Source organism: Cricetulus griseus, chromosome X (genome assembly GCF_003668045.3).
Source record: "Cricetulus griseus strain 17A/GY chromosome X, alternate assembly CriGri-PICRH-1.0, whole genome shotgun sequence".
Lineage (NCBI taxonomy): Eukaryota > Metazoa > Chordata > Mammalia > Rodentia > Cricetidae > Cricetulus > Cricetulus griseus.
This window is the reverse complement of record NC_048604.1, coordinates 66,889,426-66,961,514: the sequence shown is the minus strand read 5'-3', so window position 1 is coordinate 66,961,514 and position 72,089 is coordinate 66,889,426. Positions and strand designations below refer to the sequence as shown.

At 40.7% G+C, this 72,089-nt stretch overlaps 1 long non-coding RNA gene, 1 other non-coding gene and 1 pseudogene across 4 annotated transcripts; 1 reads left to right on the top strand and 2 right to left on the bottom strand.

Annotated features, from left to right (window-relative positions):
• Nucleotides 1-20,799: 20,799 nt before the first annotated feature.
• Nucleotides 20,800-20,870, bottom strand: Mir374 (microRNA mir-374). The gene has a single exon (NR_105227.1). It is a non-coding gene; the product is annotated as a microRNA mir-374 (primary transcript).
• A 9,346-nt stretch (nt 20,871-30,216) lies between these two features.
• LOC118239385 lies at nt 30,217-30,924 on the top strand (annotated as a pseudogene).
• Nucleotides 30,925-30,980: 56 nt separating this feature from the next.
• Nucleotides 30,981-71,862, bottom strand: LOC103162731. 3 transcript variants are annotated; one of them, XR_004771380.1, is made up of 8 exons: nt 71,820-71,862; nt 63,600-63,698; nt 56,847-56,947; nt 56,174-56,322; nt 55,187-55,345; nt 45,969-46,045; nt 41,281-41,356; nt 30,981-37,171 (listed from the first exon to the last, which is right to left on the bottom strand). It is a non-coding gene; the product is annotated as an uncharacterized LOC103162731 (long non-coding RNA). The 3 variants fall into 3 exon arrangements; XR_004771381.1 differs by lacking the exons at nt 30,981-37,171; nt 41,281-41,356 and having other exon boundaries at nt 44,214-46,045; nt 55,169-55,345; XR_004771379.1 differs by lacking the exons at nt 30,981-37,171; nt 41,281-41,356; nt 45,969-46,045 and having other exon boundaries at nt 54,922-55,345.
• Between the last annotated feature and the right edge of the window lie 227 nt (nt 71,863-72,089).

The window sequence follows — 72,089 nt, the reverse complement described above, 5'->3', positions numbered from 1 at the left end:
TACGGAACCTATGTGGGTGCTGGTCTAAAGCACACCCTCATATGGCACAAGGTGGTCTACATTGACTCTGTCCTGGAGCTATCTAGTCAGGAGTTTGCGGCAACCCACCAGAAGCCAAGAAAAGCTCTGGGAAACTTCCAGAGAGTTTTCATGATAGGAAAATGGGGGAAGAAGGTTAAGCCTCTGATCAAGACATCATGAACACAAGATAGGGATGGGAAACTGGGCTTCCAGCAAGGGGGGATATAAGAGACCCAAGACCAAAAAAAAAAAAAAAAAAACCCAAAAAACAAAAACAAATAAAAAAAAACTTCCAGATAGGCCTCTGGCACACATGCTCCAGTTATGGGAAGATAATTCTTTAGCAAAAGGGAACTGATGAGTCCGATGGAGGGCTCAGTAATATGGGATGACAGATCAATTGGATCAGTTTTGGGGGCCCTAATTCTATACCTGGCCAAGCTGATGTCTCTCTAGTAAAGAAAACTAAGATAATAATAATAATAATAATAATAATAATAATAATAATAATAATAACGGAACTGAAGTGGTTTCTTGGGAAAGAGACAAAGGATGCTAAATTATACTTGTAACTAACAGCTAATCAGGCTTAATTCTCAGCACCCATATGGTAACTCATAACTGTATCTAATTCCAGTTCCAGCGGATCTGACTTCCTCTTCTGACCTCAGTGGACACTGCATGAATGTGGTATACAGACATATATCTACACAAAGCACCCATACACATAAATTGTATTACACATAAAAAACAAAACCAATTGAAAAGCTGAGAGGAAGCAAAAGGAGCCTGTCTCAGAGTAGGACTGCAGTCATCCTTCAGATTCCACCTTCAAGCACAAAGAGACAGGTTCAGGAGTTCCTAGGTGAAGCTAGGTATTGCTACCTCTGGATACCACAGTTTGTGGAAATAGCAAGGCCTGTCTCTATACACCAGCACAAAAAGGTGCACTAAGTCCCTAATCTGGACTGAGACTAAACAAAAGGCATTTGAGGTTTTAAAAACAGCTCCACTTCCAGATGTCTCAAAACCTTTTCATCTGTTTCTTCATGAAAACAAAACAAAACAAAACAAAAGACGTTACAAAAAAAGGCTTTAACCCAAACTTTGGGGCCATGGAAACTCCCTGTGACATACCTGTCCAAATGATTGGACCCTGTAGTCACAGGATGGTCCACCTAAGAGTTGTGGCAGCTACTGCTAGTTTAATGAAAAGCCAACAAGTTAACTCTGGGTCAGAATCTTATTCTCATAGTACTCCATGAAGCTGAGGCCCTACACACACACACACACACACACACACACACACACACACAAAAAAAAAAAAAAAATTCAGGTCATTGTCCTCATTGCTGCACATCTGTTTAAAGATTATTTTTATATGTGAAGCTTTTGTCTTTAAGCTAAATAGGCATTAACAATTATAGGTTAGTCAGGCGGTGGGTGGTAGCACATGCTTTTAACCCCAGCACTTGGGGAGGCAGAGGCAGGTAGATCTCTGTGAATTCGAGGCCAGCCAGGTCTACAGAGCAAGTTCCAGGACAGGCTCCAAAGCTACAGAGAAACTCTGTCCTGAAAAACCAAAAGAAAGAAAGAAAGAAAGAAAGAAGGCTGAGTAATCCACATGGAGCAAGCCATTAGCCATGGCCACTGCATCATCTCCTGCCTCTAAATTCCCACTTGGTTTGAGTTATTGCTTTGGCTTCCCTCAATAATGAACAGTGATATAGAAGGGTAAGCCAAATAAATCCTTCCCCTCCCCAAGTTGTTTTGATCAGGGTGTTTCATCATTGTAATAGCAATCCTGTCGAAAATAGAATTGAACAGGATTATTTAATGTGTTGATGCTGTCATCTTAAAAGGAATAGGAGATAGTTCATCCCGGAGCTATTTTGTGTAACCATGGCCCAGGAAAACAGATTTCAGCTACCTCAAATCCCATGTTCTGATATGGAGCCAGTTTTGTGAAGGTTTATAGTTTTATAGAACAAAGCAACTCATACATCAGGGTAAATTTAAAATACACTGATGAGTACACGAGGGAGGCTGGGAGAACGAGATGGGGAGCTATTTGTAGGCCCAAGCTACTAGCTAGTGGCATTCTCAGCTCGTGGATTGGCCGAAACTAGTGACCTGCTTAGATATTAGCTTCTAAGAGGGTTTTATTTATTATCAGGAGATGTTAGTTCAAATACAGTCAGGCAAGGAATGAGTGTTCTGGACATCTAAAACTAGCCCAAGAAAAAGTAATTAGCCTCTGAAGCAAAAAAAATAAAAATAAAAACTCCACCCTCTTCACAGTAATAAATTCCAATTGGTCCATCATTCTCTGCAGTAACAGAAACTCCTTCCAGGAGGCTTTTGTTCACAGCAAGATACAGTTTCATTTCAGAAATTTTTGTTCCCAAATAATATGAACACAAGCATGTAAACACCCGTTAAATAGTAGTGATGATACTACGAATTCTTGCACCTGATAAACAACATTCTCTCTAAAAATGACACATCATCTCTCTGGGTACAGCCTCCACCAGAAAGAGGGCTTAAACTTAGTAATTGTCCCTGTAGCACTCATATTTAAGTGCAAACATCGCAGGTCACAGGTTTTTATGTAGGTGACACTAGAGCACTGCTTCGGTAGGGCGGCCCACTAAGACAGGAAGAAGCCTGGGTCACAGTTTCTCCTCCGAGAGGAAGATGAAGAATGTGTGCCAAAACAGTATCCCTTTTGCTTTTAAAGGTCATTTCCAAAAAAAAAATCCTTGCATAAACCGGATAGTGCAAGAAAACTCAGCATTTTCTCTTTGTGGTTTCTTGTTGCACACAACAGTGTCTGATACAGCTCAGGCTGGCCTCTAACTCCCTAGGTAGCCAGCCCACTGTCCTTCATCTCCTGATTGTCCCGCTTCCACATCTGCGTCCCTGGGCTCATAGCCCCTCCCTGCAACACTCTACTGCTGCAATGCAGCATTTCCTTGCAGCAGATAAGCTAGCCCGTGGTTCCTGACTTCCTGACACTGCTCTAATCCATAATTTTGATGACATCACTATGTGGGTGTGGTTTGGGGAACCGCAAGATGGGTTTTGCAAAAGTTAGGCATGTTTGCAGCACCCGGAAAAAAAATTCTAGACACGGCTTGGTCCTGTGGCCCGGTGGCAGAGCCAGTAGCAGGCACAGTGAAGCTTTTTGTCAAATGCCTGCCCAGAAAAAGAAAGAAAGGAAGGAAATTAGGAAGGAAGGAAGGAAGGAAGGAAGGAAGAAAAAAAGAAAGAAAGAAAGGACGGATGGACGGGCAGGCGTGGGGGAGGGGCGGGCCATCGCCATGTGCGCCAAGGCGCCTAAGAAAGAAAAGAAAGGAGGGACCGGCAGGCGTGGGGGAGGGGCGGGCCATCGCCATGTGCGCCAAGGCGCCTAGAAAGAAAGAAAGAAAGAAAGGACGGACCGGCAGGCGTGGGGGAGGGGCGGGCCATCGCCATGTGCGCCAAGGCGCCTAGAAAGGACGGTCCGGCAGGCGTGGGGGAGGGGCGGGCCATTGCCCTGTGCCCCAAGGCGCCTATAACTGCAGCCTACGTGCAGGAGCACAATTCAGGCTGGCCAGCCAGGCCACAGGGACTTCTGGTAGTCACTTGTCATGCTAGCCCCAGCATGAAAGCTCCCCTGCTTCCCTTAAAGGGAACGTATCCACAGGGGAGCAGAGATCAAAGCTTTCACAGGCAAGGCTGTCAGCAGGGAAGAAAGCAGCAGGTAAGTGGAAGGTTTGGAAATGTCTGCAGGATCTCTTGACCCGGAAAGCCAGAACTTTTTGGCAGAAAACAGTGCTTTAGCATATATCAAGAGGTTAGACGACATAGTTGGTGAAGAAATGAGGGCTGGGGATGAATGAAGTTCACCGCCAGAGCCCTCCTAGTTTGTAGAAGGTCCTGGATTACACCTCCTGTAGTGAGGAAACGCGCTAGCGCAGGCGCGCGCGCGCGCACACACACACACGCGTGCGCGCACACACACACATACACGTGAATAGCACACCACATAGAGGAATGAAAGGAAAGAGCTTTATTTTATTTTCAAGACAGTTGTAAGTCAGTACCCATAGGGACAGTGGCTTAGGGAGAAATGGACAGAGTTGATAATCTTGCAGACGAAGAGGCACTATGGCTTAGGAAGACATGACAAGTGGACTCCATTCTGTGTCATTCTCCATCTAAGTGGGACGAGAAGAATTGTAACCTGGGCTTTCAGGAGCAAGCCCCATCTGACAGGTTTGACCATGTGGTGAGCAGATTGCTAGGTTTCTGGGCTCACAACCTCTGGTGCCCAGCTCAGTGATCTGCTTCCAGCACTCTTGCATACCATTAGGGGCTACGCCCTGGCTTAGTGTTGGCCACACAAACAGGTGCACAAACTAGGGTGTGTCTGAGACTAGTGAGGACCTGCCAGGACTCCAGGCAGGGCCACTCAAGGGGGCCACAGCAGGGAAACCTCCAACAAGAATCTGTTGCCATGGCTGACAGCATACCCTTGAGTGTGTGCCCTAAAGTGCAAGGACTATAGGCAGCTACACCACCCTCATCATCCTCCTTTTTAACTGCAATGTAAGAAATGACTGAAGGTACCAGCTTTTAACCTGCTTCTAGCACCAGCTAGAATTAACAAAGACACTAGAACCAGGCATGGTGGCTCATAGCTTTAGTCCCAGCACTTGGGAGGCAGAGACATGAGTATCTCTGTGAGTTAAGAGGCCAGCCTGATCTAAATAGCAAGCACAAGAACAGCACAACTATATAAACCCCATCTTTTCCCCCCTAGATAGGGTTTCTACGTGTCACCCTGGCTGTCCTGGAATTCGATCTGTAGACTAGGGTAGTCCAGAACTCAGAGATCCACCTGCTTCTGCCTCCAGAGTGCTGGGAGTTAAGGTGTGTGCTACCTCCACACGGCTGGTAGAAAAACCTGGACTCAAAAAGCCAAAGAGGAAGAAAGCAAAGAAGGAAGATCCTAGCTATGATTCATAACCCCTCAAGACCTGGAAGATTAGGGGGTGCAAAATTAAAGAAAAGAAGACCTTTTTATGGTCATTTAAACCACCAGTGTGCCTGACCTATCTAACCACATCTGTGTCTCATCTGTCTCTGTGGTTTTTAGAGACAAGGTTTCTCTGTCTAACAGTCTTGGCTGTCCTGCACTCTGTAGACCAGCTTGGCCTCGAACTCATAGAGATCCACCTGCCTCTGTCTTCTGAGTGCTGGGATTAAGAGCTATGATCTTTATTTATCAAGTTTTGTCTAGAATTTTTTAAAACCATAGCTTTGCAAGGGAAGAAGTTACTTTATTGGCCCCATACCCACAATAGCATACAAAATCACTGTTATTGACGTGTTGTTTTCAACATTTATAGTGGATGTCAGGTCCCAACCCCCCAGATGGCAAGTCTGGGCCCAGCTCAGGCTGGACTCTGACCGAGTAAACACTCAGCATTCCTCAGAAACCTTATAAAGTGGTTTCTGTTTACCAGGAAAAGAGGTTACTTTCTTATCTGCTCCTAACAGTCACCCCAACCTCTGGAAAAGGAATCTAGTTCTCTGTTAATTCATACAAACCTCCAACAGATGAGAGCCCCACACTAGTTCCAGAGTGGTCCAGCTAAATTGCCCTCCTCCTACTGCAACGTACGCCCTTATAACTGGCAGGACTCTACCATTTTGCTATCTTCTCTGCTCTCCTAGCCACAAAAATTGCCAGTATACCTATTTTCTTGCTTTTTCTCTCTGTTCCTCTTTCAGTCTCTGAGCGACAGCTATGGTAGACTTCCGAAGATGCCTTTGACTATGCTCTCTTATCTACAAAAAAAATCATTCCCCCTAACAATGGAGTGGCTTTTTTTTTCCTATGCCCCTTGCACACAGAAATTGCTTTCTATAATGTTGCTTTCAAAGCTGCTGCTTCTAGCAAATGCTGTCACACATACCCACTTCTGAGATACAAGCTAAGTATTCAGTAGAAAAAAAAAAAAAAAACACATTTAGTTCATAGTGGCTTTTTTTGGTTGTTGTTCAGTTTTTGAGGCAGAGTTTCTCTGTATAAGCCTAGCTGTCCTGGAACTCAAAGATCTGCATGCCACTGTCTCCTAAGTGCTGGGATTAAAGGGGTGCACCACCACTGCCTGGTCTGACTTCATAGTTCTAAAACTGCTCAAGGCATGTTATGAACTTGGCTGCAAGGTACCAACAGCAGTACAGGCTCTGAAAATAAGCCGACAAGAGATGGTTCCTGAAAAAGTTCTTTGCACATCAGAGATCGCAGTTACTGAAGGATCTGCACAATGTTCTCTGATCCAAGCAGCTTGGCCTGGAAGAAATGTTGGTAGCTGTTTTCTTTGCCCTTCCTTTTTTTCTGGTTTCTATCTAATTGCATCCATTTATTTATTTGTATATGTAGGTATAGACTGAAGCAGAAAGAAGAAATGCTAAACGAACAAGAGGAAGATGAGTCACAAGAATTTGTCCAGACAGACAGTGGTGGCACACGTGTTTAATCCCAGCACAAAGGCAGAGGAAAGCAATCTCTGAGTTCGAGGCCAGCCTGGTCTACATATAGATGGCTAGGGCTGTAAAGAGAAACCCTGACTCAAAACAAACAAACTAAAAACATCTCTTTCCTGGAGATAATAGGACAGAGCATTTGTGAGTCATGCGATACTAGAATAAGCATGAAGTCTGACTATTGCCATTACATGGTGGCATGCCACTGGGAAGGCAGATTGATGACTGACACAGTGAAGGCCAGTCCATTTTATTTTACTGCCAGCTGAAGATGAAAAGGGCAGGAGTAGTTGATTGTCATCTAAATTAAGCACAGGACATCTTTTTCCCTTCAAGATGCTGCACGGCTTACATAAAGATATCCCCCTTGAATTAAGTGTAATTTGGTTCCAGACCATCCCAAAGGACTCATTGGATAACTGGAAAGAATGGCAAGTAAAGCGCTCGCAACAAGTGTGTAAGCCGAATCCTTTGGAATGCAGGACAAGATGGGGTTTTCAGAAGATGCTATAAAATCACTTCCTCTTGGGCAACAACCTGAACATTGTTCTCTAACTAAAATGGCTAAGAGCAGTGGCTACTCTTCCAGAGGAACACAGACCCCCTCCCCACCCCCCCAATTCCTAGCACCTACATGGCAGTCCACACCTGTCTGTAATTGCAGTTCCGGGGATTTTAACACATTCACACATAGGTGCAAAACACCTTTGCACATAGGAGCAAAAACACCTTTGCCTTAGGAGCAAAGTGACCTCAGAGCCTGGTCTCCCGACACATAAGGAATGCTTCATGAAAGAAGGTAGGAAGTCAATCTTCCTTTGCCAGCTCCAAGAAGAGAGACTCTTCCCTCTTAGGGGAAGGAGCCAAGAGGCCAAAGATGGCCTCCAAACCATGTACACCTCAAGAAGCAAAGTGGGAGCCGAACTCCACCAGCTTGGGTGAGAGACACTAAAGCCCCCACAGAACTTTGCCTTGGAGCTCAGTCCCTTACTGACATGGGACTCAGCAACAGGAGGGGAACAAGTTGTAGCTCACAGAGGGAAACTGTCTTAGGTTTCTATTGCTGTGATGAAACACCATCACCAAAAAGCAAGTTTGGAGGAAAAGGGTTTATTTGGCTTATACATCCACATTGCTGTTTACCACTAAAGGAAGTCAGGACAGGAACTCAGAAGGGCAGGATCCTGGAGGCAGGAGCGGATGCAGAGGCCATGGAGGGTGCTGCTTACTGGTTTGCTTCCCAAGGCTTGGTCAGCCTGCTTTATTATAGAACCCAGAAGCACAAGCCCATAAATGGCATCACCTACCATGGGTTGGGCGCTCCCTAATTGAGAAAATACATTACAGCGGGATCTCATGGAGGCATTTCCTTCACTGAGGCTCCTTCTTTTCTAATGACTCTAGCTTGTGTCAAGTTAACACACGAAACTACCCAGTACAGAAACTTTATAACAACTTCAGCATCAGGCACAGCCTGCACATGGGCAGGACAAGCAGGTCATGTGAGCCATTTGTCCAGGAACCATTGTTTCTTTCTTTCTCTCCTTCCCCTCCCTCTTTCTCTCTTGCAAATTGTGAAATAGGAAGGAAATAACTGCAAGGATTTTATGTGGATGCCTTGCTTCTCCACAGACAAGTGTAGCACTGAGTGTCCAGAGCACAGGGTGTTTCTTCTCTTGGTTTTTCAAGACAGGGTTTCTCTGTGTAACAGGTCTGGCTGTTCTAGAACTCATCTTCATAGACCAGGTTGATCTTGAACTTAAGAGATCTGACTGCCTCTGCCTCCTAAGTGCTACCATCAAAAGCATGTGCCATCACCACCTGGCTCAGCACAGGGGTTTTGAAGGCAAAGTCCACATACTAGCTTCTTTCTAAGCAGATGAAGGGGGTGGGGGTCTCACAGAAGCAAGCAATTTAATAGAAGCTAAGACAAGCAGTTACTGGAGGGGATTCCATACAAACAGCCAGTTTAACAGAAGCTAACCTAGCAGGGGCATCTTGAATAGATTTGTAATGTTCCATGGGATTCTCTACCAAGGAGAATCAACTTTAAGTTAACCCTGAAATTGCTTCATCAAGAATCCAAGATGGGGGCTGGAGAGATGGAACAGTGGTTAAGAGCACTGACTGTTCTTCTAGAGGACCTGGGTTCAATTCCCATGGCAGCTTATAACTGTCTGTAACTCCAGTTCTAGGGCACCTAACACCTGTATACCAATGCACATAAAATAAAGTTAAACAAATTATTAAAAAAAAAAGAATCCAAGATGGCTGGGTGGTGGTAATGTACAACCAGCAGCAGATATTGCTAGCACACAGGAGGCAGAGGCAGGATATCTGTGAGTTACAGTCAGGGCTACACTTCCAAGATGGAAGAATCTTTGCACTGTCCTGCCCTGTCACAAATCAAATGAGAAGGTCAGCAAGGATAGAACAGCAAATGAATTGCGGCACTGAGGATTTTAACTGAACTGAACAATTCAGTGGATGGTTTTAGCAGCAGACTTGATTGTGTTACTTGAAGTTCAGTTGAAATTATACACTCAAAGAAGCAAAAAGAAAAAAAAATGGAATAGGGGTGCAGTACGTTGGGGAATGAAGAAAGTACTGAGTGAAGTCCCAAGTGAATGTTCATAGTTGCCACCAGCACAGCAGGTCAATGACCCTAGCCCCAGCCCCATGGGAAAATGACAGAGCCAGGCTCAGAGTGAAATGGTGAAAATCTTCACTTCTGGTCCATGTATGGATGTTGATAGTGTGTATGGAATATGTTGACCATAGTTTTCTCCCTCAGATGTGTATACCTGAAGACTCTTTCTCTACAGAGACTGCTCCTATTGAGATTAGGTAAACCTATCTCCTTTATTCAGCCATATACCACAGTCCCAACTTCCTGTTCAACTGTACATAACCGAAGCAACTGAGGTAACACCATCTTTCCCTTATGTTACCCTGCCTCCATTTTGTGGCCTCTAACACCCTGCAGTGGTTTAAGTGAGAATAGTTTCTCTAGGATCACATATTTGAATGTTTGAACCCCAGCTGGTAGGATTGTTTGTGAAGGATTGAAAGTGTGGCCTTGATGGAGGAGGTGTGTCACTGAAGGTGGGCTCTCTTTCTCTCAGCCAGCCAGCCAGCCACACACACACACAGAGTCCCAGTCTCCCCCTCTCTGCCTGCTGCTTGCAGATCAGGATGTACCCTCTTAGCTAGGGCTCCAGTGCCATGTATGTCATGCTTTCCACCATGATGATAACTAACCATATAAACATGGCCTTGTTTATGGGGTCTCTTCAAAGCAATAGAACAGTAACTAATACACCTCCTGAATAGTCACATGTACCTTGGCAACATATTCAGAACTGTCCATGACCCTGACCATGGCCCAGACGTATAACCAAAACAAATGATGTATTTTGCCAAGGCAAATGCTACAAGGTGCCATTGACCTATACTGGACGATGACATCATTGTGGGTTTTGTGGATTTTGCCTTTATAAACATTGTACGGTGAACTTTAGTGCCAAGAGTTATGTGTGGCAAGAGCATGCTCTTGGTTACCAGCTAGTAAAGAACTCTATAATTAGGTCTTATTTTGTGGTGGCCTGTAACTTTCTTGCCTGGAGTGTAACATAAATTTCCAGGATGCTATGATTTCTCCAGCCCATGTGAATCAAGTTCTTTGTGTCTGTTATTTTTTCATTCCTTTGTGGCACTAACCAGATTTAAGTTCCCACAAGGCTTGGCATAGTTAAGTGTAGAGCACTTGCCTATCATGAATGAGGCCCTGGGTACTATCTTCAGTACTGCAAAACCAAAACTAACAATCTTGAAAAATAAAACCACATATCCTGATTTCAGAAAAGAGCTATACATCCTTACTTCCATATTTTCAAAGCCCAAGGGCATAAGATGTACTCAAAGAAGCCTATACAAATTGTCAAAGATCAAGGAAAAAGAACTTTGAAATCACCAATAGCAAAGCAAGTTAGTATTCTCAGAAGCCATTTGGAATCCTGAAGGAAGGAAGATAAATTCAAAATTCTGAAAGAAAATCTTGAAAAGTGAGAATCATAATTGGACAAAATTGCTGCCAAAAAAAAAAGGGTCATCCTGGCAATTGAGAAAAAGGTGGCCTATAGAAAACCAGTTAGTGAGTGGCACTGCCTGTCTATCTGCTGGTTGTCAGGAAGGCCCAGCATTGGGAGGCAGAGGCAGGTGGATCTCTGTGAGTTTGAAGCTAGCCTGGCCCACACAGAGAACCCTGTCTAAAAACAAGAAGAAAAACAAATTTGGGCTTGACCTCCTAGTTGGAGCATGACATGGACACAGTAATAGTTGAGTGATTATCAGGGAGTATATTAGTAAACACTTCTCTCTCTACAGTGCAACCAAAAATTGACAAGGAGCAACAGAAGAGCCATGAGGATAAAAGAGTCTATTTTGGGAAGTCATGATGAATGGTGTATAGGATGGCTGATTACATTGTCCCCAGTTAAGGAGCAGAAAAAGATGAATTCTAGCTCTCAGCATACCTTGTCCTTGTTACTCCAACCCAGGCCCTCAACTTATGGAAGCGAAACTTCCATCCCCAGTTAAACCACTCTGGAATCAGCCTCAAAGACAGACCCTGAGGTTATCTGCTAGGTGAGTCTCAATCTAGTGAAGCTGACAAGCAAGAGTAACCATCATAAGGAACAAATGCTCTTTATTAAAAAACTGGGGATATAGTTCAGGGATAGAGTGCTTTGTGTGTGTGTGTGTGTGTGTGTGTGTGTGTGTGTGTGTGTGTGTGTGTGTGTGTGTGTGTGTGTGTGTGTGCGTGTTTATGTGTCTATATTCAACCCATAATACATCAAACAAGGAGGAAGTGGAAGAGAAGCTGAGGAGGCGGTAGCTATGGCAGCAGTAGCAATAGCAGCCACATCTAGAAACAAAGAAAAGACAACATTCTAAGAGGCAAGTTAGAAAAGAATGTGAATAAATGATATATAGACTAAAAAAAAGTTACATTTTGTGAAAAGGTTCATTAGAATATAATAATGAGAATTGAAAGTACATCAATAGAACCAGACATGGTGTCACACATCTTTAATCCCAGCACGTGGGAGGCAGAGGAAGGTGGATGTGACTTGCAGGCCAGCTTGATCTACAGAGAAAGTTCCAGGCCTTGGAATAATGTGGGGCCCTGTCCTGAAAGAGAGTAAAGAAAACCAAAGAAAAAGGAGAGTGATGGATAGGACACACAGAGAATCTGAGAGCAAGAAAAAGAGAGAGAAAGTGAGAGAGACATGGAGGGAGGTAAGAGGAAAGAGAGAGAAAAAGAGAGAGAGAAACAGAGAGAAAAGTGAAGTTATTTGTGGGAACAAAGGCAGAGGGAAGGCACAAAAATGGAAAGCAGGTTGGTACGAGGGGGGAATATGTTCAATATATAATAAACACATGGGTAAAACCTTAAGAAATAATAATAAAAATTTTGAGATAAAAGATGAAGGGGTTCATCATATCTATTCAGGTATTTCTCTATGTTAGAAAATTTCTCTTAAATTTAGGATTACACATAAAAGTTGAGAATATAAAGAACTATTATAATTATAAAATTTTAAATGCTATAGAATATGAAAGATAAATTACATAAATGATATACAGTATTTAGATATGGGTGGAATTAAGTTCATATTAGCTACTAACCGGGAGATATAATATGCTTAATATGAGTAAGGGTAATGATAAAAATACTTATGGAGCTGGGCATTGTTGCCGCACCCCATTAATCCTAGCACTCGGGAGGCAGAGGCAGGCGGATCTCTGTGAGTTCAAGGCCAGCCTGGTCTCCAGAGCGAGTGCCAGGATAGGCTCCAAAGCTACACAGAGAAACCCTGTCTCAAAAAACCAAAAAAAAAAAAAAAACCCCAAAACACCAAAAAACAAGAAAAAACCAAAAAAAACTTATGGAAGGAGGAAAGGCCATAATCAAAGAATAGCAGTGCCACAGAATTAACAAACTGGCAAGGTGGCTCATATCTGTAATCTCAGCACTTGAGTGCCTCAGACAGGAGGACTGCTGGAAGTTCAAGGTCAGCTGAGCTACATAGTGAGTTTCAAACCAGCCTGGGGTATATAGTGAGGATCTCTCCCCCAAAACACCAGACACCACACACAATCAATAAAACAGTAAGCAAGAAAAAGAGGAACAAATGAAGTTTAGGTTACACCAATAAAAATGAAAGGGCAATGAAAACTTTTATTAAAATAACTATATTAAATACAACTATTTTGAGGACATACCTATGTGGAAAGATGAGGGGATGGAAAAAGATCCCTGGTATAAGGGTAATAAAAGCAAGCAGAGGTGCTCATGGTATTGTTGGATAGATGTGAGGTATAATCACAAGAGGCAACTAAGACCATTAGGAAGATACTGGAAACACATGTGCTCCCAAGAAGATATAAGCATACAAAGCAAGTATACATGGAAGCGAAAGAGTAGCCGTGTTGCCTTCAACATCGGATAGGGCACAGGCAGAAAATTCGCAAGGAAATACAGAACAATGCTAGTGCAAATGAGACAAAAACATGCAGACCATTCAACCACTAAAAGCATACATACTTTCTCAAGCACATACAGAAAATGCTAGAGAACCGATCATATGCAAGGCCATAGTCTCAACATTTAGGAAGACTGAAATAATTTCAAATAATTACCTCTGAAATTATTTTAGAAATCATGACAGGATGAACTTTGGAAAAATCAAATACATGGAAATGACACAACATATTCCTGAACAATCAGTGGGTCACAGAAGAAATGCAAATGGAGGTTAAAACTACCTGGAGACAAATGAAAATGTAAATACAACATATCACAGCCTTTGAAATGGAGGAAAAACAATTCTAAAAGGGAAACTTCCAGCAATAAACACTGACATCAAAAAGGGAGCTGAAATAAACTGTACACCTCATGGAGACAGACTTGCTCGCCTAGAGCAAGTGAAGCCATGCACCTGCTCCCCAGCACTGAATAAAGTGGCTATGGTGACATGACAGTAACCCTAGCACTAGAGAAGTGGAGACAGTAGGACCAGAAGTTCAAGGCTTGCATGGGATACATGAAATACTGTCCAAAGACTTTATGCATATACACATGTGCTCCAAGGAGTGTATAGGTGTGTATCTGTGGTTGCACAGAGGTTGGAAGCAGAGGGTGTGTGAAAAAGAACTAAGTTATAGCTGTGCAGATGTAGCTTGAAGCAATACTTCTGTGTAAGTGAACAGCTATGGCCTACAATTAGAAGAATGTTTATAGTGTAAAGAACCTAGAAGAAATTGGATTCCATATTGCGGAGGCTATTGTCTGTATGTCAAAAAACAGCTGATTAGGGGAAATTTTTTCTTTTCTTCCTTGTTGGTTTTTTTTTTGTTTTTTTTTTTTTTACTTTTGAGACTAGGTTTCTCTGTGAAACAGCTCTTGTTGTCTTAGAACTCACTATGTAGACCAAACTGGCCTGGAAACTCTCAGAGACCCACATACCTCTGCCTCCCGAGTGCTGGAACTAAAGGTGTGGACACCACTACCTGGCTTAAAAAAATTCTTAAAGCAAAATTCTTGCTGAGACAGCCTAATTAGCACCAATGGACTGTCACTACAATGAAATCTACCCAAGGGAATCAGATCATATAGATTATGACTGGCTCCAAGGAGCTTTAAAAAGTACTTTGAGGTAAAATTGAGAGCGGATATATATATCAGAGATGTTTGGAGAATCCTAAATGGGAAGACCCAGATAAGCCATACACTGGCAATCATCGACCAGGTTGGATGTGAACAGATAGATGTCCATCTCTTTACTTAAGTGGTGGAGATGGAAAAAAAATGGCAGGTAACACTCCACCACTGAGGTACATACCCACTCTTAGGTCATGTACACTATATGAAGAATACATTGGGCAACAACAATTGTGGCCTCCCTGGTAGTAATGTCCTGGATAACCCAGCCTGCACTCAAGGACTTAAGATAGAGCACCATACCAGGCTCTTTATCAGGCTTCAGCCATGAAGTCCTTGGCCAGGTTTCTGCAGATACATTCTTGATGATGAATTTGGTATAGCTGACAGTCACTAATTAGGGGCCAGTTCAAGTGGATCTGGCAGCCATGATAGCTACAGATTCCTGAAAACCTACTGGAGGAAATAATCCCTTCTGCCTGAAAACCAGACTGTACACACAAAAAAAGAGTAAACCCAGGATTTGGAACATCAAATTCTCCCTGTCCCTGAACAGTCAGAGATGGATTTCCAAGACTGAATCCTCATTTCACACCCACCCAAGGGTAAACTTAAGTGATGTTGCTTAATGAAGACTATGCTCTGAGGCACTTCACAGGTTTCTTCCTGTTGTGATGGCAAAGAAACTGATTCTGGGAAGACACCTAGCACATCAGCTTTTCTGGTGATATGTCCAGCAGAAAGGTCATTACTTACAAGCTGAAGTATTTATTCTTTCTGCAGTGCATTAATCTATATTAATCTTTGGATTTTGGAGCAGAATAGATTGGGGTTAACTCAGGTGTGATAGCCAACTCCAGGACAATTTTATATCTCCCTCCAAAAGACCTAAAGCTGGGGAGATGTGACTCTTCTCTTTATTCCAAGTAAAGATAAAATGAATGCTTCAGCTCTTTAACCCTAAGGATGGATGCAGTGTTGTACAGATTTCCTTTTCTATCCCTAAGTAAAAATGATACCCAATAATAATAAGCAAGATATTATTTGGGTATGGTGATTCACTGCTTGACAGAGGAAGTCCAGGGATACACAGAGAGACCCTGTCTTGAAACACAAAACAAAATAAAACAAAAAGTCCTACACAATAAGAACTCCTGAGCCATTAGCCCTTATTTATTTGTTATTTATTCAACCTTAAAGCTAAAGGATAACTCAAAGTAATTCTGGCTCTTAAGCATTTCACAGACTACTTGACAAGCAGATCCTGTGTGAGACTACCAATAGCTACTTTTAGTGAATGTAGAGTCATTTTTTTGGGGAAGTGGTGACACATACGTTTATCCCATCAGAGGTAGGAGGATCTCTGTGAGTTCCTGGCCAGCCTGTCCAAAGTGATTTCCAGGACAAAAAACAAAGAATTATTCTTATGCAAGCTAAATATTTCCAGATCAGGTTCAAGACATCCGTGGCACCAAGTAGAACTGATCAGTTTCTATGGCTATTATTTTTGAAAGTGAGCAGAAAAGGTTGGAAAAAAAAACCCCATATTTAGCTTGTGGTTTTTAATATAATAATATATACTACAAGACTGATCTACAAAATAACCTTAGAAATCAAAGAAAGTGATAGCAGAAAAACTGGAAAAGTGAAGAAAGCCAAGTTAGTTTTCTATAAGCATTAGTAAGAATAAAACACTCAGCAGACCAATGAAGAAAAAAGAAAACAAATCAGCAATACCATAAGTGAACAAAGACACATCATTATCTACTAGGAAAAAGATGAGTCTTCCATGTAAGTACTAACCAGGTAGGCAGCCCAACTCCGTGAGATGGAACCCATACCTGACACTGTTAATATGGATAAGATAATAAGAGCAGATAGGTCATGGGTCCTAGGAGAAAACCTATTATTCTGTTAAGTATAGTAATAAAATGACTCCTAATGACAATTTGCTATACCTATAGCAACCAACACACCCAACCTTCATCACAGAAACTTTAATTGCAGAATATGAGAACTAATACAGAGACTGACTAATATATAGAAAGAAATTTTAGAACACTCAATCCTAAATGGGATGGTGGTCCTGACTGGAAACTAAGGAGGCCACACATTCCTCCACGGTCTTTGCTTCAAATTCGGCTTCTATTCACTAACCTATCTATCCTCAATGACCCCAAGAACCAAAACACTAAAAAGTAATCAAATAAATACCAAATAAAACCCAACCCTCCTCCCCCCCAAAAAACCCAGGTAACTGCTGAAACAATCCCTTTTCTCTCACAGATACTTTTGGTCATGGTATTTTATTACAGCAATAAAAAGCCCTAACGAAGACACTCAATAAATTAAAAAAAAAAAAAATCACTGGACCAGATGAGGCGGAAAAAAGAATATCAAGGGTTGAAGGCAGCACTGTGTAATCATTACATTTAGATATCAAAAGCAGAAAAAGAAAAGCACCAACTGCAAATTTATATGCCAGTTGGCATTCTTAAGAATCCAAATGGGGTGTATGTGTGTGGTGGTGATGGTGGTGGCAGAGGAGGGAGTGGGAACTGGGATTGACAATTTTACAAACAATATTCTTTGTAATTCTAAGGAAAAAAGAAAAAAAAGAATCCAAACCCCAGTACCTAAGAGTAATAACTAATGTGACAGAAGCAATCTGCATGCACTAAAGACATGTGAATACATATTTTTCCAAATCCATAGATCTGTGAACCAGAGTAACTTTTGCAGAAGGCATAAATTATAAATAATTTCAAAAGGACATTACTTATGGGATTAGTAGAACCTTAAAAAAGAAAAGTTATATTCAAATTCACTACTGATAGGATTGTGATTTGTACAATCGTATTGTGAAAATAATTCAAAAGCACCTTATGATGCCAAGAAGTCTTCATTGGTAGAAATTTATTTTTTTTAAAAAATATTTATTATTTATTTATTATTTATTTTTATTTAATTTGCATTGGTTTTTTTGTCTGTATGTATGTCTGTATGAAAGTGTCAGATCTTGGAGTGACAGACAGTTGTTAGCTGCCATGTGGGTGCTGGGAATTGAACCAGAGACCTTTGGAAGAACACGCACTGCTCCTTAACTGCTGAGCCATCTCTCTAGCCCCCTAGAAATTTATTCAGTACATACAAGACATGTATGTATAATGTTACATTTCATAAAAGAAAAATCCGCAAGGTTCAAAAAGTAAATATGATAGTATAAAACAATCTAGTAAACTCCATATTTAGACTTTATATTGTATTTATCAAAAAACATAACATAGAAATATACTTTTAAATTTTGAAATGAAAAACTATAATAAAAATATATAGTAAGATATCTCTTGTGCTATAAAATTGTTTAGTACTGAATGGTATATAATAAGCAGTTACTTCCAAGATTATAAAATTATGCATGTTCTTTACATTCAAAAAAAGGCAAGTCCAATTGAGTCAACCTTTTTGCTCAAGTCTTCTCTCAAAAGGTCACACTGCTGTCCACTTCCTGTTGGTTCTCTTGTTCCTCAGGTACTGGACCCATTGATGAGCAACACCTGCCAAAGTGATAGGGCAGCAACATTAATGAGACCATCAAACCTTTAAGTCCAACTTGCATGGTGAGCTGATAGTGGGAAGAACCCTCAAACCCCCACAAAATAATGTAAACCTGGGACATTCCCTTCTCTAATCTACTTAAAAAATACTTTATAATCCTTTTGTAAAGCAGCATTTCAGAATGACAAGTATTAGATCCCAGCTTGACATGTCAGGGTTATGGCAGCTCTGAGGATGGTAGATAATGTATCTACTGGACATGGTCCCCCCATTCTACTTTTTCACTCAGTTAATTAATACTTCTGACGCTATAACCCCTGCTTGAGTCTTTTAACATCTGTATCAGAATGAATTGAAATCATGCTGCATGCCAATTGCATAACTAGAAATCTCTACCAAAGCAGTCACATTTAAAAAGTGACAAGACATGGGTACATGATGCTTCTTCATCTTGTGTTCCACAGAAAAAAGAGATCACATTCAATTCATTCTCCTCACTCACTTTATCGATAGGGGAAACAAGCAGTTGCTTTCTAACTACACCCACAAATATCAGAGATCCCATTAATAAAGAGTTTGGAGGTATAATATCTGCCAAAAATATCAAGCATTTGTTATTTAGACATTATTACAACCTTCCTCTGCATTGGCTTTGTGTGTCACTGCTGTTGTTACATCCAGATAGCAACAAGGACTCTACTCCCAACACACACTGAGTTTTTATTCACAATGCAGCTTTTCACACATCCAGTTCTGAGCAGTGTGAGGAAGAGAAATTGCTGAAACACATCTGGGTGGGGAAAAAGAGAGAGGTGTTACTAAGAACAAAAGCTGTATTAGGACACAAGACAAGAAAGAGAAGGCAAGATCAAGGGGTATCCTGGGAATTCACTGGGAAAGTACTTGAAAGTCATAATACTTTCCACACTTATGTCCTGTCCCAACCACACTCATGAGAGTGTTAACCATGACTCCTAATGCATACTATTTGTCTAAACAATTTTAGTACCTATTGACCAATCCAAACTAGAGGGACTACTAAGGCCGTTGTTTATTCTTGGGTATAGCTTCTCCAGCTTCCAAAATGACATCAAGTGAGTGTTATCAGACTAACACAAACCAAGAGAAGGGGTTAACGTGTAACTGAAAAATGCCACTTGTTTACTGGTGAGGATCTTAACTTTGGGCAACCCTGTTGCTGTGCCATCTTTTCCCCTTGTCTAACTTAACCTGAGGGGTAAATACAAAGCAAACCTGGTCCCTGAAGGAGTAGCCATGAGAACAGTGATTATTAAATCTTCGTTAAAATACTGAGAAGATTGAAGAATATAAGAAAAGCCATGTATTCTATACTTAGAAAACAGCATTCAAAAGAACAATCTGAACACACCTGACCTGTTCCAGGAGAGGCAGGAACACAGAAACCCTGTGACCAAAACAGTCATAGAGGCAGGAGGAAAGTCGTGTTAAGACAAATTGGGCTACACACCAAAGCTGCCCAAAAAGATACAGGAGAAAGTCTGCTTGAACTGTTAGTTCATAAGACTTTCTTGTGTGTTTTACCTTCTAAATCCTTAATGCCATTTCTGTCTTCAACAGCAAAGGGAAATGCTACCACTTGAGCCAAAAAATTGGAAATTTCCTGATCCAAGAATGCCTTTTATTGGTGGCGGGTTGCATGAAACTAATTAATGAATGCATGCACTTCTAAAATACCACATACATACTCCTCCCCATACTGCAGATTGACCCATACATGTTTTGGTAGGTAAATACTCTACCACTGACCTATGTCCCCAGCACTCAGCATCCCTTTTTTCGACATGTTTGGTGGGCCATGTCATATAAATTGAGAGGCAGAAGCAGAATTTCTCAAGTTTGGGATTTGCTTAAAATATCTGGGGAATTACAGACTAATGAGCTAGATCTTTTTTCAAATAAAAAGAAATAAAACTTAAAAACACAAATGTTGTTCATACTAATACTTCTTAGACAGTCTACTCCTGACCTCGGATGCTTGCTCGCTGCCCTCTCCTTAACTAGGGCAAGCAAATGGTACTTGTGACAAAGCATCAAAAGCAGTATATTTTTTTCAATGGTTGCTAGACTAGTGCCCTATACTTTCCTGTCAACTGTTTAGGATTTGTGCCATAAGAGACCTGTTCCTCATCCCAATACCCTCTAACCATTATATGCATCTATAATGTGGATTGTCTTTCTCCAAGGTCTGCAAACATACTTAATTTCCTCCCATATTAAAAAGGTGATTATATGACTTACTGTAGGACCCTGATAACAGAAAGATTTCTCACTGGATAATAGAGATTTCATACACAACATAAGAAAAAGGAAATATGAGCTTGGTATTTGGTATACAGGAATGTGGAGAGCTGGACAAAGATGAAAAAGAAAAACTGAATACCAACCATAACAGCAGACCCCAGATTGAAATGATGAAACTTTTAATCAAAGATCACTGTGGTCCAACCTAGGGAGTAAATGGTAGCAATTATAGTAACAACAGCAACCGTGCAACATCTAAAAACAGGCAATTGCAAAACACAGAAATATAAGTGCAATATTACATAGAAAACACATTATCAAATACAACATTTAAGGTACTCCCTTTTACACCCTCAACATAGATTATAAAACACAAACACATCAGTCATTTTAAAATGGTCCACACTACATAGAACTGAGAAGACAGGCTTAAGCTTCAGAAGTAAGTACATTGAAGAGACCTTGGATGCTGTAGGCAACTGGCAGGAACAAGCTGAGCCCATGGAGATGACAGAGCAGGCGCCCAATTAATATCTGTTGATGATTCATTTTTTCATTCAACAAACATTTAATGAGGCCTACAATGTGCACCGGATTAGGCACTGGGAATGCAAAGATGAGTAAGGCACAGTCCTTGCCCTTAAGAATTTAGTCTGAGAGACGAGAGCCATAAACACGGACAATGATAATACAACCTGATAAGTGCTAGAACACTTAGCAGGTTGTATTATATCCATCCGAGTAGGATTTCTTCAGAGGAGCACCACTCCAGGTTGCTGCTGGATCCATGAAGTCCTCCTGAGCACCAAGGTGTGCTGTTGTTTCTTTCTCTCATGCGTTGAGTGTCCCAAGAACTAACGATTAAAGCTTTACTTTATAGAATACCTTTGATATACTTTACATATCTCTTCATGGAAACCCTGAAAATTAAGCATGGTATGGTAAGACCAAGGTTCGGTGTGTGGGGTAGAGGCATTAAACAACATAGCTACTAAACAGGTAGAATAGAATTACATTTCAGTTCTGCTGTGACAAAAACCTTTCTTCATGTGTAATGAAACTTCTCCACAACCTTTAACTTAGAACAAAGGTTACTAATCAATATGGGTCAAGGAATAGTCTAATCTCTAACAGTCCTAGCAGAATAAAATATCTGACGAGCCTCCACAGTAGTGTGTCATGGAAAAACAGTTTCCCTGCTATAATGCTTGTTATCTCTCTTCTTTTAAACCATGTCATGGTCAACACCATTATTAACAGTAACCATAGCTGATACACTTTACGTATATTCCTGCCCTGTTCTACAGTCTTGAAAAAATTATTTCAATATGGTCTTATATTCTACTGAATCCTAACTACTGGGGAAAACAAACAAACAAACAAAATAATAAACTACATCAGGAACTAAGGAAGCAGTTTAAGGATAGGCTAGCTAATGACATGGCCCAAACCCTAGAATCACTGTTTTCCTGTGCAGCTCTAGGCTTTCTCCCCAGTAAGTTCCTTTGAAGTACTACAAGTTAGTGTTTAATATAGGCCTTCTTAAAAAAGGCAATCTACTCAAATATAATTGCCCTGGTCAGAAAGCCATTATTTGAATCCTAAAGGGCAATACTAAGATTCTTTAGTAGAAACATGTTTATGGTGTTTTTGTTTGTTTGAGACAAGGTACTGTTATGAAACCCAGGCTGGCCTCTATTCAAGATGATCTTCCTGTGTAAGCAGCTCCAATGCTGGGATTATATGAATAGGACTATATGCCAGGCTTTGAGAAGAAAGTCAACACAGGATATTTCCAATTACGGTATATATTTGTTGTTTGAAAGTGAAGCAATGAACATTTCAAGTATCTAAGTGAAGCAATGGCTCCAATAACAGAATATTTATTCCTTCAACATCCTTCACATTTCATTTAGAGCAAATATACAGGTCTGCAAAAACACTGACAGTGAAAGCAGAGCGGATAAGATGAGAGTGACCAGGAACATATGCTATGCTGTTATTTCAATAGCGCACTGAAAATCAGTCTTCTTCTTGCTTCCCTCCTCTAATTTTCCTATAAGTTGCCTCTAGCTAACACTATTTATCAACTCCCACAATTTTTGCTTTTGACTATTTGTCACTGCCACAAGAATCATCAGAAGCATCCCTGTCTGGCAATTCATAATAAAGTCCATGCTTAACAAAAACCCTTACCTATTATATGCTTCTAAAACTCTCCAGTAATCCATCTCACTGTCCCTGTAGATATCCCACCCCCAAACTCCCAATGACTAACGAGTTAACCTTTTATGGTTCAATGCATAGTCATGGTTTACCAGGATTTCTGGTATCCTCAGAGAAGGCAAGAACTGTGCCTAATTCAAAACCGCAAGTGCACGAGCAAAACAACCGAAGATATAGGAGAGAATTATTCAATATTCTTGACTCAGGGTACCAAAAAAATGCCAATAATTGAATTAAAATTGTATAGAAATACGTTTAGCTTAACATTGCAAAGAGGACTAACAGAGAAGAGTCAGTCTGAGAGGAATCAGGAGAAGGGGACAGAAAGACACAAAGGTAGGGAGAGGGTAAGAAAGACCCTTAAAGAGCACCTCCGCACCAAATAAAGCCACTTATCATTAAAAACCATTTCTTCTCAGTGTTCTCAGGCTGAAATAGAAGCCTTTCTATCCTTAAAAGACAGCAGAAGGATAATCCTCTCACTAGATTCGGAAAAAGCCTTTGAATCCCCCCCCCCCATGATAAAGGTCTTAGAGAGACCAGGGATAATAGGAACACACCTAAAAGGAATTTAAAAAAAATATACAGTATACCAACAGCCAATATAACTCAAAGGATTCCTCTAAAATCAGCATAAGACAAGGCTGCCGACTCTTTCCATATCTTTTCAATACTATACTTAAAGTCCTAGCTACAGCAATAAGACAACAAAAGGAAATCCAGGAGATACACATAGGAAAGGAAGAAGTCAAACTCTCACTATTTGCAGATGATATGATAATTTACATAAGTGACCCAAAAAACTCTACCAGGGAACTCTTACAGCTGATAAACACCTTCAGGAAAGTGGCAGGATACAAGATGAAGTAAATGAAATCAGTAGCCACTTTCTTGTATTCCCAGCACTGGTTAAACTGACCAAGGAGAATCTTAAGTTTAACCCAGCCTTGATGGTAGGTACATTTTACGAGTAAATTACCAAGCGTTGTTTGAGATCACAAAGGCCAAGGAAAGAGGGGTTGTGGTCCTCCTCCCCCATGCTACAGAAATAAGTATGTTGTCTCAAAGTATCTCGGAATATTTATTTATATTGTGAAGTTTCTTTCCCGAGGAGCCTTCTGATGCATTTAATAAAGTTTAGGTAGGATCACCAAGGACAGACAAGACTCTGAAAGAAAGGTTGGATCACCAGCCAGACACAGAAGAATGGACAGTAAAGAGACACCAGTAAGACTGTGAAGAATTTGGACATAGGTAGAGTACCAAGGTAACCGAGCCATGTGGCAAAATGTAGACTACAGACACGCTAATTCAACTTACGAGAGATAATTGAAAAAAAAAAAAAAAAGCCTAACATAAGGTCATTATTTGGGAGCTGGCTAGAGGGACAAAAAAAAGAGACTTTTTACAGTGGACTACAAGACCTACTGATGGGCTATCCCGCTAATTCTCTGCACAATAAAAGACAAAACTAAAATCATTCTACCCCTACAAACAGCTAATAGTGTTTAACCCATGAGACAGTATGCAGTGGACCTTGGAAGCTTGTTTGCAGGTTCCAGCGGGACAAACACACATAAAGAACGCCATGGCTGCAGCTACTCAGGATACCCTTAACAGAAGACCGGTGTTACAGTCGTCCCCTATGACCGAAGACCGGTACGATCCTCCTTTATTCGGGGAAAGGTAGTCCTCTTTGACCGAGCGCAACCGCATAGTGACCGAGCGCGACCGCATAGTGACCGAGTGCGATCACGTAGTGACCGAGCGCGATCACGTAGTGACCGAGCGCGATCACGTAGTGACCGAGCGCGATCACGTAGTGACCGAGCACGATCACGTAGTGCCTGAGCGCGACCGCGTCGCTTCTGGAGGGATAATAAGAGCGGTAAGAGAGGAAGAAGATACCTGCCCATCAGCCACATCAATCCTGGCACAAAATGAGGAGAGAAATGCTACTGCCAAATCACCCTGTCTCGGGTCGGGGGGGGGGGTTGTCTGTAGTGGAAATTTAGGCATGGAGAGAAACCTCAGTGGGAACTCAACTAAGTCTCAAACTTCTCATTTGTTTGAATACGCGATTTGATACAATGCTCTTCCTGGGACTCTCTATTGGAAAGTCTAGCTGGCTGCTTTTAGTGGCTTGAATTGGATTTTTTTGTTTGGCTGTTTGCTTTTATTATTCCAAGATATGGTTTCTCTGCAGGGCTGTTCTGGAATGCTCTCTGTAGACCACGCTATCCATGAATTCCTGCCTCTGCCTCCTGAGTGCTAGGATTAAAGGATTGAGCCACAATTCCCCGCCTTTTATACTTCATATTTTTCAGTAGCAAATTTAGCGGGGCATGGTGGCTCATGCCTTTAACCCCAACACTCGGGAGACAAAAGCAGAGGATCTCTCTGTGTCTGAGGCTACCCTGGTCTACACAGAGTTCTAGGACACGCCACAAACATACAGAGAAACCCTGACTTGAAAAACCAAAAAAACACTTCCTATTTTTTAGTCTGTTTCCCCTAATAAACCCATTGAAAACAAATTTGGAGACTTCACACATTTCTCTAGAAACAGTGGACTATAAAGTGAGACAGTCTGAAAATACAATAAAACAAAATGAAAGCCTCCAGAGAAATAACATGCCTGTTTTAGATCAAGTGTCCTAAAAACAAAACTAAACAAAAAACCCACATAAAACATAAAAACAAAAATTTATGCTGGGTAACATACACAACTTGCTGGACTAATTAGACAAAACATGTTGGTCATACATCAGAAAATCTTATAGTAACTTAATGAATAAACAGAAATGAGAAAAAAGTTTTCTCTTTGGTGTATGTGTTTTTTGCACATATGGACATGTATGCTTGTGTGGAGGCCATGGCTTCCTTTATGATTCTAGAGCCCCTAAAACTTCATATGATAATCCTTCCACCAGCAGGAAGTAGCCACATAGGAAGTGATACCCCATATCCATTACACATAAAAGCATGAAATAACCACTGTCCACCAACGTTGGATCTCAGCCAATTTTACCATATGTCCAAAGCTTGACAATGAGTCAATACATCCTCAGGTCACCTTACACAATAAAAAAGCCAAGAATGCACCTTTTAGTGCTATTATTAAGGTCTACTTGGTCATTTGAACATGATGAAAAGGCCTTGACGGGCATTGGTGGCACACGCCTTTAATCCCAGCATGCAGGAGGCAGAGGCAGGCAGATCTCTGTCAGTTCAAGGCCAGCCTGGTCTCCATCGAGAGTGCCAGGATAGGCTCCAAAGCAATACAGAGAAACCCTGTCTCGAAAAAACAAACAAACAAACAAAAAGCCTTGAGTTTATCATTTGATTATGATAAAAAGGCCTTGAGATTATCATTTGACCAAGAGGTAAAGGTATCATTTGACCAATGTGCGGAGATACTGCATATCAGACAGAATTGTATCTGAACTTGCGTAGATAGCAAATTCCTAGAAGATAGGGAGTGACTGCGAGGAATCCCAAAACTTTAAGGACGAATTTGCATTTGTGATAAAATGACCTACTATGACTGATTACTTAGCCTTAGTCAAATTACATATATTATGGCACAATTCTGATTGCTTTTTAGGTATAATTTCAAGAACTTCACTTGGAAGCATCTTAGGGCTAGGATCTATGAGAGACCTAGGAGAGATATATTAAAACTATGTCCTACATTATGAGATTTATTTCAAGGCAAAGAACAATGGGAAACTTGTCTATGTCACACAAGAGGCACTTTGACATTACTGAGGCAGACAAGTGGAGAAATAAATATAGAAATCCTACCCACACTGTAAAAGACAGGGGAAAATGTATTTACACTCTTGAACCTTCTATAAAGTAGTTCACCCCTGTTGAAGCCTCCTCTTACAGGTACTGACTGGCAGTTTACAAGGACATACTCTGTTAGTTCTAAGCTGGAAAATTTGCTAGTTCCAGAGTAGCTCATGTGGAAGTTCTGCCAACATCTTCAAAAAAGAAGCTCCTTCCAATGCCCTAAGAGCTCAATTTCTCTTCAGAGATACTGTTATGTCTACCTGTGATGTTGGGACCAAAAAGTTAAAAAATCCTCGGGGAAGTTGCTCCACCAGGATATTGTTCCTATGTTAATGTTTCCATGGCATTAATACCTCAAACCACAAACTCCTTAGTTACCAGTATTCGGTATCTTCGTTTATACTTATCCCTTCCAAAACAAAAGACTTTTTAGGTCCCCACTGCTTTTCATTCATCACTTGAATGCATAGGTAATAAGCATTTACTATTAAGCATAATGGCACTATATTTTTAAAATTATTATTAACATTTTATCTGACTATGTGATGTGTGAATGTAGGTGCACACATGCGACAACGACCTGCAGGAAAGGACAACTTGGAAGCATCAGTTCTATTCTTCTATCCTACCATTATTACTTCTGAATTGTAAAGTGATGATGGTGGTAGTTGAGTAAGTGTAATGGAAGCATTCAGGGTCATAAAAAAAAGTATGACTAAGCACCTGATTTCAAACGACATAATTGATCATTGTATAAGAAATACAATTCATTCCAGTTAGCATTAACTTATGTTTCTTGGTATTATCACAAACTTTATGTGAGTACATGGAAGACAAGAAAAGGACACTACTATATTCAGGCTCATTCCTCCTCCCCATATCAAGAGAAGTATTGCTGACTCTCTGTTACAAATCTTTTCATTAACATCCTTAAGGTTAATGCCCACAAGTTCTTTTTTGAATCTCTCTTGTGTACAGAGAAAGTTAAAGGTTTTCTTAGACCACCTATTTTCATGTCCAATCTCAAACCCTGTCATTCATAATACATAGAACTCCACTAATTTAAAAGGGAAAAACAGACAATAGCATTTTAATGAACAACTCTTGGTTCTTACCTCGCAGAGATGAGTGAAAACTACAGCTATGCCAAAGAGTCCTTCTCTAGTTTCTTAACAAGGGAAAAGTGGGAGGTGATCTAGCCAAAAACAGGAGATCAGGTTTTCTTGCTCATGACAATTGTAGCACCAGGCTGGACAGAGATGCTGAACTCTTAAGTTGGGGGGTTTTCATATTTGTTAAATAAGTAAACTGAGCTGATAAGATTGTTCAGTAGGTAAATGTGCGGGCTGCCAAGTTTGATCCATAGGATCCACATGCTGAAAAGAATTGACCCACTAATTTAGCCTCTAACACCTATGCAACACAAACACACAAAAAGTAAGTGTATTAAGTAAACAAACTGTTCTCCAGCAATGACTGACCCCCTTCAAAAAGGAGTTCTATTTGGAAACCAGTATTATAGTACCATGGAAAATAACTCAGGTGGAAGAGTAGTTGTATGTTACTAAGACAGATTGATCATGGGAAGAAATACCAAAAACATTAAGACTATTTTTGAAATTACAAAGACAACATTATAAAACAGCATGGCAGGCTTAGTTTCCGAAACTGCATCTATTGTTACCAGTAATTACTCTGTCCAAATTCGGCACTTCACTAGTTTGATGACTTAGCTAATAAAACATAATGAAATAATAGTAGTGGGGCCGGGCGTTGGTGGCGCATGCCTTTAATCCCAGCAGTCGGGAGGCAGAGGCAGGGGGATCTCTGTGAGTTCGAGACCAGCCTGGTCTACAAGAGCTAGTTCCAGGACAGCCTCCAAAGCCACAGAGAAACCCTGTCTTGAAAAAAAAAAAAAGAAAAGAAAATAATAGTAGTAACTTTACAGTAGGATTAAAGGCATATTAAAAGAAGGCAATTACCAAAAAAAAAAAAAAAAAAAAAGAAGGCTATTATCTCTTAGTCAAAAGAATGGCATTTACACCAAGGTGTAGTCATGCCTTTGTCTCCACCCCATACAAATAATCCAGTTGAGCAGGGTCAAATACTTGGCCAAAGGACTTCAACTCAGAAAGGCAGGTTCCCTTAAACCATGATAAAGTGATAGGATTTGTGGTCAGCTAGAAGTCCTCATGAGGTTTTGTTGTGTCTGTCCATCTTTGGGAGCATATTCAGGTTCTTACTAGAGAAATACTGCAAAAAGACTGAATACCATGTGTTATAAACTTCTATTCCCTTTTTACTAAAATCCATCTAGAAGAGCCAATGGACCACGCTATTATTTCCAAATTTTCCACAACTGAAAATGAAACTGTCATTCACTCTGGGATATTTGAAAGCAATACTACCAGAAAGAGACGTATTAGCATTCACTTTCTAAAGGCTAGGGACGTGAAATAGTAGAAGAGCATAGGTAGCATGCTTTGACCATAGTTTACTCTTACATTACCAGAGCTACACAGAGAAACAACAAAAGAAAAGACAAAAAAAAACAAACAAAAGCAAACAACAACAAAACTCCACAAAATATGCTGGGCGTTGGTAGTGCACACCTTTAATCCCAGCACTCGGAAGGCAGAGGCAGGCAGATTTCTGTGAGTTCGGCCATCCTGGTCTCCAGAGCGAGTGCCAGGATAGGCTCCAAAGCTACACAGAGAAACCCTGTCTCAAAAAACCAAAAATAAATAAATAAATAAATAAATAAAATAAAATAAATAAAATTCCTAAATTTTTGTCAAATTTGTAAAAATCAACACATTAATTTAACTTTATAATCCTCACCAATAGGGAGTATCTTTAAGAAATTAAATATACACCATCAGGAAAATTTTGGCAGAATAGGAAGAAAAAGGAAGTGGAAATAAATTTTATAGTGGATCTCTGAGTTCAAGACCAGCATGGTCTACAGAGTTCCAGGAAAGTCAGGGCTACATAGGGTGTAACAATTTAGAAAATTGTTTTCATGATATACTACTAAATGGCAGATTAAGTAGTCAAACTGACGCTTTACTAAGGAAACATTACTAGAAATCTGACCCAAGATTTCAAATATTGCAGGCAAGTGTTGTACTGTCAACAATATCCCTAGATAAAGGAAATGTCTTTTAAAAATTACTTTTATTTTATGTGCATTGGTGTTTCGACTGCATGTATGTAAGGTTCCCAGATTCCCAGGAGACAGACTTATATATAGTTCTGCGCTGCCATATGGGTGCTGAGAATTGAACCTGGGTCATCTGGAAGAGCAGTCAGTGCTCTTCACTGCTGAGCCATGTCTCCAACACCTAATGAAGGAAATGTCTTAGGAAAATAGCTAAGAAATAACTCTGCACAATATTTTGGAACAGGACATGGTAGTGTATGCTTATTACCTCAGCATTCAGGCTGGAGCAGAACTACTGTATCAGGCCTGTAAATTCAAGTTGAGTCAGGAGTATATAGGAAAACCCTGACTAGAAACAACAAAAATATTTCCTAGGATGGCAATGTAGAAGAAATCATTAAAAACTTTTCAAAGCCAAGAGTTCAAGGTGATCTGTGGCTATATTATCAGTAAAAGGAAAAGACAGATTATTTTAACATTAGACTCTGTTTCTAAAACACAGCAAAGAAACACAAATTTCTGATTTCCCGAAAGGAAAATTGTAAGAAGGTAAAGCAGGTGTGGTAGCACATATCTGGAATCCCAGCCTTAGGGATGCTGAGGCAAAAGGATGAAAGCTCCAGGTCACTGTGTCAGTCTGGCGAATAGGGAGATCGATCGTGAGAGAAAAAAAGCAAACAAGCCAACCCTGGGCTGATAGAGCTTTTTAATCACAACTACTAAGGAGCAGAAGAATCTCAAATTTAAGACCATCAGGAGGTTCCAGAGCAGAATTGAGATTCTGCCTCAAAATAAAAAGTAAAAAGAGGACCCAATACTCCAAGAAAGAAAGAAAACTAACAAAATACAGATGGGCACTGGGCGACTTTGTGCCTTGCGCATGAAAATCAACTAACTAAACATGAGCAAAGGAGATCCTAAGAAACAGAGAGGCACAATATCCTCATATGCAGTCTTTGTGCAAACTTGCCGGGAGGAACACAAGAAGCACCGAATGCTTCAGTCAACTTCTCAGAGCTCTCAAAGAAGTGCTCAGAAAGTTGGAAGACCGTGTCTGCTGAAGAAAAGGGGAAATTTGAGGACATGGCAAAAGCTGACAAGGCTCGTTATGAAAGAGAAATGAAAACCTACATTCCCCCCAAAAGGGGAAACCAAAAAGAAGTTCAAGGACCCCAAGGCACCCAAGAGGCCTCCTTCGGCCTTCTTCTTGTGTTCTGAGTATCGCCCCAAAATCAAAGGAGAACACCCAGGCTTGTCCATTGGTGATGCTGCAAAGAAACGGGGAGAGATGTGGAACAACACTGCTGCAGATGACAAAGAAACCCTATGAAAAGAAGGCTGCCAAGCTGAAGGAGAAGCACGAAAAGGGTATTGCTGCTTACAGAGCTAAAGGAAAACCCGATGCAGCGAAAAAGGGGGTGGTTAGGCAGAAAAGAGCAAGAAAAAGAAGGAAGAGGAAGGTGAGGAGGAGCATAAAGATGAGGAAGAGGAGGAAGAAAAGGAAGATGAAAATGAAGACAACGATGATGAATCAATTGGTTCTAGCGCAGTTTTTTTGGGGGGGTATATAAAGCATTTAACCCCCGTGTACACAACTCACTCCTTTTAAAGAAAAAAATTGAAATGTAAGGCTGTGTAAAATTTGTTTTTAAACTGTACAGTTCATTTTTTTTTTTTTTGTATAGTTAACACACTAGGGGATGTGTCTTTAGATAGCCCTGTCCTGGTGGTATTTTCAATAGCCACTAACTTTGCCTGGTACAGTGTCTGGGGGTTGTAAATTGGGATGGAAATTAGTTATATATGGGGATGGTAATTTTTTTTTTTTTGTTTTGGTTTTGGTTTGTTTTTTTCCATCTTCAGTTGTCTCTGATGCAGCTTATATGAAGACAATCGTTCTTTTTACTGAATACCACACTGTAATTGCAAAAAAAAAAAAAAAAAATTGCAGCTGTTTTGTTGACATTCTGAATGCTTCTAAGTAAATACAACTTTTTTTTTACTAAAAAAAAAAATTAAATCTAAAAAGGCATCTTCTACACAGCAAAGGACACAGTCAACAACAGAATGGGAGAAAACCTCAGGCATCCAACAAGGGATCTCTGAAAATTAAACACTGCTAGGTGTAGCAGCTAATGAATGTATTCCAACTACCAGAGAGGGATAGGCCCAAAGACTTCAGGTAGTATATAGGCAAACATAAGCTATCCTGCATTAGTGTCAGATCCTGTCTTTAAAAACCAACACATTACAAAAGCTTAAAAATTAAATAAGACCAAATTATGAAACACATATCAAAGAACAATGAATCCAATCAATAAGCTTAGTTTGTAATAGTTCACAATTAAGCCTATCTTACCTACCATTCATGTATTGGGGTGGGTAGTTGGTAGAGGATTATACTAAAATGTTGAAGTAGGAAATTGAAAACCATGAAGAATGCCAGGCGGTGGTGGTGCATGCCTTTAATCCCAGCAATCCCAGGACTAGGGAGGCAGAGGCAGGCGGATCCCTGTGAGGTTGAGACCAGCCTGGTGTACAAGAGCTAGTTCCAGGACAGGCTCCAAAGCCACAGAGAAACCCTGCCTCGAACCCCACCCCTCCAAAAAAAAAGAATGGATCGTCAGACTGGAATTTGCAGCAAAGGAGAACCCATAAGCATCTAGGGTTAAAAAATTGTAGAGGCTTTTATCTAAAGCGAGCAAAAGAAGGCTAGGGCCTGTCAGCCTACGGTGAACAATTGAGAGGAAAGAAATAGTGTCCTTGGCTGTCAATATAGCAGGATGAGGACAGTTCCTATTTGCTTGTAACAATGTCTCTAATCTGCCATTTAAAGCTACTAAAAACAATGTAGAGAGAGAGAGACATGGCAGCTCAATCACCAGCAGTCCTTTAGTCTCTGTGGTCTTGGTTACTCATATATAGCAGCCAAAGAGCACCACAGTGTGTACAATGTATGAGTAAATGTGGCTAAGTTCCAGTAAAACTTTTTAAACTGAAATGTGAATTTCTAATTATTATGTGTTATGAAATATAATAGTATGCTTTGTCAGGCAATAAAATGGAAATATTAGTCTTTACCAACAGATTTCATAAAATAAATAAACATGTCGCAAATCAGATAGTTGAACCCAGATACTCAGAACTGGCAGACTAGGGCTGGTTAAGAGCACTTGCTGCTCTCCTAGAAGACCTAGCAATCACATGGAACCTCCAACTGTCTATAACTCCAAGATCTGACAGCCTCATACAGACAAACATGCAGGCAAAACACCAATGTAAATAAAAATAATAATTTTTAAAAATGGTCGGACTAAAAAGGTGGTCATGTGCCTTTTATTTTTCAAAAAAATGTATTTATTTGTCTGACTGTCTGTCTATATTGAACCAAGAACATAATACCTTTTAATATATTGATTCTATTTAATGAAATACCATACATTGTTTTTTGATAACAAGTACTTAGAATTTCTTTTGCTAAAAGGAATGTCTTTTATCTTTACCTTGGTCCAGAAGGTCACCACAAACAGGAGAGAAGGTTAAAATTTTGCCTTTACTTTCTATTTTCTTTTGCATTAGATAGACAGTTGGTGATAATCATTGGCGCCTATCTAAAACCTGGAGCGGCCTGACTTTTCTTATCTTCAAGCCTGAAAGGTACAGAGATAAGACTAAGGAATTTCATTGTCAGCCTTTCTAATACCCTCTGCCAGACCCCTGAAAGGTGCCTCAAAGTCTGTCTCCGGTCTTTATCCTGAGAGTGGGTCTTTATCCTGAGAACTAGAGCACCCCATGACAAAAATCACCTTAGGCTGCAACTCAAACAATGAATCAATAGTCCTTTCAGCATTGATTGTTATGCAATGAGGCCTTGATAAGAAATTTAAAGCAACCCCGTAGAATCAGAAAATCAGTATTAGCAGGGGACCACAGTTATGCAGATATCTAAGGATTTCTACACTGCTCCTTTGAACTTTGAAACTATTAGCACCCCAAAAGAATTTAAATGTCCTAGGAATCTCATGCTGAGGGAGAGAAAGGCTGAAGTACTCATGCTAGACACGATTAAATTGCCTCATAGGACGGGGGTCCGACAGCTGACAAAATTTAAATCAATGTATGTACATCCTAAAATTTTTGTTTTATCTTCTTTTTTGAGGGGGGGTGTTGTTGAGATAGGAACTTGGATATTAATTGTTGCCCTCCCTAAGTAAACTAGGCTGGCATTAAAGCCCATCTGACTGAATGCTGGTATTACAAAGCATGCATATGCAGTTCTGGGGACAGGCACTGGACCCCAGGGCTTTTATCCCTGGGATAAAAGTCCCGAGCCCTTGTTTTATATTTTATTTTTTCCATAAAACTATATCACTACTACAGAAAATGGGGAGGGAAAGAAGGAGTCTTCTCTCCCTGGTTTGTCGAAACTGAAGGTCCATTTCCTCCAATTGATTTTTTTTTCTTTTTACCAATTTCTTTACAAATGCAGTGAATTATCAAAAGGAAATGGCATACATGGGAAAATGGCCTAATAAAATATAATACTTTGCTATTATGTTAATTGGAAAATATACGTGGTGTCCAATAAGTTTAACCAAAATGGATTACCTGACTGCCATTTTCATGTAAGTACCTAAAGAACAGGCTAAAATTTCAATCCAAAGTTCAATTTTTACTTCTTTCAATGGCCACTTAGATCAAACGCCACCCTTCCCTTTTATCCTATTTTGGTTTTTTAGGGGGGTAGGGGTGAGGCAGCAGGATTTGACCAGGTGTAAAACCGCAGTAGTCAGGCCTGGCCTAAAACACTATCACTCTCTTAGCCATTTTATGAATGTAGTTTAATAGTATTAATATATCTATGTTTTCTGTGGCTTTCTACAGAATGTTTTCAGTTTGTAAACCAGACAACCCATATCCTGTAACAGCCAATATTCCACTGATTCTGAATTGAGGTCATATACCTTTCCTTTGTAACTACCCCACATACCAAATAAATATTTTGGAAAGCCTAGTGTACAAGGTTTTTATGCATTTAGAGGCAGGTGACTATATACAAAATTAGCACTGTCCTTTCTTAGTTTATTTAATCACCCACACACACTAGCAGCAATTTTTCCTTTTTTTTCAATACAGGGTCTCTCTACTGTAGCCCAGGCTGGCCTTGAACTCAAAAATATTTACTGTCTGCCTCTTACATACTGGGATTAAAGGCCTCTGACACTATCCCCAGCATAAAAAAAACCAAAAACACCAAAACACAGTACTTTGCATTTTTAAAGGAAATATGAATTGCACAAAATTCATACTCAGCACAAAGGCCAAAGAAGACATTTCAACACCAAGTCAAAAGAAAATAGACTGAACATATCATATAACCTGAAGTGAAAAGATCTAGCCAGAAATAGATGAGGTAAATAAAATTTTTCTCCCATCACCAGAAAATTTGAAGCAGCAAATAAAGAATCAGGAAAATGGTAAAAAAAAATCCAAGTTTTCTCAAAATAAAAGGTATGAGAGATTTATAGTGAAATTGAAGCAAAAAGTAGGTAAAACCATTAGAATGAGGTAGCATAAAGATAAGCTCAACTATTGTTACTAGCAAAGATGTAAAGATTCTCTTCTAGAATAGTAAAACCCTTAGCTAATATTTCTGGGTGAGGCATGACAGAAAGACATGAAAAATTAAGAGGCATGAAAGGAAATGAATCTTCTACTTAGGGAAAATACCAAATGGAGAATGGCCGGTGCATCGGGAGAGCCGGGAGGATCTGGGAGGTAGGGAAGGTGAGTGGCTTCTGTAGAGGCTTTCTAACAACAAGTGAATCCCTGTTGGGAGGCCTGGTTAAAGACATGAAGATCAGCTCCCCTGAGTAGATTTGCCAGTTCTCACTGCCCATTAAGTAATCTGACTTTTTCTTGGACGCATCGCTAAAGGTTAAGGTTCTAAATATCATGCCAGTGCAGAAGCAGATTAAGTAATAATAAAAGTAAAGCAATAACAAGTTGGGGCTGAAGAGATGGCTCAGTAGGCAAAGCAATTCTGGTAAAATTTAAGAGCCTTGGTTAGGATCCCTACCAAAAGCTGAATGATGGTTAGTATTGGCATGATAGTTCACTTGCAATTCCAGTGCCTAGGAGGTAGAAACGGGGATTGCACACCTAGACTTGCCAAATTGGAGGTTTCTGGATTCACTGCAAGATCCTACTTCAATTATAAGGTAGAAAGAATCCAAGGAAGAGAATTTCTATCAATCAATAGACCCACGCATGGAAACACAAATACACGCTCACAACCACCCACCCGCATACCATAGAAAAATTTAAGAGCCTTAAGTAGGTGGGTGAGTAACATTAAAAATTAAAGCAGCTTAGCATACAATATGATAAACATTAAATGTCCTTTGTAAGTGGCACTCCCAGGGAATCACCTCGGTGGAAACAGCCCATATGACATCTATTTTCTTGCTTGCTCCATCACATCCCATTCCCACATTGGGCTGCTTCAAACCCAGAGCATCAGATAGAGTACAAGTACCATATTAGTTGAAGCTCAATTCTTCACTGCAGAAATTTAGACCTACTTTATAATATTTTTGAAGAATGTTAAAAAACAAAAACCCCTAGATTTTGCCAGGCATGATGTCAAATGGATATAATCCCAGAATTTGGGAGGAATAGGAAGGAGGATGACGAGAGTTCAGCGCCATCTTGAGGACAGAGTAAATTCAAGACCAGTGTGGGCTACATGAGATACCCTCTCAACTTAGGTTTCAGACAAAAAAGTCTTAATGTTTTTATTGTAATTACGCATTTGAGGGCGGGGTGGGGTGGGGGTAGATGGGCATGTGTATGTGAGTGCTGGGAGCTATGGATGCCAAAGGCATTGAATCCTATGGAACTGAAGTTATGGCCAGTTGCGAACCACCCAATATGGGTGCTGGGAACCAAACTACTCAGGTCCCCAGCAAGAATAGTCTGTGCTCTTAATCATGAAACCATTCTGCAGCCGCAAAATGTTCATTTTTAAATGAATGTTCTCTTAATTTTAAAGAAATATTATATTGCTAAAGAGACATGTCTACAGGGATTAGTATGTTCATGTCATTTCATTCAGTATCTAGGAGTTTAACCACCAATAAGGAAAACCATTACATTAAACCAAAGATACACAAACATAGGTAGCAAACAGAAAATTTACAACAATATTTACTCTTAGTTACCAAGTGGGACTACAGTTTTCCTGTTGTTATGTACATATAATGATCTATTCTGTCCTAGATTATTTCATTCTACTTTACACAAATGAATTCAAAATTGTGGTCCAGTTCTGAACTTTGCCCATAGTAACCTGCCAGGCCTCAAGCTGAATGAACACAAATTATTCTACATACCCTTATTTTGTAACATAAGAATACAGTAACTTGACAATAATACAATTACAAAGAAACAGATGCTGTAAGATTATTAAGGCATTTATAAACATACTCTATTGTCCTGAAGCACTAAAAGCAAAAAACACTTTAAAGCTACTCAAGTTTCCTTGTAGAGAGACAGAAATTCTGGCAATCCTGGATCGACATTCCCAGACAATTATCAGCAGCACTAGTACTAGTCTAAGCCCTTCCTTTAGATGCATTTTGGACATTAGGTTGGTCGGAGTCTGAAACACTGTCCCATCCTCTTAGAATCTCGAATCCCTTGTCATCCGTTAATCTCTATGATAAATTAAAGAACAGTAAAGGAAAAACAAAACAAAACAAGCTTTTCAAGAAAAGGGAAGAGTATGAAATACCAGGAACCATCTCACACATGTACCCCCATCAGGATCCTGCAGGCATTTGCAACTGAAACCCCTGAAACAGAGGATGGGAGAAGTCAGTTTTTAACGGCACAATCAAAATCGTAAGAAACAAGCAGAGTAAAGAAAGAGTCATCATCATGTAAATCAAGCTAAATTGGAAGAGGGTAATTTAATGGCACCAGTACAGAAAGGGAAGGAGAAAGATGCATTGCAAGCCAACATGCAACACAAAGATGAGGCCATGAGGGCCTAAACTAATTAGAAAGCATAAGGAAGCAAAACAAGAGAAAGAAGAAGCAATAGGAAAGATAGACAAAAACATGAACTAGAGAAAAACAGAATTGGATGGGAAAGCTGGAACCTAGTAAGAGGCATAAAATAAAAACACTAAGCAGAGAGACAGGGTAGTTCAGCTAGCTACATGAGCAGCACAGGGCAGCAGGAACATATATACCTGATACACAGTTTTCTAGTCTGTCGGGACCAATCTGGCATCTCTAAGTGGCATTACCAGATTCAGTTACCAATATACCTGTAACTGCATGTTATCCCAGTCACTATTACCTCCCTATGGCGGGACTACCAAAACCTGTCACTAGCTGAGCTCAGCAGAGAGGTTTTATCAAGGAATCAATAGAAAGAAGGAAAATAGAGCTCATAATGGCTCATGTCTGTAAATTCCACTCAGTACGAAGAGGCAGGTGGATTCTCCTGAGTTTCAGACCAGTGTGGGTGATGGCGTAAAACAAAAAAAATAAAGTAAAATAAAGTGGGATAACCTCCAATTGGGAACATGATTTAAGAAATTGGTTAGAAACTTCTGGAGAACCCTCTTTTTTCTGAAAAATTTTGAAGTCTTACTTGTACAGGTGTGCATAGTGGCACACATCTATAATGCCAGCACTCAGAAAACAGAATGACTAAAAAGGTGGAGGCAAGCAGAAGTTATGCCATGATTTCCAGGACAGACAAGGATATACAGAGTCCTTAGAAAGAGAAAGAGAAAACAAAGATGGAAAGAAAAGAAGAAAAGGAGGAAAAAGAAAGAAGAAAGAGCCTCTTGGGGCTGAAGAGACAGATGGTTCAGAGGTTAAGAGCACTGGCTGCACTTCCAGAGATCCTGAGTTCAATTTCCAGAAGCATGGTGGCTCACAACCATGTGTATGTAATGAGATATGGTGCCCTCTTCTGGCATACATGCAGGCAGAATACAGTATACATAACAGACACTGAGCAAGTCATACACTGGTTCAACTACACAGTCCATCACACTGGAAAGTTATACTCTTTTCTTATAGTTGTAAAGAACATCTAAAAAAAATAAAATTCTAGATTTTACCATGCGAGGAAAGAGGAAGAGAAAGGAGAACAGAGTAAGCAAACTGGGTGAACATGCCTTCGTTACCACTGTCCCACCAAAGATGACCACTCAGTTTATAGTGAATTGGAATTCTTTATTCTAGGATAATGGGACTACATCCAAGTATTTGGGCACCCAGTAATAGCCCACCCACAGTGTTCACAGCATAAGGTTTTTGAAAGCAAAATCCATGTCCTCACATCTCAGTGGGCAGCTACACGGGAGAGTTAAGGAAGCAGGAAGTTTAACAGTCATTAAGGTAAGCAGTACCTGGAGGGGGTCCTGCATAGGCAGGCATAGTTTAATAGTTACTAAGATAAGCAGTTACCTGCAGGGTTCCTGCAGTCATGCAGTTTAACAGTCATTAAGATAAACAGTTACCTGGAGGGGGTCTGAACCGGCAGGCAGTTTATCAGAAGCTAAGATAAGCAGTAACCTGGAGGGGATCCTGCATAGGTATGCAGTTTAATCAAGGCCAAGATAAGCAGATACCTGGAGGGGGTCCTGAATAGGAATGCACAGCTGAAGAGTCACTAAGATAAGCAGACACCTGGAGGGGGTCCTGAATAGGAATGCACAGCTGAACAGTCACTAAGATAAGCAGACACCAGGAGGGAATCCTGCCCAGCAATGCACAGCTGAACAGTCACTAAGATAAGCAGACACCTGGAGGGGGCCTGGAGGGGGCAGGGTGCACAAACAGGCAGTTTAGCCAGAAGGCAAGATCAATTACCTAGGACATCCTGACCTTGGGTTTCTAGAATAGAGTTGAGTAGTTTTCCATGGGGTTCTCCATCACAGAAATTAAATTCTACTTAAACCTAGAATGGCCTCAGCAGGAATACAACATGGAGGAACCTTTGTACTGTCGTGCTCAGTTGCATGTGTATTATGCCAGCATCCCAGCACTTAGTAGACTAAGGATATATAGGGCTATAGATCAGTCTAAGGCTAGCCTGTCATACCATATCTAAAATAAAACAAAATAGGACACAACTTATGCACACTAGACTTCAAAATTGCTGCACAAGAAGTTTTTTTTTTTTTTTTTTGTGTGTGTGTGTGTGTTTTTTTTTGGTTTTTCGAGACAGGGTTTCTCTGTGTAGTTTTGGAGCCTATCCTGGCACTCGCTCTGCAGACCAGGCTGGCCTTGAACTCACAGAGATCCGCCTGCCTCTGTCTCCCGGATTAAAGGCGTGCGCCACCAACACCCGGCTGCACAACAAATTTTAAACCCATGTAATCAATCAAATTTATATCACTTTAGAACTAAATAAACAGTATCACTCCTACCCATGCACAAATTCTAACAAAAAACAATCAAACAAGTGTGGCTAAGTAAGCATTCTTCCGTCTAACTATGTACTCCAAACCCACAACTGGTCAGATACCACCCTCCAAAAGGGTCAGATTGAAGGACATTAGGACATGTACCATAAGTTGGTCAACAGCCTAAGGCTTGTCATGCCATGAAAGTTTTCCTCAAACAAGGGCAAAGTGACAAAATTCTATATAATTTAAAATTACGGGGGGGGGGGCACTTAGAATATTGCTCAGTGGTAGAATAATTGTCTAGCATGTGTGAGATCCTAGGTTCAATCCCTAGTACCACTGAATAAAAAAAAATACACAAGTTAGGTATGGGAGACAGAGACATGAGGCTCAGGATTGGAAGGATAGCCTTATGTACAATACCAACTTTGATGGAAGCTTGTGTTACAGGATGCCATGTCTCAAAAACAAAATAGACAAAAAACAAAGAAACAAAAGTCAGCTAATGGAGTAATGGATACATTAAAAAAAAATTACTACAGTCCATGGAAGAATCATGAAAGACTTAAGATTAAGTTATAAACCAATTTGAAAAGAGATGACTTAAGCACTATAAATAAGCATAAACTATTCATCTGCAGTAGGGTAAATAGGATGAGGAAGTAAGCAGAAGGGAGAAAGCAAGAAAATGCTAGGAGAACAGGGTTGCAGAGTTATCTGTGAGACTGACAGGTCCAAAGACAGCCAGATAAGATGCCACTACAAGACTGGGTTGCGTTTCAGGTTTTAAAGCAATTAAATAATATAGGTTATACTTACATTAACTGAATTGTTTTAGAATGAAGCAAGTTTGATTTATACATAGGAAGATAAGATATTCACATATAACAATAGTAGAAAAGGTCCTAGACCTGACATATAGGAACTGTTACACCCATAGTCTCAAGAAAACATCACAACCCGTGAGGACTCAAATTGCACAACTGAAGACACTGGAGAGCAATAAGAGCAAAAGCTCTTAGTATATACAGAGAAGATGAAGGTAGCAAGAAGGCCATGTCTACGGATAACAAAAGCTCAAGTGAGAAGTGAATGAAGGAAAAGCCTTAAGGAAATAGGAGGTGAAAAAGACAGTATGAGAGCAACCTGTCTGCAGTAGAAGCAAGGTAACATACACAGAGAACCAGAGATACATTCATGACCCAACACTAGAGACAAGTTTTAGGAACTTAAGACTGTTCTTACAATGAAATGTGGATTGAGAAGAATACCCTTACAAATGGTGGTAGCTAATTTTGATTTTTGATCACCCCTGGGAAGATGGAACCTTAATTGAGGAATTGTTTCATTAGATTGGCCTGTGGCCATATCTGAGAGAATTTTCTTGATTGCTGAGTGATACAGAAGGCACCACGCCATTATAAGGCGCCACTGCTAGTCAGGTGAGCCTGGGCTGTATCAGAAAGATAGCAGAGCAAAGCAGGGGAACAAGCCAGTTAGCATTCTTCCATGGTCTCTTCATTTCCTACCTCCAGGTTCCTGCCTTGGTTCAGTCTATGACATGTAAGTTGGATAAACACTTTTCTTCTCCAAGTTTCTTCCAAACTAGGGTCAAAGGAATGCAGCTACTTAGAATTATATTGAAGTAATGAATCCCTTTTACAGCATATATCACATGATACTAATGACACAGGTTAGCTAATTAATACCTGTGTTCTCTGAAATGAAAAAAACCTGTGATATGGAAAACAGGTCATCACTAGTAAACTGGAGGGAAAAAACTAAATAGATAAATCCATCGTAGTTGAGCATGGTAACACCTCTAATTCTGGTAGAGTCTTAAGAATCACTGTCAGGTCAGGGTCAACCTGAACTACACAGTGAGTTCCAAGTCTCAGCTAAAGAGCCAGAGGCTCAGAAAAGAAAACAAACCATTAAAACAAAACAAACAAGCAAAAAAACCTCCAACATTTTACAAAGGAAGGGCTGGAGAGATGTCTCAGTAGTTAGGAGCACTTTCTGTTCTTACAAAGGATTCCAGTTCTAAGTGTCTAACACTCTGTGTCTGACCTCTCTGGGCAATACACACGTGATACACTTACATACATGCAGGCAAAACAGTCACAGAAAATAAATGAATCTTTAAAAGGTACAGCAAAAGATCAGAGTCATGATCATTGAAAACAAAGACAGAAGTTAAAAGAGAAAAATGTAATAAAATGGGTATTGGCAAACCGCAGCCTCCACAAATACGGCTCACATGTTTATGCATTGCCTACATTTGTTTTCATGCAACAACAGCAGAACCCATAAAGCGCAGAAAAATGAAACTATTATCATACCCAATATGAAAAATATGCAAATTCCCATGAGAGCATAAGCCAGGGGTGGCAAAGCTGAGCAGACAATCAAGAGGAGGAGGAACTGGGAGAATAGTATTTTACGTTAGAAGCAGAACACTGGAAAAAATTCTGAAATTCAGTACTACTGAAATCCTCACAGATACCTGTAAGAGCACCTCCTAGCGCTGAATGTGCTAGACATTAAGAAAACTAATTACAGGGGGGTGGAGAGATACTTCAGAAGGTAATAGCACTATTGGCTCTTGCAGAGGACTTGAGTCAATTCCCAGCACCCCCACAAAGGCTCACATCCATATATGAAATCCAATGCCTTCTTCTGGCCTCCACAAGTACCAGACGCCAATGAGATGTGCACACTTCTATATGTAGGCAAGCCACTAATACATATTAATAACTTGCCTTAAAAAGAAATTAAGCTGGGAGGTGGTGGCACATGCCTTTAATCCCAGAATAAGTTTCAGGACAGGCAGCTATACAGGGACACTGTTTCAAAAAACGAACTCAAATAGTAATAATAAAAATAAAAGCAATAAATGAGAAAATCATATACCACATGCCAGATATAAGTCACAAATCATGGCACACATTTAGAATTCCTGTCACGGGGAGGGGGTGGTTGGGGCTAAATTAGGAAGATCACAAATTCAAAGATTGCCTGGGCTATTGTGGAGTTTAATAATAGTCTGGGCAACTCATTGTTTTTTTTTTTAAGATTTTATTTGTTTATTATGTATACAGTTATCTGCATGCATGCTTACACACCAGAAGAGGGCACCAGATCTCATCACAGATGGTTGTGAGCCACCATGTGGTTGTTGGGAATCGAACTCAGGACCTCTGGAAGAGCAGTCAGAGCTCCCAAGCTCTGAGCCATCTCTCCAGCCCGCTGGGCAACTCATTTTAAGATTTCATCTCAAAAAAAATGATAAAAGAGGGTAAATATATATAGTTCAAAGGGCAGACTGCTGCTTCACTAGCATGTATAAGCTTAGTAGTTCACTTTTTAGCACCATAGAAGACAAGATTAAAAACTATGTGAAGGCTAGGGATAGCTAAGTTGGTATACTCTTGCCTGGTACATATGAGGCACTGTGTTAGATCCCCAGAACCACTTAAAAAAAAATACTATCCTGGTCCTCTAATGTAGAAGTAGGAATGAGAAGTTCAAGGTCATCCTAGGCTACACAATAAGTTTAAGGCCTGCATGGGCTATTTAAGATCCTGTTTCTTGAGGTAGGAGAGTGAATAGGTTCAAAATATATAAAAGTTCCCAAATAATTAAAGTAACATTTAAAAACTTCAAAACATCAAAAATTATAAAAAAAAAAGGGATTATAAATTATAAACTACAGGAAATTAGGCATATTATTAGTGGCACATGCCTGTAATCCTAGTACCTGGAAGGATAAGGCAGGAGGATTATTAATTTGAGGTTGGATTGGACTTTGTAGCAAAACATTGTCTCAAATAAAAAAGAAAAACAAGCAAACAAAAAAACCAAATAAACACGTAATAAGTCACAAAGAAAAAGGATACTTGAAATAGCTCCATGAATATTAGTAGGGTAGCTCAGACAAAAAATCTGAAACATGAGACAATAAATTTCAAAATGGGACTAACATTAGTGGCTCAACCCTTAATCCCAGCCCTTAGGAGACTAAGACAAGAAAATTGCCATGAATTTGTGGCTATCATGGAATACATACTGAGACCCCTGAGACCCTAGGCTATGATACTTCCCAAGCTATTTTCCATCCCATGTCTTAAACCCCAATAAAAGTCAAATTCACAAAAGAAAACCATCAAACACCAAACATAGTTGCAAGTCAGTGTAAGAAACTCAAATAGCGGGGGCTGGAGAGATGGCTCAGCAGTTAAGAGCACCGACTGCTCTTCCAGAGGTCCTGAGTTCAATTCCCCGCAACCAGATGGTGACTCAACTATCCGTTAAAAGATCTGGTGCCCTCTTCTGGTGTGCAGATATACATAGAAGTAGAATGTTGTATACATAATAAATAAAGTCTTTAAAAAAAACAAAACAAAACAAAAAACTCAAATTGCTAGTAGCAGACCTCAATCCCAGCACTTAGAAGGCAGAAGCAGGCAGATCTCTGAGTTTTTGGACAGTCTGGTCTACAGACAGCTCCAGGATAGCCAGAGCTACACAGAGAAAACCTGTCTTGAAAATCAAAACCAACTAACCAAACAAAAGAAACTCAAATTGCCTTACATATTTGAGACCATGGGCTCCATTTCCTGCACGGCAAAACTAAAGGAGGGCCAGGGAGATGGATCAGTGGGTAAAGCCACTACTAATCATGTAAAAAGTTCGATTTGACTGGACCCATCTCTAATACAAGCCCCTGAAAGTGAGATGGAAAGTGCAGACAGTAAAACTGCCCTGAAGCTCCCAGGCAAACTAGGCTGGAGTGTACAGCAGTAAAAATGAGGACAAGAAAGCAGCATAAACAAGAGACACTGCCTCAGTAAGAGCGAAAAAACAAACTCTGTAAAGTTGTCCTTTTTTCTCTTCACACAAGTGAGTACCTGCACTCACTAACTCATTCAGAAATATAAACAATAAATAAAATGATTTTAAAAATAAAGAAATAATACAAATAAAATAAAATAGAGGCCGGGAGTGGTGGCATACGACTTAATTCCCAGCATTTGGGAGGCAGACACAGGTGAATCCCTGTGTTCAAGGGCAGCCTGGTTGACAGAGCTACTTCTAGGACAGACAGGACTACACAAAGATATCCTGCCTTGAAAAACAACAACAATTTTTTTTTTCAAAAAATCAGGAATAAAACACAAAGAGCCAAGAAACACTTTCCCTGTTTTATTTCATTAGCAATCAAAGAAATACAACCTACAACATTAAAGAAGATTATGTGTTGCTTTCACAAACACCAAAAAAGAAATTTTCTTTCCTTTTTTTGTGGTATTTTGGAGAACAGAATTATATCTTTCAGTGATGTTCCAGCCTCAGCCTCCCAACTGCTGGGATTACAGGTATGAGGCACTATATTCAGCTTGCAATTGGTGAATTTTTTTACAAAAATACTGAATATAGTGTACTAGTGTCAATGTGGAATGTGGTAATGCGTATTTTCATATTCACTAGAGGGACTGTACACTTCATCCAGTCTTAGGAAATAAGCATGCTATTTAATAACTGAACTACAAGGATGCTAACTGTAGCATTTTCTATTTAAACATAATTAAGGGAACAGCTTGGGCTGGGGGAATATTTAGAAAGTATGTTTGCCTATCTTGTAACAGTCTTAGATTCTATGACCAGCACAGAAGAAAAAAAGCAGGAAGAGAGAACAATAACTGAGATGATTCTAAACAGCAAATATAAATTAGTTTCCTTTCTCATAGGGTGGGATACTGTGTGCCAGTTTTAAAATGATGCCATTAAAACATATTTAATGGCATGCAATATGTTTGCAATCTTAGTTTGAAAAAGCAGGCAAAAATCTATCATTAATGATTCCATCAAGAAATGACAAAGACTGTCAGACTTACCCATCAAAAATTTGAAACTAGAAATAAACGACTAATGGATTACAAGGAGTAAAATTAAAAATAGCAAATTTAACAAAGTGAATTCATAAACTTTGGGAAATATGGAGGTTTCACTTAGAAAAGCTCTTGAATACAACAAATACCACAAAATAGCCAAAGGGAACAAGGTTGGTTACTTTTTTTTGTCCCCTTTCATTTGGGGGGTGGGCAACTATGCAGCCCTGCCTGGATCCTCCTGGCTCAGTCTCCCATGTGGTGGCATTACAGGAATGAGACACTACACTAGCAAAATGTTTCTCCCATTGTCAATAATCACTTACCTATTGGAGTGAGATACCTGTTCCTTTGTCCATGTCTCCTTCTGAGATATTCATGGAAGCATTAACTCCTCAGAATTCTGAAATAGTCAAATGTAAGGATTGACATAGTAAATCAAAGGCAATGTTCCAAACTTAACTATTAGGACAGTGCTATAACCAAAGAAAAGATTATGTATAATAAGATAAAATGTCCCCCACCAGCTCATGTGTTTGAACACTTGGTCCGCAGCCAGGGATGATTTGGTGGTGCTAGCGGTGTCTACGATATCTTGGATAAGTGAAGCTGCTAGAAGTGGGCTAGTGGGCCGGGCAGTGGTGGCACACGCCTTTACTCCCAGCACTTGAGAAGCAGAGGCAGGCAGATCTCTGTGAGTCGAGACCAGCCTGGTCTACAAGAGAAACCCTCCCCTTCCCCCAAATGAAGTGGGTTAGCGGAAGAAAATCTTAGAGGAAACAGTCCAGACTTACTACTTCTTGACCCTCTGCTTCAAGATGGAAGAAATAGGAGCCAAAAGTTGGCACAGCGGTACAGGAAGCATCAACCTATCCTCACTATGATGAACTATATTTTCTGAAACTGTAAGCCAAACAAATCCTTCCACGGGCTGGCAAGATGCCTCAGTGCATAAAAGTACTTGCTATCAATCCTGAGCATTAAAGTCCCATCCTTGCAACTCGTATGGTGGAAGAAGAGAACCTATTTCGAAGTCCACATGTGTACCATGTAATGTATATGTTCACACAAAAATAAATAAAGGAAAAAATACCATAAAAATCCTTCCTCCCTTAAACTTTTCTCATCAGGTATTATTGTCAAAATACTAAGGCAGGCAGGAGTGGAAATATTGCTCAGTGGTTAAGCACTTATCTAGTAGCTCCAAGGCCCTAGGGTTAATTTCCAGCCTGCAGGAAAAAGAATCATTTGTAAAGTGGTGGCAATGACTAATCAGGGCAAAACGTCACCTAAACCATTATCCTATTGGACTGATTTACAGCCATCTCAGAGTGCCTGTAACATAGTTCCTTATTGTGTTGTTTTCTTTTTATTGAAGACTGTCATGGGGCTGTAAGAAAACAAATGATGAAGCTGTAAGAGCAAAAATGATCAGAGTAGCCAGGTAGTGGTGGCGCATGCCTTTAATCCCAGCACTTGGGAGACAAAGGCAGAGGCCTGGTCTACAGAGCTAGTTCTATGACAGGCTTTAAAGCTAGATAGAGAAACCCGTTCTGGAAAAACAAAAAAACAAACAAACAAAAATGAAGAAAGAAAAGACAAAACCCATCTTTATTACAAGATTAAGAAAGTAGGTTCAAGCTAGAGAAACGGTTTAGCAATTAAAATTAAGACCAATTGCCGGTTCAGGAGGAAGATTAGAATCTCAACACCTACGTGGCAGCTAATCATCTACAACACCATTATAGAAGATCCAAGGCCATGTGTTAGATACTACATGTAGGCAAAACACTCTTACACATAAAATAAAAAGAAATCTTTTCCAAAAGGAAAAAAAATTTAAAGAGAACGAAAAAGCAGAAGAAAATTCACAAGGCCTCAATCAATCCTACACAAAGAATTGCAGCTAAGTTAAGAGATGCTGAGAGTGGGAGTAAAAAGTCCTCCACATGTTAGGATACACTATTTTGATATCTAATACCAAATTGTCAGTGCTGAAAACATACACATGAGCAATTTGTATTTAGGAACACACACACACACACACACACACACACACACACCAGTTAAAGAAATAGAGGCAGGGCAGTGTTGCTCACAACTTTAATCCCAACACTTGGGAGACAAAGGCATTTGGATCTGTGAGTTCCAGGAAAGCCATGATAGTTACACTGAGAAACACTGTCAAAGGAAAAAAAAAAAAAAAACAACAACAACAAAACAAAACAAAAAACCCCACAAAACCTGAAAATGCTGGGAAGTGCTAGCAAACACCTTTTATTCCAGCACTCAGGAGGCAGAGGCAGGTGGATCACTGTAAATTCAAGCCCAACCTGTTATACAGAGCAAGTTCCAGGACAGTCAGAGCTACCCTGTGTCAAAATACCAAAAGAAAGAAAAAAGCATAAATTGAAAAGAAGGCGTGTGTGTGTGTGTGGGGGTATATGTGATAAGACTTTAGGGAGAAAAAGGGAAGGAGGAAATTATAAAATTATATACTCAAAATTTTGAAGAGAAAGCAGAAAATGACAGTGTGGTGGCCCTCTACTAGTCATTACTTCCAGCACTGATAGGACATGGCAGAAATATTTGCAATCTACAAACAACATGGGTGAATAACAAGATGGGACCGCAAAACAAAACCAATAACTCAGATGGCTCAGTTGTTAGGGCTCTGGCTGATCTTTGAAAGGATCCAGGGTTAGATTCACAGCACCCACAGCCATCTATAACTCCAATTCCAAATGATCACATACACACTTTTGCCCTCCCTGTGCACCAGGCATGCACCTGGCATATATACACCTGTGCAAAATACTCATACACATAATAAAAAGAAGTAAATCTTAAAAAGTAACAACAAAAAATCTGGGCATTATGGAGCATGCCTGTAATTCTTGCACTTGGGAGGTGAAGGCCAGACTAAAGCACACAGTGAGACACGGTATTTTTAAAAAAACTAAATTAAAAAAATTAATAAAATAAAAATGATGAGCGGGGCATAGGGGTACAGTGACCCATGCTTTGAATCCCAGCTGCCCTTGACAGAAAGTAGTATAGAAGAGAAACTGCTATGAAGGATGTTAGATGGAAGAACAGTACCAGTTGCTCACTGAGCCTGGGGAAGGGAGGTATTCCTACATAGACTGTCCAATATGCTGGGGAAGGACAAAGGCAATTACATAGGAACAAATCAAAACTGGCTTTCTGACTCGTGATCCCAGTAGCAATTCACTTTGTACTCATGAACTGTATATTTTCTAAAGAATTCAAGGGCGTATACAGCACCATTCAAGGATGACTCCATGTTTATTAAACGCCAAATTCTAAAATACATATTTGTGTGTTTATGTATGTGGCATACCTATATGTATGCATATGCATGCATGTAAGGATTCAAGCATCATGCTGGCCTGCCCTGTCACCTGGCAGAATGCACTCAGGCAGTACTCTGGTCAGCCCAGGGATCCATGAGAATTAGTCTGCACGCAGACGCAAAGGACCCATGTTAAAGAAAGACCCCTGCCAGGCGGTGGTGACACATGCCTTTAGTCCCAGCACTCGGGAGGCAGAGGCAGGGGAATCTCTCACAGAGATTAAGACCAGCCTGGGCTATAAGAGTGAGTTCCAGGACAGCCTCAGAAGCCACGGAGAAGCCCTGTCTCGAAAAACAAACAAAAACGAAAAGACAGACCCCTGCCCACTTATATCTTTCCCACTCTCTCTTTCTGCTGTCTCTCCTGCCGTTGCCATGGGGTACCCAGGACTTTTCCTGTCTCCCTCTTCTCTTCTGTCCTCTCACTGTCTGTGTCTCTTTTCTCTTTCCTTTCCCCTTTCCTCCCCTTTCAAATAAAAGTTTTCACTGAGCTCTCTCTGCCTGGCGTGTTTGTTCCCCACCTGCATGGATTCCGACAAGGTCCATGCGCTTTGCCCGTGACTTGGCAGGCTTCCCTGGCATTTCCTCCTGCTCTTGGCACCCTGTAACCTACAACTCTGTCACTTTTCCAACGAAGGATCTCTGGATTCTTCCATCCCCATCAACACCAGGTCCAGTAAGCCTAGCCCTTTCTCTCAACTCTGCCATGCTTCCATGAGTTAGGACTTGTATCGAGACCATTGTTTCTTCATTTTGGCCCAGTAAAAAAACCCAGTACTGGGTGACCAAGCCCTTGCCCTTGATGGACCACAAAATGGGACTATGCCTCCTCCCTTAGTATCTGGGATGCTGGAGATTATAGAGAGATGCCAGGGGCTCACAGCAGACTGGGTCTGCTTGGGACGTTTTATTCCACAAATAAGGTTTCCAGGGTTTACACCCTATCACCGTCCATATCTGCTGGTACATTCGTTTCTCCGCCACACAGGGGTCTCTTGTGTTTTATACCCTAGCACTGTCCATACTGACTAGTGCATTTGTTTCTCAGACCTATGGGGGTCTTTTTGGATGTTGTGCCTCTTGGTGTCATGTATCTTTCTGCCTTGCTTTTGTGGAATAAGCCAACAAAATTATATCTCAAAACTTTATGGGACCTTTCTAACTTCTGCCAGTGGAAGGAACCTGCTTATGACAACTTGACTGAGAGCAACCATGCGGCCTGGCTGGTGATCCGCCCATCCCATGGGTTACTCCCTTCTGTCAGCCTAGTCAGAGGGACAGTCTAGCCAGCTTCTGCTGACAAACCCTGCTGCCAGTCATAATTCATTTACCTTTTTTTTTTTTTTTTTTTTGGTCTCTAATTTCTTTCGCTGGCTGTTTCATATGGCTTGTTTCCGTAATGGTGTGCCCTTCCAGGGCCCTGTAGGGCCCACATTTCATGCAAAAACCCTGCTTGTTCTATCTGCAGCGGATCTGCTTTCTTGTCACTGGCAGTTTGAAGTCTTCTCTGTCTCTTTAAATGGCCTGTCTGTTTGCTACAACATGAGAATCAGAGATCACACTCTGGTCCTTCCTTCTTACTTTTACCCAGGCCTGTTTAATATATATGTGTATGTGTACATGTAGCCACTCTTTAAAAATGTAAGCCAGCTTTAACTCTATGTATGTGTATCTCCTAGACTGAGGAAGCAATAAGTCTCAAATATTTCTAAATTGTTATATATTATACAATAAAAATTTAGTATTACAAAAGGGGATTTATCTTAATTTCTTTGTCCTTCACAGGCATATTTAAGTTACTAAGTTAAAACCAGTTCTAGTCTGACTGGAGGGCTCTGAGTAAACGATCCCTCCGCAACCTCACAGCTTCAATCCAGTTTGCCACACAGACCCTGCACTAATGTCATTATAGCCATACTAAGTACAGATTAATTATTTACAGGGATAAAGCGTTACGTAGCCACCTATGTGCCTAAGGCAAGTAACTAAAGACAAATTTTGTCTGCTGAGATATACTAGACAGCCCTCAAATGCTCAGAGATCTAGAGAAAATGACATTTAAAATGTTGTATTAAAAAGCTTTTCATAACAGAGAGACAGGCCAACCGCTGGTACCACCACATTTTCTCTAAGAAGACTGGTGGACACTGAAGAAACTCCAGCAACAAAAGTGGTAACGATAGCCACTGAGAAACCCTGTCTTTCACCTCATCTGCTATAAAGGACTCTTCGGACCGAAGACAAGAGTGCAGTGGAAACCGGGCGGTAGTGGCGGACGCCTTTATTCCCAGCACTTGGGAGGCAGAGGCAGAGGCAGAGGCAGGCGGATTTCTGTGAGTTTGAGACCAGACTGATCTACAAGAGCTAGTTCCATGACAGCTTCCAAAGCCACAGAGAAACCCTGTCTCAAAAAACTAAAAAGAGTACAGTGGAATAAGACTTTCTCCACCTTGCTTAGGCCAATGATAAGCAAGTATTCCTAAAACTCTTAAACCATAGGGCTCACTATCAGCAGAAGGTGGATGTCCTTAAAACCTCAACAACTATGTAGGACTCTGGGAGTGGCTGTCCACTTGGCCAACTAGTAAATCTCTGTCATTCTCTAATCATTAATCCAGGAAAAATTTTATCCTTCTCAAGAATTCTGATGCAGTTTAGGATGGCAGGTAGGTTTCAGTATAACTTCTTACTATTCCTCTGTTTAAAAAGATGTTTTAAGGTATAAAGTTTATGTAAGACCATAAAAAGTTAAGATGTATGAATCTAAAAATGTTTCTAGGCATAACAAAGTAACTTAAGGTGTACAATTACAAGTTATCAGAGTTCTTTCTCTCTCAATCAACTGTTCAGTTTTAACATTAATTAATAATTTTAATAAGCTACTAATCCAACTCTTACAGAGTAGAAAACACCAAACTATACCATTATATGATAACTGCAAGCTCAAAATTAAGGTGCTTTTCGCTTTGCTAAAGATATCTGTCAGTTTTAAGAGTGTTAATGTTTTCAAACAAAATCATTTCTGACATGAGTATACTGCCATTTCTATAATGTACAGATCATAAACAATGGAAATGCTAATGTGTCTAAAACTTCTAAGTTCCAGGGTCCTGAATTGGACTTACCCAGAAAGGTCAGTTTCACTCCAGATGAATAGCATTCACCCTTTCCCAGATCCCGTGACTCCCTTCCCTCATCTTGGGAACCCTCAGGAACCACTCCCTCATCTATGATCCTTCTTCCCTCAAGTACCAGGACCTAAGAAAATGTTTTTTCTTAAATTTAACCATGTCCTCTGCTCTGCCAAGATCTTGCCAGGTCTAAGAGGCACCAGAGAGTTCCATACAGCCTGGACTGTGATGAAACACCAGCTACCCCAGCTTCCTCAGGTCCCCCAAAGATGGTCGACATTCCCCCCCCCCCAAGGTCAGCAGGAAGTAATCTTGAGAACTCAAGGCCCTTATTCCCTTACCTGCCTCACCTAACTCTTTTACCTTTTTAATAACAATCATGGGAATGTAAAAATTCAGTCATTATGCCGGTCTGCCCCTGTCACCTGGCAGAATGCACTCAGGCAGTACCCTGGTCAGCCCAGGGTTCCATGACTAGTCTGGACGCAGGTGCCAAGGACCCCTTTCAAAGACAGACCCCTGTTCACTTACACTCTTTTCCTCTCTTCCCCACTCTCTTTCTGCTCTCTCTCTCTCCTGCCGTTTCCCTGGGGCAGACAGGATTTTTCCTGTCCCCCTCTTCTCTTCTGTCCTCTCTGTGCCTCTTTTCTCTTTCCTTCCCCCTCCCTACCCTTTCTAATGAAACTCCTCACTAAGATCTGTCTGCCTGGCATGTTTGTCCCCCACCTCAGTCACCCTTGCCTGCCATGGAATCCACCAAGATCCCCCATGTGCTATCATAACAATGATACATGGGAAATGTGCACAGAGGCCAGACAGAGGGAATCAAGAGTCCTACTCCATTATTCTCTACTTTATTCTTTGACACATGGTTTCTTAATGAACCTGGAACAAACTTGGAGGTAGCAATCCCTACTGATCCTCAAGTCTCTCATCTATAGGACTGGGGTTACGTGTTCTCATGGCCATGTTAGGCTTCTTTTTAGATTTTATTTTATTTCATTTATTTATTTATTTATTTATTTATTGTGTGTGTGTGTGTGTGTGTGTGTGTGTGTGTGTGTGTGTGTGTGTGTGTGTGTGTACTTTGGCATGTGAGTCCATGGCAGTGAGAAAAGGGTACTAGATTCCCTGGAGCTGGAGTTATAGACAGCCTAACATGGATACTAGGACAAAGCTCTTATCTATTACAAGTGCAGCAAGCCTTTTTTAAACTGCTGAGCCATCTCTCTAGAGCCCACACCCAGTGTTTTATATAGGCGTTGAGGACTGAAACTGCATAGCAAGTGTTTATCCAGTGAGCCATCCCCAGTTCCCAAAATTCTATTATTTGAAAATGTAAAAGTAGGGCTAGTGTACAGTAGTAGAGTACCTTGGGTCCCCACCCCAGCACTACCAACAAGAAAATTAAAAAAAAAAAGTCAAGATGTCAAGCCTCAGCCGGGCACTGGTGGCGTGTGCCTTTAATCCCAGTACTCGGGAGGCAGAGGCAGGTGGATCTCTTTGAGTTCCAGACCAGCCTGGTCTACAAGAGCTAGTTCTAGGACAGTCTCCAAAGACACAGAGAAACCCTGTCTCGAAAAACCAATAAATAAATAAATAAATAATAAAAAATAAATGAATAAATAAAATGAAAAGAAGTCAAGCCTCGGGCTGGAGAGATGGCTCAGAGGTTAAGAGCACTGACTGCTCTTCCAGAGGAACTGGGTTTGATTCCCAGCACCCACATGGCAGCTCACAACTGTCTGTAACTCCAGTTCCAGGGAACCTGATACCTTCACACCAATGCACATAAAATAAAGATAAATAATTTATTTAATAAAAAAGTATGTCAAGCCTTGTGGCAAAGGCCTGTAATTGCCTATAATTCCAACTACTTGGGAAGTTGAGGAAGGAAAAAAAAAAAAACATGTTTAAGTTTGTTGGGGCTACAGAGTGAATTTAAACCAGCCTGGACAATTAAGTGGCATCCCTGTCTCAAAATAAAAATAACTAACGAATTAAGTAAAGAGGTCACTGGTATAGTACATGCCTACCATGCAAAAGGCTCCAGGGTCATTCTCTAGTACCACTAAAAACAAGCAAACAAAAAACCACATTAAAAAACTTAAATAACTGGGCACATCTTTAATCCCAGCACTTGGAAAGGGAAAGGCAGTCAAATTTCTTTTGAGTTCAAGGCCAGCATGTTCTACAAAGTGAGTTCCACGACACCAGGTGTTTCACAGAGAAAACCTGTCTCAAAACATCAAAACAAAAACTGAAATAGAAGATGGGGCTGAAAAGATGGCTCAGTGGTTAGATTCCCAGCACCAATGTGTTGGCTGAGAATTGTCTATAACTCTAGTCTTAGGAGATTCAGCCCCATCAGCTTCTGGACTCTACTATACATGCATGTAGTATCGACATACATGCAGGCAAAAGACCCATACACATAAAATAAAGAACAATTTCTAATGAAAATGAGAGGGCTGTGGGTGTAGCCAGTGGCAAAGCATGCACATGAGATCTGTTTGGTCTTCAGCATTCTGGGGATGGTGGAGTGGAACTGGAACTAAGTTCAGTGAGAGGCTGTTTGCCTAGCATGTCTTTGAAGATCTAGGTGCAATATACAGAACCACTGTGGGTGTGTGCAGCTTGGTTGTTTAACATGAGGTCCTGTGTTAAATCATCATGGAATTATGCTTTTAAGTCCTAATTCTAACTAATCAGAACCCTGATTGTGGTTCGTACCCTTACCATCTCTATAACAAAATACCAGAGACAAACAACTTAAAAGGTGAAAGAAGGTTTATTTTGACTCACAGTTTCAAAAGTTATAGTCCATGGCCAATTGGCCTGTTCCCTTCAGCCTATGGCAAGGAAGATCATCATGACAAAGAACACAAGGTAACGTTCCAGGAGATCCAGGGCTACAGAGAAACCTGGTCTCAACCCCTCCTCCCCAAAAGAAATGGCATTTCTAAGAGTCTCCCTAACCAGAAGTGAGATCAGAGTCAGCCTTTATTTTCCTACTTACCTTACTTAACTGTGTTACCTTTATCACTGAGGGGAGAACCCTCCTCTTCTCTTTTGAGGTCACTCATAGGATCTGGCAAACTCTACAACCTTTTTTTAAAGATACCTTCCCCAGAGGCAGAGATACAGTTCAGTGCTAGAGCAATTGTTTAGTATGTCCATGATCCTGGGTTTGAGTCTAGCCAAAAGAAGAGCAACAAAAAGATAGTCAGCCACTATCCACAATTTCCCACACTCAGCTAGACTGGCCATCATTTCATAAAGAGGCAATGGCAGGTATTAATAGTGGCTGAGATGGGCTGGTGAATACCTGTAATCCTAGCACTCAGGAGGAAGTAGTTAAGGGATTGCCAACTTTGAAACCATGGTGGACTAAAGTTCCAGGTTAACCTGGGATACAGAAATCATGTCAAATCTTTAAAAAGAAACAAACAAACAAACAAACAAGTGGAAAGAAGAGAGGAAAACACGAGATACTGTTTGGTTTAACTCAATTTTCTTGTTACTGTAGCCAATGATGGCCTCAAACTGGTAATCTTCCTACCTCAATCCTGCTGGGTTTAATGCCACTCTGCTTGCCTAACTTCATTCAATGCAATTTCATATCATAGAGGGGAAAATCCTGCTGGGTGGTAGTGCATGGCTTTTATCCCAGCACTACGGAAACAGAGGCATACTGATCTCTGAGTTCTAGGACAGCCTAATCCAGAGTTAATTTCAGGATAGCCAGAGCTACAGAGAAACCCTTTCTTGAAAAATCAAAATAGACAAAGAAATTTTTAAAAAGGGGATCCAATATAACATTTATAATACATTTAGTATTTAGCCATTTATCCTACCTCACAAAAAAGAATGTATCTTAAGGACAGGGCCTTGTTCATACTTAGAATAATATCGGGTACTTAGTAAGTACTTAGTATGTGTTGAAAAAGGCTGAAAATGCCACATGGTGATTACTTTCCTTGTTACCAAATGAGAAACCTAACCAAAAGTATTAACAACTTACCAAGGCTTTCCAACTGTCTCCCAAAGGTGTCTATCCATGGAAACAATTGATTCATCCTGGTGTGCTGGCAAATCTTGAGTAGGACAATCTGAGGGGCAGACCTTAGAAGTTTATCTTAACCAACGACAAAATTCTGGCTTCCCAGCAATCTGCATGTTCAACAAGCATCCCAGAGTGATTATGTAATCAGATTTTATATAACAGTAGTTACCCTCATCAGGAAAGTATAATCTCAGAAACTGGGACTCATGCTTTTACCAGGGATAGGGAGGCTGAGGCAGAAGGACTGACATGTCTTAGACCAGCCTAGGCTACATATTGAGTTCCCGACCACTCCCCCCCCCACCCCGCCCCGCCAAATCCCAAGGCAATAATAATCTTTAAAATGATAAAATAAAATGATATTTTAGTGGGCATTCAAATTTATTTTTATGTAGATAGATTTGAATTCAAATCTATATCCATAACTATAATCTTGGCATATTTCCAATTTCACCAACTATAAAAATGGAAAACAAATGGGAAAAGGTTAGGTTTATTCCTTAGTATAGGGTGAATATTTTATTTTCACATAATGGGTAAATGTGAAGTAACTATCTGATGCCTGGTGAGACCACCTTCCCTGTCCTTCTCATTAACTAGTCAAGCCCTGTAGAGACACTGAATCACTTACCCAGATTTTATCACAATTTTAAATCACATTCTTAATAACTTCACTGGACCAAAAGGCTCAATGTATCTCTTCACAAGCAGCATAATTTCTGACTGCATTCTCTAGAGATAGGAAAAAGTAACAAATTAAGATGAACATTCAAGGTTTGGAATCCAACTTTACTTTTATTTTTACCTCCTTTGGTATCCACGTAGCCCACCAACCTTCTCATTTTTCCCTCCCTCTGCCCCCTCTCACCAGGGTAGTTTGAAATCTTAGTTTACTCCGTGGCACAACAAATAAATGAATAAATGCATTTAATGCTTATAACTAAAACCAGTATTTTTATACTTACTATACTCATTTTTGTCTTTATTTTTATTTTATGTGCATTGGTGTTTTTTCTTTCTTTCTTTTTTTTTGTATTTTTTTTTTTTTTTGGTTTTTCGAGACAGGGTTTCTCTGTGTAGTTTTGGAGCCTATCCTGGCACTCACTCTGTAGACTAGGCTGGCCTCGAACTCACAGAGATCCGCCTGCCTCTGTCTCCTGAGTGCTGGGATTAAAGGCATGCGCCACCACACCCGGCTGTGCATTGGTGTTTTATCTGCATGTACATCTGTGTGAGAGTGTCAAATGCCCTGGAGTTGGAGTTATAGATAGTTGTGAGCTGCCATGTGGGTGTTTAGGAATTGAACCTGGGTCCTCTGGAAAAGCAGTCAGTGCTCTTCACCACTGAATTATCTCTCCAGTCACCCATTTTTTAAAAATCTTATCCCTTGATGCATGTATAGAATATTTTGATCATTTTATTCCCTTACCTTCCTCTCCTTTCTATGCTCCCTGTACTTCTTCCCTGAAAAGCCCCTCCTCCTTTCATGTTACTTGTTTTTAATGTGTAAAGCTAACTTTGGATAGGCAAAGTGGCATTGGTCTGTAATCTCAGCATTCTAGAGACTGAGGCAGGAGGGTTACATGGGAGACCAGCATGAGCTACAAATGAGACTATCTCAAAAACTCCCTAAAGGCTAGAGGACTGAGATTAGGGGTAGACTGCTTGCCAAGCACACATAAGACTAAATTTGTCTTCTAGCACTCCAAAAGGGGGGAAAAAAGTTAAATTTGGGTAGAGGTACCAAGTAACTATACTAAACTGAAAATGAATGTGAACTCTACACCTTACATTCAAATCTTTCCTCTGTGGCTTCAGTAGCCCTTGGGATCTTTGAATGGGGACCATCTTTCTTTTTCTTTTCTATCTGCAGTCTAGTAACCTCCATTCCATATTCCATATTCTGACCAAAATAGCCCAACACAACATGTGATGGTATTTGTATGGTATCCCCAGCATACAGAAGGCTGAGGCAAAAGGCAGTGGTGGCGCACACCTTTACTCCCAGCACTCAGGAGGCAGAGGTAGGTGGATCTCTCTGAGTTTGAGGCCAGCCTGGTCTATAGAGGGAGTTCCAGGACAGCCAGAGGTGTTACACAGAGAAACTGTCTGGAAAAACACCAGCACTCGGGAAGCAGAGGCATCTGGAGGGAGTTCCAGGACAGCCTCCAAAGCCAAAGAAACCCTGTCTGGAACACACACACACACACACACACACACACCCTGCAAAAAAAAGCAAAAACAAACAAAAAACCCCACTGCATCTTCATAATTATATCACCTTTCCAGTTATTTAGTATTAAATGAAAAACAGCAGCCGGTCAGGTTATCAGAAGTGGCTAGTCTCCTAATCTCCAGACTCCTCAATGGTGGAATAACTGGGAGATAAGATGTCAAAGGAAAAGCCAAAGAATCCTACGTATCCATGGTTCTAAGGGGGCATCCTATTACTTGTATGTTTACAGTTCCTGGGAGCTTAACATAAAATGCTATTCAAAAATCCAGCAATTCGGCAAAATGCAGGCTATTGACCTGTCATTAGATGTTGGTGGCACCAGCAAAAAATGCTAGGTTTCTTCTGTCTTCATCAGACGAAAGAAATCCCCTAAACCTCAGGCAGGCCAAGTAGCAGATTCAGAGTGTTCAAGTTGAATAGTGTCACAACCACCTACCACCAGTCAAACACTATCAGTTTTCTAGGGTAACAGTGGCCAGGAAACCCTGAGTGAAAGTTCTCTCATCATAAATGGGGGCAAGTCTGCTGCCTAGCAGATCTGGGGGCACAGAAAACACCTTAAGGAGTTTGAGTTCTTCCTTTATTAGGCAAACTAAAGCTATTTACTACATTAATTTCTGTGTAGCCATACGCAGCAGCTGCTATTCTGTTATTATAGTGTGTTTATCCCATAGAGCCAAGGGTGGGAGAAGGAATGTGGACATGACTGAACAGGTAAATAAATGTTAAGTATAAACTGTAGTCAAATGCCTGCACTTGCCTAGTTGGTAGTACCTTTCTCTTAGGGGAAAAAAAGGAGAGCTCCCTTCTGCTATGCTCCAGGCCAGCTCTTTTCTAAATGACTATCTTCAGCCTCCAAGTCCTGCAACCATCTCTATTACTCCACTTCTGTGGAGGTTGCTTCATTGAAGAGTAAAAAAACTTTGTCAGATGCAAAACCCCTAAATTTTAAAACAAACCTTGCTTCAGGAAACAGATTTGTGTACCTATGTCCACTCAAATCCAAGGCACCACCAAGCAATAATAAAACTTCATCTCATTGTGAGTAGAGACTGAGGGTCTGGGTCAGTATTAAGAGTACCAGGCTGAATGTATATAAGGCCTTATCCAATCCCTTGTAAAGTAAGAAAAATAAAGCCATCTATAATCCAAAAAAATCCCAAACATGTGATATATTTTTCCTAACTACTTTGATATGTAAGTATAAACAGGAGCTCTGATTTTATAAATTACATGAACTATACTTACTCTTCTACAGTCATTTTCTTAGATTACTATAATGTAATCTAAGTCAAATATTCACATGAGACCCAGGTAACCCAGGCTACCCTTAAACTATGTAGCAAAGGTGACTCCTGATTATGCTGCCTCCACTTTCCAGGTGCTGGGATTATAGGTATGGGTCACCCACCATACTCCACTTATTACCATAATTTATTGTTATAGAACTAATGTTCCCTTTTCCATTGAGAAATCACTCCACACACTTAAGAGATTAGGAAAAGCTCTTTAATAGCACTCATCCAGAGAGGAGCCTGCCTTAAATAGAGTTTACTAACTTATATACACCTTAGGCTTATGCATTCCACATATGATGTCATCCTTAAACTTCTTTTCCACCCCAGTCCCAGGTGACAATTTGAATATAAACAGAGACTGGAGATTCAGTCTGGCCACTTGGGCAATGGGAAATTTATACAGCAAAGATAGTGCCAGGATAATTCTTTCCCTTTTTTTGTAGGGTGTGGTGGTGGTGTTCTTTTCAAGACAAGATTCAGGCTGGCCTTGAATTGGTCTCTGTCTCCTGAGTACTGGGACATAATGGGTATGTGCTACCACTGTCCACTTAGCCAGAATTATTTCTTTTTCTTTTTTTCTGAATTATTTCTTAAATACACAAATACTTTCTTTTCAAATACCCAGGGTGTTCTGGGTAACAAGCAGAATTAAGCTTTTCCCAAGAGATAACATGGGACGTGGACGGGCGGGTTCACATTGTCTGTGGTCCTGCACTGCCCCCTTGAGTTGTCAGAGGCAAGCTCTTTGGGAATGCCCTAGTTTCTGGTCTTAAACAGGATTGTCTCCTTTATTATGGAAATTGGCATTAAAAGATGGTCCATCCTGGCGAATAAACATTTACACTTGACGGGGCAGGGGGTGGTGGTTGCACAAGCCTTTAAACTTTAATCCCAGCAGAGGCAGGAGGATCTCTGAGTTTGAGGCTAGCTTGGTCTCCAGAGCAAGTGCTAGGATAGGTTCCAAAGGTGCACAGAGAAACCCCCGTCTCGAAAAACCAAAAAAGACAAACCAAACCAAAAAAAAAAAAAAAAAAAAAAAAAAAAACCCCAAATTTCTACATTGATTTATTTTGGATAGATTCTCATCAAGTAGTCTTTGCTAGCCTAGAGCTTGCTGCATAGATCAGACTGTACTTGAACTCTTAGAGACCTATTTCTGTCTCCCAAGTGCTGGGAATATAATTTTTAGTGGCTTTTTTTTATTGTGCACAAACACAAATTTATTTAATAGAATTCCTACTCATCAATAGGTTTTTCCATTATTACTGCTATCAAAAATGTGAACATGCACATCTGTAAATGTTATTTCGGTATTTATGTCCCTAACATACTTGGAGATATATATCAATGAACATAAACCTTTATTGCAAGAGAAATAAAAATAAAAAGGGGTGACTGTTAAATGGTTTTTGCTCCTCCATTTAAATTAAAATGGCAAACACAGAGGTAACCAGAGCTCAAGATAAAAATAAAAGCATTCTGGATTGTGCTTTTTTTCCCCTTTGTTTCTAGAGACAAGGTTTTTCTGCTTAGCCCCAGCTGTGAAAATTGGCCTCTGCCTGCTTCTGCCTACCTAGGAGTGCACCACCTCCTGCTGGCTTTGAACTCTTTTCTAATTGATCAAAGGAAAACTAGTAGCAGGGTAAATTTAAAATCCTATTACTAGACTTTCAAATGCTAATTACACCTTTATTGGCATTAGAGACCCATTTGCCCTACAGACAGAAAAAGAATGTATCTCCCTTGTAAAAGGTACAAAGGTATGTTTTAGCAGCTTTCCTTTCCTCCTACTATTTTTGGCAAACAATGAGCAGAAGACATTTCTTTCAAAAGCAAAATGGTTGCTTATCTAGCTACTCTGTGTAATCCTTTCTGGGTGAATCTGCTCTTAAATATTTACTTAGGCTATGCTAATTAGTATTCCTCTCAGTTTGGAAGATACAGGTAAGAATCGGAAGAAGTTCTTTCCCTCCACCTTGATGAATCAGATACAAGAGAATAAAACAGTAAGCTTTTGGTTTTCCAGACTGGGTGTAATAGCCCGGGCCCTGGCTGTCCTGGCACTGGCTCTGTAGATCAGGATGGCCTTGAACTCACAGGTATCCGCCTGCCTCTGTCTCCCGAGTGCTGGGACTAAAGGTGTTCACCACCATCTCCTGACATATAAAGATTTTTAAAACCCAATGATCAGGAATGAATAAGATAAAGCAAATGCAGCAAAATGTTCTGTAATAATGTAGGAATTAGACTGTGGGTACCTGAAAACATTTGTAATAAAATGGAAGAAACCCCCCAAGCAGTTTGAAGAATAAAAGTGTAAGGCCCATCCCCATTATACTTCTAGAATGAACTCATGACAATGTAAGCCTATGTCCCACAATGTTCCTCCATGTGGTTTTCTTTTGGTGCAAGGGATGATTGAGTAAACCCTTGCAGCCAACACTGACTCAGATCTTCAACCTCAACCCCCATTTTAGGGTGGGATTTTGTTGTTTTTAATGTTTGCTTTGGTAATAGTGATAGTCAAACTCAGGGCCTTGGACTCCCACAAAGCTATATCCTCAGGCAGAGTTTGTTTGTTTTTTGTTTTAATTTTTTTTACCTTTCTTACTTCTGACGTATAGCCCTTTAACTATTTAGTGTAGCAAAATGAGCACAACAGACTCTTAGGGAAAGCACTAAAACAGTGCTTTTGCCTTGGGCCAGGGGCAGGCTAAAGTCTATTAACATCCCAGCTGACTAGCAGAATCTGAGTAAGTGAATTACTTCACACTCCTGGCTTCTCTGGTTAAAAATTAGAAACTTAGATCAGGCCTCCTCCTGGCACACCATCTGGCCCAGCATCTCTAGCTGCTATCTCCACTTGCTATGGAGCAACTGCTCCTGTGCCACAGATGAATCCAGTTCTTTTGCCAGCTTCTACAAGGAGAGCTGCTACTTGAAGTTCACCCAGGAGGGCTTCTACAAAGAGGCTTTATACTGGCCCTGGTGGGGAGGGTGGGGGGTTGGTGGCACACACCTTCAATCCCAGCACGAGGGAGGCAGAGGCAGGTGGATCTCTGTGAGTTCAAAGCCAGCCTGGTCTACAGATGGGAGTTCCAGGACAGCCTCCAAAGCAATACAGAGAAACCCTGTCTCAAAAAACAAAAAACAAAAACAAAAAAAAACACGAAAAAAACAAAAACAAAACAAAAAAAAACCTCACCAACACACCAACAACAAAAAACTAAGAGGCTTTATACAAGTGCAGCAGTTGTGCATGAAGCAGAGACATCTCTGCATCCAGACATAGAGAATGTGTATAGACCTGCACTTACAACCCTGACCCATTCTCCACACCTCTTTCTATAAAGCATGTAACTGATAATAAATGTGTTGACATGATTTAAACAGGAAAATCGGTGCATTAGAAAGTTAGGGGCTGGAGAGATGGCTCTGGCAGGTAAGAGCACTGGCTGCTCTTCCCAGCACCCAAATTGTGGTTCACAACCTACTGTAACTCCAGTTCCAGGAGACCCAGTATATTTTTTGATATCATCGGGCACTGAAGGAACATGGCACACACACACACTTGTAGGCAAAAAACCCATACTCATAAAAATAAAGGTCAGCATAATTAATTGTCAGGCCAAGTAGCCCATGCTTGCAATCCTAGCACTTTGGAGGCTGAGACAGGAGGATCAGGAGTTTGAGGCCAGAACCTATCTCAAAAAGGTAAATTCTTCTTTTAAAGGGGGGGGGGAGTGATGATGTAGTTCAGTTGGTAAAGTATTCATTTAACATGCAGGAAGCACTAGGTTGCACTGCTAGCATTGAATAAAAACAACAAAACAGGAACGGTGGCACAAACCTGTAATTCCAGCACTTGAGCAGAAGCATGGCATATGTCAGTCATCCTCTGGTACAGCTCAAGTTCAAAGCCAGACAGCTAGGGTTCTAAGCACCAGATCTAAACAAAACAAAGCAAAAGCTTTAGTGCTCACCCACTAACAGTAGACACAGTTGTAAGTCATTGGGACAGCACTTGGGTAGCATGTCTATCATGTACAAGGGCCTACTTTCCATCTCCTGGCATTGCTAAACCAAAAACCCAACCATAGAGACCAAAGTCGAAATATTTGCCTCAGCCTACTTTTCTTCTGTCCTCCTCCAGAGTCCTTCCTTTCTGCATTCTCACTGCAAATTCATGGGGTGGGCAGGGAGGCAATTGGGAAGGCATCTAGGCTTGCTATGTCCACATGCTTCAAGTCATTATTAAGGATGTATTTTAAAGAGGAAGCAGGCCATCCTTTTGCAATGCACTAAATAAAACTATTCTTCCTGGAAGAAAACAAAAGAAAAATGAATGTCTAGAGTTAGTGCTCAAAAATAGATCCTTGAAGGGCAATTAGTAACTATAGGACCCTGAGAACTCTTCTAGTATATCTAAAACAACAAAAGACTTGCCAAAAGCAATACTGAGTTTCTTCCCTCCCCCATTTTTTTGTGGGGGTGTTATTCTGTATGTATCTCAGGCTAGCTTCAGACCTTTGGTGATCCTCCTGCCTCAACTTCCAAATGCTGTGGTTACTAAATGGTGATGAAGATGTTCTAAACAGCTAAACAGAGGCAGGTGGTAGTTGTACACAGCAACTACCTTTAGTCCCAGCAGTAGGGAGGCAGAGGCAGGCATATCTCTGGGAATTCGAGGCCAGCATGGTCTACACAGTGAGTTCCAGCACAAGCTCCAAAGCCAGAGAAACCCTGTCTGGAAAAACCAACAAACAAAACAAAACAACCCCCAAACCAAAAACCCCAAAAAACAAAACAAGCAAAAAAAAAAAAAAACAAGCAAAAAAACAAGAAAAGTGTGTGTGTGTGTGTGTGGGGGGGATCTAAACTGATCTCTGGTGAATGAAGTGGGGGAACATAAAACCTTAGCTAAAATATCCAGAGACAAAAATGTTTGGCTCATTCCAACAGAAAAGTATCTGCAAAAAACGGGGATCCCAGGAGGTACATGGCTTTATAATATTTAAAGGGTGACTCTAGTAGTGGCGGTTGTGTTGGAGAAGGGGGTAGAAAGAGAAGTGAAAAACAAAAAGGAGCATTTGGCAAACACTGGGCTATTAGGATGAGGCTCAGCTCTAACTAGCACCCAGGCCCCACCAAGGAAGCAAATGGAAGCAGTACCTACCATAGAAACATGTAAATACCAAGGCCTGAAATCCAAACACAAAAAAGCACTCTCTTGAAAATCACTGAGGAAATAGATTACCAGAAAAAAGTGTCTGCCCATTTTGAAGAATCAGTTGACAGCTAATAACCTGTAGAGATTACTTTAGTAGACACACAAATGTTTGTTGAGGACTAATTTATTTATTCATTCAGTAAATATTACTGAAGCCTACTAATATGCCAGAATGAGCTTTGCAAATGAAGTATCTTCTGCCCTCATGGATCCTACAGTTTAGAACATAGGAGAACAGGCATGCGCAGACAGAACACAGTCTGATAAGTGTTGCAAGACTTATCAGGTTGTACTATAATTTCTTCCAGGATGTGCTTCTCCAGGCTGCAACTGGAGAAGGGAAAAACCAGTGCAGGAGAGTGCTAAATACTTTTTAAAATTGTTTGGCCATTTCATACAATTCCACATTTTCCTTAATTCCCAGTCCTAGTTAGACTGCAAAAAATGCTGGCATGGGGTGGAATGCTTAAGGACAGACACAGAGGTGGAAAAAGGATGTTTTCAAGCACCTCCACAAAGTACGACACCCCTCCCCCAGCTTTTCTTTTATATTTCAGTCCTTCAAACGCACTGCATACAAGCCTTATTTAATACTATCTACAGCTAGAAAAATGAGGTTACAACTAACTAGGTGAAAATCAGGGTAATTATAGTAGTTGAGAGCAACCTGGGTCCTTTAACAACCCCCCTCCTCCAATCCACACCCAGGCCTATAATCCTGGTACTTGGGAGTCTGGGGTAGGAAGATCTCCACAAACTGGCAGCCTGCCTGCATTACATAGGGAGCACCAGACTAGCCTCAGCCACATTAGTGAGTGTTTCACAAAATTAAAAAATGTAGCAATGCCCCCCACAATCCCAGCACTGGGGATGTGGAGGCAGGAGGAACAAACTTTCAACGGTCACCTTAAATTACATGAGACTATCTTTCCTCATACACACAAAGAAAAAAAAAGACTACTAAATGCAAAATAGATGAGACATGAATATGGAACAGAAATGTTAGACCACTGCATTTAATAAACCTTAAGAAAGCAAAGAGTATGGACCAGGAGTAACCGGTTTCAGGAATCAAAGAATACTCTCCACCCTTCCCAAGGTCTGAAAACACCTGATTCACATTAAAAACCACAGCGAGTTCGAGGCCAGTCTGGCCTACAGAGTGAGTTCCAGGACAGGCTCCAAAGCTATACAGAGAAACCCTGCCTCGAAAAACAAAAAACAACAACAACAACAAGAAAACTCCCTAAAAACCAGACTAAACATTTTCACTCCCTTTTTCAAAACTGGATAACAGTAAGAGTCTCTTTGAGGAGAGATTACCACTGTAAATAGTTACTCGGAAATCCCACCATCTGTCATAGGCACAGCAGCAAGCGCTGCAAGGAGCGTCTCAGCCCCGAGCGCCCTCACCCCAATCCCTGTCTCGGCGCGGACGTCACTTCCGTTTCTGCCACCCGCGCTAGCGTGCGAGGCGCGGGAAAAGAAGCTTCCTTCGGAAGAGGGGGAGTGAAGGGGAAGGCGCAACCCACGCGAACCTAAAACTACATTTCCCGAGGGGCCGTGGTGACAGAGGCCGTAGACACGATGTCACCCGGAAATGGATCCTGGGCTTTCAACTCGTGCGAGGGAAGAGCTCTGGAGCCAACAAGACGGCCCGAGCACCCCACTAGGGATCATTAGGAAAAACTAGAGTTTGCTGGCAGAACAACTTTCCGGTTTTAAACCAGAATCAAACGCGGACAGCGTTTAGGAGGTGGAGGGAGAAGACCTAGCGTTCAAGTTCTTCTCGCATACGTGGCGTACTGGAAGTCAGCCAAGGCGCCAGCAGCCCCAGCGGCATAACCCCACACAGGGCTGGGGACGGGGGACCAGGGACGGGGGACGGGCAATGCTAGAGAACAAAGTTACTTTCACGTGGTCACTGCTGACCCTCATATTTTCATTTCTTGGGGGAAGGACTTTAAAGCTGAAATACCCAGAATAACCATTTATTTCATGACCAAATTGTATATTTTAATCTAGACAAGTTGGGGAAATGTGCATTTTGAAAGATAAGCGGTGCCCGGTACTGCACACCCACAGTTCTGCAAGACTTTTAAAAAAATGCTTCAAATCCAGAGGATCCATCAGCAAAAGATGTAGTGTCATTTAGACATTTGTACAACTTTTAAGGCAGTGGCTCTCCGCTTTTATTAATTTCCCCTATTGTGGCTTAAAAATAAAACATTGTCAATAAAGTTAGTTGTCAGGATTAACTTCAGGGATGATGGGGTTTCTGCTGTGGGATTTTTGTAATGAGGGAAGTGGTACTCCTGCCCTTCTTTATGGTGCTCTAGTTGCATGTTTACAATATTCTTCTAGCCAGGTCTAAGTATTTAGACAATGTAGATAAGCAAAGTGACTCAACCCAAACCAGAATATAAACGCCACAGCCCTTACTAACAAGTGTAGAGTCCTCCCTACTTAAAAAAAAAAAAAAAAAAATCTGGTGATGATTTTGTATGACTTGTCTGGAACAACAAATCTTATGATGTAGCAAAATTTGTTATACTGAAACAAACCAAAAAGAAAAAATTTCTTGGTTCAGATGGTTTTACAAAGACAACATGGAATTGTTCTGTGTCCCATAATGGATTTTTGTTGTTTTATGAGACAAGGTTTTGCTATGCAGTCAACTCACAGCAATCCTCCTGCCTCATTCTCCCAAATGCTGGGATTATAGGCATGTATCACCAAACTTGGTTTCAACATTATTTTTTAAGAATGGGGCTCATACTGTCCAAGTTGGCCTCAAATGAAGCATATAACTGAGGATTGCCTTGAACTCTTAATCCTTCTGTTTATTCCTTGAGTGATAGGATTACAAACATGCACACCACACCAGATTTTATGCTGTGCTGGGGGTTGAATTCACAAATTTGCTCATACTAGGCAAGTAGACTACCTACGAGCTACATTCCCACCCTCCCACACCATTTTTTTAATATGGCCTAGTATTTTTTATTATTGTTGTCACTGGAATGTGCGTGCATTCGTGCGTGTGTGTGTGTGTAGATCCAGAGTTGGCTCTCTCATCCTACCATGTGGGTCTGGGCTTCAACTCAAAGTAGTCAGTCAGGCTTGGTGACAAGCACCTTTAGCCACTGAGCTAGGCTTTCACCAGAAAACTCAACAAATGACAGACAGTATATTATTGGCAGGTACACTGAGACCCCAGTTTGGGGACCCACTATCTTTGAGTTCATTATTTTATTTTGAAACAAGAACTGGAATAGCCAAATATGTTGGTAATAAAGGAGGGAGGCATAGGGATCAGTTTATATCACCCTCAACATTATCAATTTTGATGCCAGCCTGTTATATGTAAGAGTTAGTCTCTAAATAAAATACACATTTTCAAAGTAATTTTATGTATCATTCTTTTACATATTAAGTGAACAAAAAAAATGAAAGAAAAATTCAGTACCTAAAAGACTAGGTGCAAAGAATGACATAAATTTTTAGAAATCAATTACAATCAATATTTATTCAAATTTTAATGAATGATTCTAATTCTGGAATTTGACAAAGAAATAGAAAAAAAAAAACAAAAAACAAAACAGAACAAGATGGCTCAGCAGGCAGACTGCCACACAAACCTGGTGACCAACCTGAATTCAATTCCTGGAACTCACATAATGACAGAAGACATCAACTTCAAAGTTGACACCTAACCACACTCATACCATGGCACAAATGCCTCCTCCCCAGAACAGTAAATTTTTAAAAAAAGTAGAAACAAAATGAATAAAAACTAAAAACATTTATTAAATAATTTACTAAAAAATATAAAATACTTGCACATGAAACCATTGGATGACAAATGTGGAAATATTCACATTATAATGTTAAATAGAAAATATAATATAAAAAAGTACATATGATCAACAGTATAGATGATTACAAAAAGAAGCAAAACTAGTGAAGAGTGTAGTTAACAGTGTCTCTGGGTGATATTACTACTTTTTGTCTAAAAGGTTTTTATTTTCTTGTTTGGAGACCTATTTATTTGTAAAGAATGTAAGAAAAAATTAGATCTGACCACATGGTATCAAATCTATACTAACCAAAAGAATTTAACCACCAATTTTTAAAAAGGAAAAAAGATGCTGATTTTTACAGTTTATCTAAAGCCACAATGCAGTACTTCTGAGTAAAAACTGGCACAACCTTTTGGGGAAGAATTTGGCAATTATCAAGTGTTAAAATATTCATAATATTTAATATAATAATTCCATGTAAGTAGATCTATTCTAATTAAAACCCAATTTAACTTGTACTTTTTTATATCAACAAAAAAGCCAATCTCTACTATTATAGACATTGAGACAACAACAGATCAATAAAAGGTTTTCAAAAATATCTGCAGCAAACTCTGGTTGTCTTAAAGCCTGGGACTAGATCATAAATCAAGCAAAAGCATGGGTGTGCCCAGCCTGCTGCAGTCGGCCATTTTATGCACTCTGAAGAACAAAAAATACAGAAGACAACTGTATATAAGGAGAGCCACTCCTAGAGTTTCCAAACCAACAATTTACTTTTTGTCTCCCATTCTTGTAAGCAACTACTATGCACTGAGGTAAAAGCAGTAAACTGTTTCCTTTCTTAATGCTTGTTTAAGGTTTATGATTTCAGACAAAAATTGAATTCCCTTAAATGTGTCCCTTCTTTATAAGGGATAAGGAATGTTTAAGAGAACAGTATTATGAAACAATAAAACGTGGAGAAATAAATACCCAGGCTCCATAATTCAATTGGCTATAAAAACCTTAGACAAATTAACCTGTGTTTCTCAAAGTTCTCATCTGTAATACTATGTCTATTCCGTAGGATTGTGGAGATTATGAAATATATTAAAGCATTATGTAAAACCTTTAGACTAGTACCTTGTGCTAATAAGTACTATAGACCTGTACGTATTAGATAAACAGGCCCTAAGAATGAAATAGGAACAGCCAAAGATCATTGGCAGGATTAATAGAAAAGATATCTCATTCTAAAATTCTGTACCCTTAGATATAAGAATCTAAAAGCTAAACTTTAGCAATTAACTGTAGATTTTTCACTTTCAATCCTCAAAGGCACAACAGTTCAGCAACCAAACGAAACTAAAACAATCAACCTCCAATTTCTCAACTTTACTTCAGACCAAACCATACAGAAAGTTCTACAGAAGAGAGAAAGAGCATAAGCCCAGGACCCTTTCATATTACCACTGCCTTTACTTTTAGTGCTCTGCTTGTCAGTAAGAAGACCATTTGCCTAGATCTTAGGTTTCAATCAATGTAATACGGATTGAGAAACAACCAAATCCTCTCGCCTATATTCTGCAGGGGAGAAAAAGCCAAGCGTTTTAGGCAGAGACATACGGTGGGGGAAGTCTGAGAGCCAAGATCGGCCAGGATCATTCAGGAGTCTTTCGAATAGGCTTTGTCTGAATGTGGGTGGACAGTAAAGTAAGCTTAACAAACTGCAACAGCAACCTTTCACAGCCTATCTTCTCTACATTTTAAAATTCCCGTTATGAGATTGACCAGGGAGAGACTTAAGATTCTGGAATAAGTTTCACTGGGCTTGACCGCAGCCTCTAAATCAGACTGACCCTTTCAAACAACTAGAAAAGTAGATTTGCCTCTCTACAGGTCCTCCTAGCCTAAAATGGCGATTTGGACGAAAGACAATTTACTGAAGCTCTCGCTATTTCGCAATCATAATTATCAGAACGTTGCGCGCCTCCCGCCCTCCCAGCTAAGCCATTGGCACGCAAGCGCACTTCTACATCCCTGGTGCTAAACTCAAATGGTCAGCGCGCTCTCATTTACGCATGCGCACTTTGATTCCCGCGCAGACGCCTTTGCTTGCAATGAGCATGCGTGGTTCCACCTTCTCGCCTCTGTGCCCCACCCTTACTCAAGGGGCCACGATCTCCAGTGCCAGTGGATCGCCACCCCTTATGTCATGCTTTCTCAGAGTACTTGAGCGCCACCACTTGGTGCTATGATTCCTCGTTTGGGATCTTAAAAGTCCATGCAAAGCGCGCCTGTCTCTACTAGTCTCCCCTCCCGGGTGTGTGTGTTTCTCGCCAAAGTTATGCCACTGTGACCAAAGGGTATCCTTAGCAACATTACTTAACAGGGTTAACTGCGATACACCAGCTAAATTGCATATGGGAAAAAAAGGCGTTGTAGGTGACAAAGCGTATCCCAAATGCAATCTGTCAGCATCCTAAGGGAGAGGCTATGGGGTCCCCGGATTCCCTTGATACAGTAAAAACTCTCCAGCCTCAACAAAGACAAGGAAACCTTTTATTCCAAACCACTGAGTCAGAGCCGGGAGAGGTGATTTACGCTTGTAATCCCAGCTTTAGCAGAATGGCCGCGAGTTCGAGGCCGGCATCCGGCTTACTACGCGCGCGCGCGCGCGCGCGCGCGCGCACACACACACACACACACACACGCGGGGGGGGACGACTACTAAAATAACCAAACAAACCAAAAAAACAGATAGAGCCTCATCTTTTTGATCCACTCGCAACAAATAAAGAGCTCGAAAGTTTGTTTTCAATAGGATGTCAAGGGAAGCAGTGATGCTCTAAGTGCCTCAAACCTGCTTAGAGAGTCTAAAACTCTCTTTTATAATATTAAGTAAATGTTCAACATCCTTTTGGAGGGCTGGGCTCTACTGGCGTCCAGTTTTCCCTCCCGTCAAAGGGGAAAGCGCACAAATTAAGGATCTTCCTGGCTCACGTTCCCTCTGCCGCCCTCCATGTTACATTTTTGCCCTTCGTCGTTCCTTTACCTCTTGCTGAAGCGAGTGTCGTAGCAAAAATCCTTACTGCTGGAGAATGTGGAGGGAGCGGCTGGACAGAGAGACGTGCCTGGGTGGCAGTAGCCTTGAGTTAACTGCAATGAACACCATGTACGAAATCTGCTACGCTAGCAGCCTCTGCGCTGATGCCACAAATCCACAACATCTCCAGGAGCGCTGCAGTGCGCTCCGACGCATGCGCCCCGCTCCCCCCCCCGCCCCCTCCGCGCCCTTGGAGCGCCCCTCTATAGCCTATAACAG